The following is a 72,089-nucleotide window of genomic DNA, read 5'->3' on the forward strand; positions in this document are numbered from 1 at the left end:
TTTTCTAATATTGAATTGTGGACGTGTTCATACTTTTTAGATTAATTATTCTCTAATCTTGATTAGCTAAGTTATTGGTGTATCCTACAACTTTAACTTCATTAAATAAACAAACCAAACAAACAAAACAATCAATCTTTTAATATTTGATAGCTTTTAGTGATTAAGATTTATCTCACAACCCAACCCAGTTCCAAACTAATCTATTTCACCAACTGGCACTGGCTATTCCTGTAGTTGCAGGAAAACCTACACTACACCCCTCACAAGATTTCATTAACATTCAACTCATTTTAGATTAACAATCTTAGTTTTATTGATGAATCTTTGAACAATCTTACAAGAAAAGATAAAGGAATCAAGAATAACCACTGCTCTAGATTTTTTCTCTCCTATTTACTTGCTTCTCACTCAGAAAAATATCTCCCCTTTCCTTTACAATGGAACGGCTATTTATAGGGAATTACATAGTGGATGACAGCTAATTTTTCCTTTATTTTCGGATATGGCTTGCGACATTCTCGCAACCTTACAAATGTTAATCTTGCAAACTCTCTAATTTTCGCAGGACCATCACATTTTTCTCATGATTTTAGCTGACGTCGTTTATCATTGTCATTTCAAAAATTGTTCTGCGACACTGTTGTGTTGTGTTGTTGATAATTTCACTGAGGCATTATTGTTGCAAGATTCTGATCCTACATCTTGACTCTTCTCATATCTTCTCTGCGAAGTAGAGAATGATGTGAGAAATGCCGCAACTGTCCATCTCTTCATATTCTGCATTTGTCACACGTATCCTTTCTTCCATTTATTTCTTGACACGTCTTCTGTAACCGCTGCTTTTCAACCGCTCACGTCTTTTCGCATTAATGGTTTTTATTTCTTCGAGTAAAAAAAATCTTCTTTATATATTCTTCTTACTCTTCTTTTCATTTTCTTTTTACTTTCTCTTCTCTTTTTACTTTCTCATCTCTGCAACTCTTTTGTTCTTCCGTAAGTTCTGCTACTGTAATTCTTTAATTTTCTTACTTTTTATTCATTCCCATACTCTATATTCAGATATGCCTCCAAGTGTCCACAAACAAGAGAAAAACTTAAAAGACGTCCAAAAAGATCTTGCTGAGAAAGGTTTCACACTTTCTACCATTCCTGGTGAAAGTGCCAAGTCAATTCTTTCTATAAAACTTTTCTCTGAACAATATTGTGATGATCAATCAATCATAATTTTGTTAGGTCAAATTCTCGCAGGTCTCCCCATTCCTCTTTATGACCCAAATATTCCTCTGTTATATGAAATTCTCGCTCACTCGGGATTTTCGCGAGCTATCTTCCAATTGAGTGGGGATTGCATCCGTCTGATGCTAGAGTTCGCTAACCGTGGTGCTGGTAAAGGATCTCTTTACTCCAAAGAACTTAGGGATCCTAAATTCGCAGACTTGGAGATAATTGCTGAAAAATACACAGTAGCGAGTTTCTTTGAAAATTATGAATTGATCTCCATGAAGAAAGAGAATACTCGCTGGGGTATTCGCTTGAAAAGGAAAGATAATATTGATGAAGCTAAAATACTCATGCAAGACATTGATTGGCATTCTGGTAAGAACACAACTCCTCGCCAATCCAAAGATGATAAATGGTGTGTTTTTCCCTTGATGCTGAAAGAACCTTACATTGTTGGGTCAAATGTTCTTCCTGAGAATCTCGCTACTTATCAACCTTGGTATTCTATTGGTCCGAGAAGGAGAAAGAGGTATGTTTCTTCCAGTTTCGCTCACTTTACATTTCTTTATTTATCTTTATTCTTTTGTTCGCTGATTCTTGCGAAATTCTACAGATCCGGAAACTGAAAGATAGCTATCACAGGACTGGGAAGGCTAGTACCTTGTTAGCTCTTCACTCATACACAAATGAGGTAAGAAATATACTTTTATGATTTTAAATAGTATATTGTTTCCTCTATTTCTTACTTCTATCTGTGTGTGAAGATTATTGCTGAAATAGAAGAGCCTGCCAATGTTGCGAAGACTGGTGATAAAGGCAAATGTGCTCTTCGCAGGGAAAAACCAACTGCTCCTCCTTGAAAGAAGAGAAAAATTAGTTCTCCCTCTCCTTCAAATATTCCTTCTCATGAAAACTCCGAGAGTGACAAGGATGATGAGGATAATGATGACCTTGCTGCAAATGAAGATTCTCCATCTGAATCTTCTATGGCTAAGATCTCTGGCCTTTTTTCTGATTCTTTGCAAGGAATGGGAGATAGTCAATTCGCTAATACCTGCAAATCTCTCGCTACAATTTGCGATGTTCCTTTATTGGATGGTGATAGTTCTCTTCGTGGAGTTTCTAGATCAGTGACTCCCGATTTTTTGCATTCTCTTAATAGTCTGGTATGCTTTCGTCCTGTTTACTTCTTCATTATTGTAACTCAAAATCTCTTTCTATTTTAATACTTTTTATATTTTCTCGCAGGATGGAAAAGCTTCTTTCGTTATTGCCTCAGATCTGGAGAGGAGACGCGAAATTCTTGAAAAGAAGAATCTTCAATTTCGTACAAAGAATGAGGAACTGGAAGCTGAAGTCAAATGTCTTAGCGAGAAGAACAAACAACTAGAAATTGATTCTTCTTCGTATAAGAACAAAATCTCTAGTCTTCAGCAAGCTAATAATCAACTCTATGGCATGTTATTTTTCTCCTTTCCCTTCATTCATTCATCCTGTTGTTTTATCTTATTTAATTGATCCTTTTTGCAGACATTTATGGTCTTTCTGATGAAGCTACCATTCTTCGTTCATTTCCTAATGCCTTGGATAATGATACCCTTCTTGAGCGTCTTAATAAATCTTTAAATAGTTTCTAAAATGATAAAATTTCATCTCTTTCTCTGAATGAACTAAGATCCAAATTTCTCCTCTTAGAAATTGACCATAGATCTAGTTTAGGCTTAGCCAACCGATTTAAGCGTCTCCTTCTTAATTCTAAAGAGAAAATCAATGAGTTAGCGGTCTTATAGATGATAAGGATCGCATCTCTGATCAAGGTGCTAAGGCTTTGGCGAAATTCCAAGAGACCCTTCTTGAAGTTCAACTTGAACGAGATGAAGCTAATCGCAAGAACATCGAGCTCTGCGAAAGAGAAAACCAAATTCGTTCTCGTCTTCTTATAAATAATGAAGATGAATTCGCTTGGGCTACGAAAATATTAGACGATGCCAGAAAAGATTTAGGTGTAAATGTTAGTCTCCAAGTTGAGCATACAGCCTTGATTAGAGATATGATTTCTGACAGAGAAGGTTATTAACTGTTCTTCTTCACTAATCTTTTGTTTCTTATGAATTTTCATCAAGTTATTAATTGATTGCCTTTTGCTCGCAGATTCTGAAAGTAGATATCGTGAAACAATTGAGGAACTTGAAGCTGAAAAAGAGGAACTCGCAAAGAATATTTCTTCTCGCAACGATAAGTATTCTAGATTAAAGAATCAAATCAAGATCACTGTTGCGAACTTTAAGAACGATGCTATGCATTTTCGCAATCAAACTATTCAAATGGTTTGCGATGACCATAGTATTCCTCACTCTGATTATCCTTGTCTCTTGGAGGAGATCCCAAAGAACATTCCTAGTCTAACTATCTCTGATAGCGAAGATGATGATGAAGAATCTGATGGTGATGAAGGTTCTGATGGTGATGAAAGTTCTGATGCAGACGAAGAAGGGAACAATTCTGATGAAGATGATGAAGGATCAACTAAGAAGTAGTCTTTGTTTCTTTCTTTAATCTTCTGTAATACTTGTACATTTATTCCTCCTTTTTGTATATTTGCGAATTCTTTTGGTTCTCCATATTACTTAATATATGAGTTTCTTTCATTTTGACCCGCATTCATTAAAACAATTCTTCCTTGCAATATGGTTAATCGATATAATCATCAATTTTTTTAATTTTTGCGTAAATCTATCATGTGGAGACAAATAACATTTTCTAATTTCATTCATTCCCATACTTGCCTCTGTTATTTGTATCCGAATGAGAGATTTTGCAGATTTTTCTTATTTTGTGCCTCAACTTCGCAGTTGTTTATGTATAATTTCGCAATCATATGCGAAGTGAATTTTGATTCTTTTCAAAATCTCATCCTTGTGTGGTCTTATTTTGACTTCCTAGTTAAAGGTCTTATTATGCCACCTCTTGTCATTGCGACAAAATCGCATGACGTCCTTGCACTTTCATGCAAAAACCCATTGATCTTTCCTTAACTTTTTTCTTTTGTATTATGGCCTCTTCAGGAATGTTGCGACAATATAACAGGCCTAAATATTCTTGCGAAAATAAAGCCCCATTACATTGCCGTCTTGCGACAAAATCGCTTCCCCACCTTTGTTTTATCATTTCGATATGCTTTTCCTGTTGTAGCAAGAGCTCCTTGACGTCTTCAAGTTTTCTCCCTTCTTTCTTTTGGGTACAGGGAATGTATAAAATGTAGATGACCTGCTTGCTATGCCAATTCAAGTTAAAAATGAAATTCACAACGAAAATTTATAAATTTAAGGTACGACGAGAAAAAAAAATTGTGGAAATTCGCAATGCATAACTTCAGAGCTATGGAAATACAATTTTTTTTATATACAGTACTAATATAAATTGGCTTCTCTCTCCCTCAATACAACCTACTGGATTCAACTCACAGGATACCAATCATTTTCGGTTGTAAAGAGCCAAAATATACCAATACAAATTTATTTACAGCTTTCATAAATTTCCTTATAAATAAATAAATCCAAAGTAGAATTACAAAGAAAATTTAAATAAAAATTCATTTTCCATTTTCGGGTTTAGCAACGGCCTCCTGCGGTTGCAAAATGGACTTGCAGGCGTTTATTTTGCAATAGCTCTTAAACCATTGCGAATTTTTTTCGCAACGGTTTCGGTTCTCCCAACGGTATCAGCTCTTACGAACAGGTTTAGCAACACTTATGACGGCTCCTAGCCGTCCAGATTTTGTTATTCTGGTTCAATATTTAGTAACTTTTTTTAGACGTTGCTTATCTTTTTGCAACAGAGTAAAAGAAGTCAAATTTTTGTTGACCTAGTCAAGAGTTCCCTGCAACATTTTCAGGCCACAATAGTGAAAGCATATAATCAAAACCTCAAATACACAAGAAAGAAATGAAAACCCAAGATGAAAGCTAGATTAACTTCATATTTGAAGGCAATTGCAAAAAGTGAAAAAAACTATATTAACTTCAGATCTCATACTTCAACAACTGTAAGTTGTGTGAAAGCTACACTTAATTAATGACAAGAAGTCTAGCTAAAGGGAACTCAACATTAAAAGCTCCAAAACCATGTCAACAATTTCAAGGATGGAGGACAAGATCATCTATATCAAGGGTGTGGATCCAGAGTCACTCAAGAACTCCAAGTTGTGCATCCAGAGTTTCTGCACCATTAGAGTTATTCCTTAGAACCTTTAGAAATTGAAACAAACAAGGTTGTAAGTTAACAGTACACAGAGGGGTGAAAAACATGATATTAAGAAAATGTGTTAAACGAGGATGTACTACCTTCTTGCAAGATGGAAGCACATATAGTAATTCATATTTATTACAAGTCAAAAAATAGAGGAAGTATCTGAGGCAGCATATGATCAATGAAGTGCCCAATCCAGAATAAAAACATTAAAGCTAAGTACTCATTATCGGTGTCAATTATCAAATAAAATAACCCAGAATGAACGAACCAGTAAGTGGTTTTAGATCTTAAGTCAAAGATATAAGCGACAGGTTCTGGTGTTAGTTCATATCTGGGTAACTCTATCAACCATCCAATAATCATCATAAGTTCCTTAGCGAGTACATGGCAGTCTCTCAAATCGAGGATCATTTGCAATACTATCAAACGATAAATGACATGTCACACAGTTTAGCTTAAGAACAATCCCCAGAGTAAACAATAAAACATGCTAGCTAATTTTAAAACAACGAAACTTCTCAAATAAACATCTAACCTCAAAACTACTCGGTTCTCTTTTGTTCTGAAATAACTTCTCCATCTCTGCCATGACGCAAGGAGGTCCTTGTCAGCAAAAGAAATGGAAAAAAAACACAATGAGAAGATATAAATCAAGCATATCAAACGAATCAGACACAATAAAGATCACACACTAAAGATCAAAAACACATAACAACACCCACATTTTGTATGCAAGCAGTTCATCATTGCTTTCTCCAAATCCAATTACACAAGTAAATTTAAAGGACGGGAGATATCCAAATATTTCTTCCTGTTTCAACAGACTTTTCATATCCTTCTTTCATGATTTTCTAAGTTACAATCTACTATTACTTCACTTCATCCCCTAACAAACATACCGTAATGTATATGATTATAAAACGATAACATTTAACATGTTAATTTCAAAGATCCATAAACAACTGAAGAAGATTTTATCATTCCTTACCGATTCTGAATCCCTCAAGAGATACTCATATTAATCTTACTCCGAAAACATCCACGGATTCAACTCCCTAAAGTAAATTTGATGTAACAGCTATAATTTTACAGGAATTTCCAAATCATTCTTGCCGAATCAACCGAAGTACCAACATCTTCCAGCAACCTCTTACAGTTTTTCCTATATTACGACTTACCGAAATCTCAAACGACAGTTGATAAACTACTCCCTCCACTAAGAAACCTAACCCAAACCTATATAAATTCTTTTACCTACAAAAAAAAACCAACAACAAACATTCACATAATGAAAACCATCATAAAAAACATTACTCCGCAGATCAAGAAAATTACTTTGATATTCTCATCTGAAACACCATGATCCAAATTAGATACAAAAAGCTAGTTACTCCAAGTATCCACTAGCAGCAGCAGCATACATATCACATACATCCCTCCAGCCTGCATTTCCAACAAAAATCATCAATTCCAACTACGTAAGTAGGACCCAATATACTATTATGTTTACAGAGCAAAGTTGATGATACCTGAGGCCTGCATAATAATTTTAAGAAAATTAAATAAACCCATCATACTCGAGACTAGTGATTCAGGAATTGCCTTGAACATTTTGCATGCACAAGCTGGTGGTGTTGCTGTGCAACCTACCTGGTGGTACTCTTCTATAGCTTTCCATTTCCCTGCAAATTAAACATAAGCATACGCATTTATTATCACCACTGGCAGCAAACTCTCGGCTCAAACAACCCCCAATAGTAACAGTTGCACAAAGCTACATCTTCAGAACTCGTTCAGTCTCTCAAACCAACAGCACCAAATCCAGCTTCAGTATCAGCACCAGAATCCTATCTCCCATGTACTAACCAGCGGGCCCATATCATCATATCCACACCAACATTACAGCTGCATCCACTCCACTATACGTAGCCATTGCACGACCACCTGTAGCTCACACCAAATAGAAACTGAACATGTACCCAATCTTCTTGCCAACACACTCTAGTTCAATTAATAACCTCATAATAACCCACTCATCATCTCAACCACCACATTGCCTCAGCTCCATAGCAGCACTACAATCATTTCCATTACCAACATCGCATATGCAACTCAATCGAGCTCAACCTTTCTCGAATTCAAAAACAATAACCAATACCTTCTCCATCCCTGCATCATTGACAACATGAACTACATCAGCTTACCATTAAACCCATCTCCACTACTCCTTTCCCCGACTTTCCGTTACTCTGGCATTAACCATCTCTTCTTATCTATTTCATCTCGAGAATCACCCAAATCAGCTTCATGTCAAACACAACACCCATTCAATCTTAGTGAAACTAAAAAGAAATCCTTAGAAACCCACAAACCCTAGAAACCAGTGAAACAAAAAAAAAAATCTATCAAATCCCTAGATCTGTAATCATAAATAAATTTGAAATCATGAATCAAATTAAGCAACCTCATATGAACTATGCAAAAACAAGTTTCACCTATTCATAATTATTGACCATCAATCACGAATACAAAATTTTTTTAGATAAATCTGATGAGAAAAAAATCAATACCAAAATAAATCTGCTATTTACCTCTGTTGGTAGATTTAGAAAGATATAAAGGAGGGTTTTAAGTCGAACAGTTGACCAACGAAGATGATAAAGAAGAAGAGAGTAAGAAATCGCAAGAGTATGAGTACGGGGAGGAGGAGGAGGGAGTTGTTTCTAGAATGGAAAGAGAGAATGGGATAGAAAGTTAGAAACAAGGGTTATAAGGTGTTACATTGCACACGGTTGGTTCGCACACCTGCAATTCAGGTATTACCTTGCACACGATTGGGCAACACATGTGTTTTTGTCATCCGTTGCGAATTGCAACAGGGCCAAAACTTTAGCAACGAATAAAGTGTGTTGCATAATTCGCAACAGCGACTACCGTTGCTAATTTCTGAGCAGTTCCTATTTTTGTTGCGAATTTCTGTTGCTAATATGCAAAAATGGTGTAGTGCATTGATCTGTATCACCTTCAGTATCTCCATCCCTGCAATCATTAAATTCACACATAACATTCAAAAAAGAACCCATTTTTTCTAATACATCAAATATTCATTCGAATCAGCGGCCCCAACATCTTGATTTCTTATTCAATTTTTGTTCAAATCAAATAAAAAAACAGAGATAAAGGAAAATTGGGTGCCCTAAAAAATCAATCAATCAAGTATTTACCTCAACTTTGGCTCCATTAAGGAATTTTTTTTTTGAGATGGTTCAGAATAGTTTCTTCTCCATTTCTTTTTCTGTGAATTGGGATTCTGTTGATTAGTACGTTCTCAATCTCAAAGATTCAATTGAACTCAAGAATATTGGCAATGTTCCTAGATTCAATCGAACTTAAGAATGAGCTCACAATCCCCTCTATTCATCCGTGAAAATTAATGGCGGCAGTTCAGTTTCATGGTTAACTCCTCTCTTCTTACGCATCCATTACCAATATTAGTTCTGGTGAACACCCATCTCGGGGATAATTTAGTCTGTTAGTTTAAAAACAGTTGCACATCTTGGGTAAAATACCCGATTCTGGATATTAGAACAGTATATTAAGAGTTTTGGACATTAAAACATTGTCAATATTTTGCTTATCTTTTAGCCCCAGGAATTTAAATCCAAGGGCTAATTAACCCAGAAACCAAACTAAATCACATATGAAAACAGAGTTCATTTTGTAAAATGAGCACAACACAAAACTTCATTATTATGACAAAAATCCGAGTTCATTTTTTCAAATGAACTCCTAATAAAACCTATATGAAAACCGAGTTTATTCTTTCAAATGAACTCATAATAAAACCTATATGAAAATCGAGTTCATTCTTTCAAATGAACTCCTAATAAAACCTATATGAAAACCGAGTTCATTCTTTCAAATGAACTCCTAATAATTTAAGATTTAAAACAGAGTTCATTCTTTACATGAACACACAAAAAAACCATGAAAAATCAGAGTTCATTCTGTTTGATGAACTTTCGTTGTCTTCAACAGAGTTCATTCTAATCAATGAACTTCATCAAAAATCATCGTATTCATCATCTTCAATAGCAGCAGCATCAAACGATGATGGAGAAGAAGAAGAAAACGACGAAGAAATCAAAGAATTTCAAGCTACGAACAACAACATCATCGTCTTCATCATCATATTCAAGAGCAGCAGCAACAACAACAAACATAGAAGAAATAGCCCTAAAATCATCGTCGTCTTCATCATCTTCATCTTCTTCAAACAGCAGCAGCAACAACAGTGATAAAAAAACGAAAAAGAAACGCAAAAACTTCATTATCATCATCTTCTTCATCGTCATCGTCATCATCATCATCATCATCATCAACATCATCAACAACAACATTAGTAGTAGAGAAAACAAAAAACAAAAACAACAACAACAGTACTAGTAGAGAAAATAATAATATGATTTTCAATATTATTGTGTGATATTGTATTTTTTTTCTTCTCGTTTGTTTTGACTTCAATTTAGGTTATCTTTTATTTTAGGTAACTAACATGATTTTGGGAGGCTAATCCGGGAGTATAAGATTTTAAGTTAAATTAGTTGAAAACTTCTAAAAACGGAAGAACAAGTGTTGGTATTTTATAGGTCCCCCATGACCCCCACCCACACAACACAATCCCCACCTTTGTTTTATCATTTCGATATGCTTTTCCTGTTATAGCAAGAGCTCCTTGACGTCTTCAAGTTTTCTCCCTTCTTTCTTTTGGGTGCAGGAAATGTATAAAAAGTAAATGACCTGCTTGCTATGCCAATTCAAATTAAAAATGAAGTTCACAACGAAAATTTATAAATTTAAGGTACCGCGAGAAAAAAAAATTGTTTGAAATTGGCTTCTCTCTCACTCGATACAACCTACGGGATTCAACTCGCAGGATACCAATTATTTTCGGTTGGAAAGAGCCAAAATATACCAATACAAATTTATTTACAGCTTTCATAAATTTCCTTATAAATAAATAAATTCAAAGTAGAATTACAAAGAAAACTTAAATAATTAAAGAAAATCAGGGAATATGCCTTTTGACTTAAATAGGATATTGTTGAGTTTACCGGGGAGAAGTCCCAGTGTTCATGAGTGAGAGAGAGGTTGGGGCCCATTTTACCTACACCAATTCCAATGCTAGGAAGGGTTGGAGATTGTCCTTGAATCTTATCTTGTGATTTCTCTTGGGTTTTCAATCGATAACTCTAGCAACCAGCATTTTTAAATTCCTTCGCTTCAACTTTGTAGGTACTTATATCCCAAATCATTTTATTTTTATGTTGAATTCTATCCGTTATGATGCCTCCCAATTATATCAAAACACATAAAATCATGTTCTTTCTTTGATTTTTTTAATTTACTCTACCACCTCAAATATGAGTTTAACCGGAAAATTCAGAAAGAAAAATAAGAGATGAAAACAAAAATTCTCAGTAAACAATTACAATGTCTCTTGTTTCCGAGAAATTTTTTGATGGAGGCGAAATCCGAAGGGGCATGGGGGACAAATGATGTGTTGATTCCCATGAATTCTGTTTCCAATAATATAAAAGAAATATATTTTTGGACAGAAAACTTGTTTTTTTAATTGTTGTTGGTATTATTGGAAACAGAATTCATGGGAATCAAAGACATGTGTCAACATATCATTTGTCCCTCATACCCCCTTCGGATTTCGCCCCCATCAAAAAATTTCTCCTTGTTTCCCTCCACCAAATAGTATTTCTGATCTTTTTACCACCAAAATGTTGTTTATAGGTGAAGGGTGTCATTAAAATGTTAACTTGGAAAATTAAATACTCGTGTAGTCTCTAGAGTAACCAATACTCGTATAGTCTCTAGAGTAACCAACACTGGTGATAAACTCAATGTCTCTTGTTTCCCTCACCAAATAGTATTTCTGATCTTTTTACCATCAAAATGTTGTTTGTGTGACGAGATAAATTTAAAAATAAAAATTAATGATATATAAGAAAAAAGAAGTATTTCTGTGGAGATTGGGCTTTCAAACACGCCCAACAATAGAAAGTGAATTTGTGCACCCATTAGCATAGGCTCACAAAATGTTTTCTGCACAGTGGTTAGTTAATGATATCTAAATTCTTCTTGTAATTCTAGGAATCGAACTCCCACTTCCTCCATGCCTACCTCCTCCATGGGAAGGAGCATGAGAATCATCACGCCACTTGATGGTTCTTCACAAGTAAACGAAGTTTTCAGTGGTCCAAATATTGCGAAAGTTACAAATATTTGCATTGCTTAAAATTCAAACTTATGAAATGTGATATTTTTTTTTTTGATACAGCTGAAATGTGAATTTTAGTTGCATAGTAAGTATGAGTAAATAACACCGACTCTATCCAGTACTGAGACTACAAAACTTTCCTTCTTATCTCTTTTTTTTTTCTTTTCCTTGAAAAATTTAAGAAATATATTGAAAAATGCATACGAGAAACACATATCCAAAACCAAAAGGTAAAAACTATAGAATTTCAAAAACTTTGCACTAAACCTATATAATCCTTTTAGTTGTTGACGTGGGTGACATGCCAACTTTGTTAAATAAATGTGTGCTCAAAGTATTTAAACAAAATCCTAAATCGAAGCCTTGTATACTTTTACAGTAACACGCAACTTATCAGATTTAAATTTCACGACGATTTTAACTTATCAGACTTAAAGCGAAGCCTTGTACGTAATTTTCTTCGGAAATTGAACCTGAGACAATAGATTTCAGCATATTTAAGTGTGCATATTTGTGGTTTGGTATGCAATAATGTACACTACAATGAGAACACCGTATTTTTTTACTAATTTATCTTTTTTAATAGTATAGAAAAGTGGTCCCTAGACTACTTCCTAAATCTTTCATTTAGGAATTTTTTTTGACAACCACTGGGTTCGAACCCTTACCTTTCGCAGGAGTATAAGAACCATTATACCACTTGATATATGTTTTTTTTTTCCTAAAGGGAAATCTGTGTTTTATGAAATTTATAATTTAGGTTATCATGTCCTTCAACTTAATGTGACGAATTTTCATTACGTTTGAACACTTTTGATTATACCATTTAAAAGATTCTTACTTTTATTAAAAAAAAAAACAAACTAAAAAGAAGATCATTATGCCCCGGTGCATGGCATGGTTTCAACAGAATATAAGTATAGCATTTTCTTGGCTTGTAATTAGAACAAGAAACGTTACTAACATTAAATATCTCAATAAGAAAAAATTACCCTATTATCAGACTAATAAATATTATAATAGTTCTAAAAATGATGTATGTCAGTAGTTTTTTATTTTTTATTTCGGAAAACAGGGTAAACTCAATAGGTATATTGATAAATGCGATTTAGGAAATCGTAAATCTTACGAAAAATTGTCAAGGTCATAAAGAAATCATACAAGTTACAGTATTTCCACCAATTCTTTCCTATCAATTCTATTTCTTCAGATATAAGAACAGTTTCAGAAACCTTCTTCTCCCTCGCAAAGGAGACGGCCAAGCTGATTTTGAGAACAAAAATAGTATGTCTCAATGCACAAGGCAATGACTGGATCATATCCAACCCATTGTTCACCAGAACATGTAAATAACATGAACTGGAGTTTTCTAATTTTAGAATACCTAATGCAATCAAGGTAACAATTACCCAACTAGTAGTAACGGTCTCCAAGTAGTATCGAAAGTAACTGTGGTAATCTAAATCAGTCTTTAAGTGTCCGGATCGGAACAAAATGGGATAACTCGGTTTTGGAGATTTAGTAATAGTTGTAGTGGTTGAATATGAACTTGGAGATGATCTTGATCTTGTTTGATTCCAATCTTCTTTAGCTGGTAACTAAATAGCTCGCCGGAAATTACTTCTGAACTTTTCAGAAAGCTAGAAAAGGTAACAAACATCATTATCCATGAGGAAAACATTAATCAGACTAAAGATAAAAACCCAGCAGATCAGATCAATAAGATCTAGAAACGAAAAAGGCAAATCCAACACTAACACCCTAAATCTAGAACCGGAAATAAACATACGTAAACCTAAAACAAGTAAAGATAAAGCTACATCAAAATCAAAAACAGAAAGTGGATCAGATCTGCTCCTAGCTGTCGAAGATACAACTGATGTTAGACTCGGTGTTGCTTCGACTTTCTCAGATATCAATAATGGAGAAAAAGATATGCTCTGATCTCTTATTTGCAAAAGATTACAAATTATACCTGCGGAAATAGCTAAAATCCAAATCAAACTAGAAAAATGCAAAGAACCAAAATAAAATAAAGCCAAATGGGTAACTAAAAATCAAACTACTAAATAAATGGGAAAGGTTGCTTGCTTCTCTGGTTGTCTTGGTATGCTCATATCTGCTCCACTGAAGGTGCCAATCTGAACAGAAGAAGTTTCAGGCAAAAGGGTTTTTCGTTTTTGGTTTATGGAGAAAGAAGAAAGTTGGTTGTATCCTTTTAGTCCACTTAGTTCTTGATATCTATGTTGTGCATCATAATCATAACTAGTGTAGAAATTTTGTAATGTCGGAAGGTACCATCTTTATAACTAGTGTAGAAATTTTGTATTGCTTCATTTATACCTTCAACGCAATATCATATGAATATATTAGATTAGTAATATTGTTATGCACATGTATTAATATCATTTTGCACGGTATTTTTCAATTTACTCCTCCACCTCAAATATGGTGTTTAGCTGGAAACTCAAAATAGACAAAGAGAGACGAAACCATGTATTATCATTCTCAAATCTCAACAAATGGTTATAATGTCTCTTGTTTTCTTTTATAAGTAGTATTTTCGTGGAATATTAAGGTGAGCCAAAATTTTCCAACCAATGTTATATGGAGCCGGGAGTATCCTTGCAAAATCAACTTTTTAATGTGGCTTCTTTTTGTTAGATTATGATCTTCGTTACCGATTCTCCAATAATACGACTCGTATATTATCCACTGATCCGTTATAACTCTTTATAACATGTATTACGTTTCGCAATACCAACAACAAAACAAGAAAAGAAGGATAGAAAAAGATGATCAATCACAAAACTTAAACAAACTTACTTGGGTGTATTGAGGCGAGTAATCTCTTTGCTTAAGACATTTGATGCCCTGTATATAATGTTGTTACAGGTTTAGCGGCATATGTCTCCAACATTCAACAATACCTTGATGTTTTTCGCAGCACTTCGATAACACCAAACAGCGAACGCGAATAAATGTAGAACAAACTCTTCTTTAACTATTGAAGACACATGCAAACTCTTAAATTTCTAGTACTAGTTTTATGACTCTAAAAACCCACCTGCAATGAATAATGAATGGGGTCTATATAGGTTTAGAGGTGACTCTTGGAGAAATCATTTCATGAAGAGTCGCAACCTTTAGTGGAGAGTCACATCCAATGGGATAAGACACTACATATTGAACAATTTTAAGTGAGTGGACACATGCATTCACACTAACTAACTAACTCATATTTCTATTCAAAATTCCAACATTTTTTCATGATAGCATAATGACGACGGATAAGCTTTTAAGAAGGGGTACGAATGTTTCTAATTTCTGTTGTTTTTTGTGACGAAAATGATGAAACTAGTTCGCATTTATTCTATGAATATTGGAGAACCCGGAGAATTTAGAATTACTTTTTTGAAGAATGTCATTTACAAACTAAATGTCACTGTAAATGTGAAGTCTTAGAAGTTTAATTGGGGTAACAAAAGACTAAGTCGAATATGGAATAACATTCCGGTTGCAATATGGTGGCGCATATGGAGAGAGCGAAATGTAAGTCTTTGAAAAAAAATGGAAACAAGCGTCTTTGAGAGAAAAACAAGAGTGGAATGCAATATGGTGACGCATATTGAGAGAGAGAAGTGTAAGAGTCTTTGAAAATTTGGCCTCATTAGAAACGTTAAACTACAAGCGTTCTTTTGGAAGGAATCAAACACAAAGATGTTAGGTCTTAACGGCGAATATGGTGATAGTTTTATGAGACACTTTATTTCATCTTTTCTGAGCTTGTTTTTTTGTTGTTTTGGATTTACCAAATTGCACTTTTCTTTTTTGTTCCCGCTTGTGTCATTGGATTGAGCACGTCCCTCTTAACTACCTCTCTTTTCAATGAATTTTCTCATTGACAAATCAAGAAAATTAATATTTTAGTTGATCTTCTCATCATCAAAATGTTGTTTCTAGGAAAAGGGTGTCATTAGAAATTTTGTTCACTGCACATATTCATGTTACATGGAAGTCATCTTCTGCTGATTGTAGCTTTCTCATTACGCCTCCTACAAATTTGGATCCTGCATTCAATGAAATATACGTTACACCATATTTAATGGAAACAAGTAGAGCGAAAAAGAGAAAATATCTTTAGAATAGTTATAATGCAGTTGTCACATGCAAGAATATCTCGCAGTCAACTGATTCTGTAACTAATAGTGCGCCTATATTAACACCTAATCAATATGTTAATTATGGAAAGTATCCGGTTAAGCTACAGTCAAAGAAGAAAAAGAGGAATAGAAAGAGGAAGAAAACTAAATCTAGGCCGCAAGTTACATAGGTTTGGCAACAAGTTACCATTCCGAATATGTTAACTTGTTAAAAATAAAAGGAGGAATAGAAAGAGGAAGAAAACTAAATCTAGGCCGCAAGTTACACAGATTTGGCAAAAAGTTACCATTCCGAATATGTTAACTTGTTTCTCTGAAATTGCTATCACCCCTAAAAAAGTCCCGGAATATTTGGCAACAGATTTGGTCATTAATATAGAAAGAGACGTGGCTTCTGACATGGAAATTGAGGTGATGACTCAATCGGCTGCATTCAGACTATCCATTCCAGAAACTTGTGAAGAACAGGTAAACCCAACATAGCCTCTAAACCATTCATTCCAATCGTCTCCTGTAACATCTATACAATCACTGTCTACAAGTCTGGAAACTGCATCTCTCAAATCCATCATTGATAACCTTTGCCTACATCCCAATCCAACACCCTTTCATCTTTTACCTTCCCCTGAAACCCTTGCAGTTTTTAGTTTCCCTGACATTCTTTCACCTCCAGTGTTGATTCCTAAGTCGCAGTACCCTATTCTGCAAGCAGAAAATACCCAAAATTTTACTCAATTCCTTGTCCCGTCCTGGATATGGACTGAAGTTAACCGGATGTTTGATTTTGGTATCCAACTTGGCATTAGCTTTCCCATAATGCCGAATCATACAAGGAAATTCTTATTTTCAAAGATTTCCAATTCCGGATCAATTATCAAACCAATTCCCATCCTGCCAATAAAGAAACAAATTCATAAGGAATTTGCTGTTTAGAACGTTATTTGTATCGATGGTGTAGATAATATATCTGTACATGAAGAGCGTCGGTATGCATTTCCTTTACCAGGTCTGGAAGACTCTTTTTTTGCGAACGTTGATGATGCAGAACCTTTTGAATCTCTAGATACAAGCACGCCTGAATTCCCACCTGGTTTTGAACCCCTTGCAGACATCTCAGTTGAGGATTGTTCAAGTATGTGTTTGGATAATATGTCACAGCTTGTTATACCTCTAAAGCTACAGAATGAATTGAAGAGGCTTGGTATCACAGTTGAAGCAATTAATTCTCCTCATTCCAAAGCAAGAAGGTCAGCTACTTCTAAGGGAAAATATTGTTCCAAATGAGTCTTAAGATCCTAACGTGGAATGTTAGAGGTCTAAACTCTAGATGTAGAAGGTCAATGGTGCACAAAATGATGATTAGATCTCCCATTATTATTCTACAAGAAACTAAAATGACGCATTGTTCATCTTGGGACATTAAGCAAATATGTGGATACAAGAATGTTGGCTGGACTTTACAACAATCTGTAGGGAGCTCGGGTGGTATGTTAATACTGTGGGATAAAGACTTTGTGGAAGTTTCTGACTCACTCGTTGGTGATTATACTCTATCAGTACTTTGTACTAACAAGGTTGACAACTTTCAGTGGGTTCTCACAAATGTTTATGATCCGAACAAACCTATTGAGCGAACTGATTTTTGGATTGAGCTTGATAATGTCTGTAGATATTGGATTAATCATCCTTGGTGTATTGGTGGCGACTTCAACACAATAACCAAGTGTGCTGAGAAAAACAATTGCAAGAAGATTACTAGAAGTATGCAAAAGTTCAATAATTTCATTGTTGAACATGACTTGATTGACTTGCCCCTAAAGGGAGAAAGATACACTTGGTCAAATGGTCAAGCAAACCCGGTAATATTCAGATTAGACTGGTTTCTTATCTCTTCATCCTTTGAACAACACTTCCCTTTTGTTACCCAACTAGCCAAAGCCAGACCTACCTCTAATCACATCCCACTATTTTTAGATATTTCTGACCCTTCATGGGGACCTAGTCCTTTTAGGTTTGAAGTTATGTGGTTCTTCGAGAATAGATTCTTACAATTATTAAAAGATTGGTGGTTTACTTTTGTTTTGCAGGTACTCCTAGCACTGTGCTATGGTTGAAGTTACAAGCACCCAAAGAGAAGTTAAAAATCCGGAACAAAGAGGTATTTGGCCACACCAACAAAAAGTTGAATAGTTATTCTCTCTGATATTCAAACACTTGATGGACTTGCGGAAGATAATATTCTTACTGAAGAGGAGCGGACTTTGCAACTACAAAACAAAGTGGAGTTTGAAAGGATTTCAAAGATGGAGCAAACTGCATGGAAAATAAAATCTAATACTAAATGGTTTCAAGAAGGAGATAGAAACACATCATTCTTCATCAGCAATGCATATGCTAGACGAAGATATAACAGAATCAGACAACTTTACATTGGTGATGAATTAGTGCCTGACAGAGGTAGGCTTCAAGAACATATAGTGGAGTGAAAATTCGGGGGTCTAACAACCACACCCAACAATTCGTTTGGCAATCTGACAGGACTTACTCCAATACACTTTCTAGAGAATCAACTAGACAGTCAAACTCAATCTAGAATAAAGTATATCAAAGAGTTTAATATCTCTAACTTTTAATTCAATCCGCAGTCAGAAAATAGAAATCTGCGAGCCCGGTTGAATATAAGAGGAATTACTTGAACGGTACCAAAGACCAATGTTCAAGTGGAAATCAATGTAAATCAACAACCCAATGTTGGATATTCTAATTCATTGATCTTAATGCACAATCTGTGATATTTCAATTATATAAAAAAATATAATGCGGAAAATAAATAACACAGACACCATAATTTTGTTAACGAGGAAACCGCAAATGCATAAAAACCCCGGGAGCTAGTCCAGATTGAACACTACACTGTATTAAGCCGCTACAGACACTAGCCTACTACCAATTAACTTCGGACTGGACTGTAGTTGAACCCTAATCAATCTCACACTGATTCAATGTACAGTTGCGCTCCTTACGTCTCTGATCCCAGCAGGATACTACGCAATTGATTCCCTTAGCTGATCTCACCCACAACTAAGAGTTGCTACAACCCAAAGTCGAAGAATTGATAAACAAATCTGTCTCACACAAAAAAGTCTATGGGATTGAATAAATCTATCTCCCACAAAAATACCCAAGAGTTTTTGTTCCGTATTTTGATAAATCAAGGTGAACAAGAACCAATTGATAAACTGAACTTATATTCCCAAAGAACAGCCTAGTATTATCAATCACCTTACAATAAACTTGATCGACTAGCGAAACAAGTTATTGTGGAATCACAAACGATGAGACGAAGGTGTTTGTGATTACTTTTCTATCTTTCCTATCGGAGATATAAATCTCAAGCCAATTTTACAATTGCACTCAATCACGATAGAAACAGCAAGATCAGATCACGCAACTATAAAGAGAATAGTTGGGTCTGGCTTCACAATCCCAATGAAGTCTTCAAGTCGTTAACCTACAGGGTCTCGAGAAGAAACCTAAGGTTAAAGGAGAATCGACTCTGGTTATGCAACTAGTAGCACACATGAGGTGTGGGTATTAGGTTTCCCAGTTTCTAGAGTTCTCCTTTATATTGTTTTCAAATCAGGGTTTGCAATCCAAGTTACGTTGGTAACAAAGCATTCAATATTCACCGTTAGATGAAAAACCTGATTCAATTAAGCTAATATCTTTCAACCATTAGATCACTTAGCTTTTTACACACAAATGAAATGTACCCCCATTTAGGTTTATGTAACCGTACCCAAACGTGTACACCATCTTGGTTCACAAATAGTTAACCGAGGTTAGCCATATAATTACTCTCATATCAACCTTATTCATCTTAACCATAACTAGTTCAAATGACTCAAATGAAACTAGTTAAAGAGTTGTTCAATTTCTATATTCTCATGGATTTATACAAGAACACAATTGAAGAAAAATCGGTTTTATTCACTCGAATCGATACATGAACATTATAGCCACTGTTTGCAAAGATTGCATTCCTTATTGATAAATGTTTTAGGTTCATGTACAAACGATTTTAGAAAGTAACCTGCTTAAGTATGCGTACGGGTATGCGTACTTGAGTAACCGGATTTGAGTTTGTTTTAGTTTTTCAAACTCAGCGGAAATTCACGGACGTGAACTTTCTGCCAGTATGCGTACGGGTACGCGTACTTTAGGTAACCGGATGAGTTTGGTTTTGGTTTTCAAACTCAGCAGAAATTCACGGACGTGAACTTCCGCCAGTATGCCTACGGGTACGCATACTTACCCAGTCTCCTACAACCTTTTTGTATACACACAAGTATGCATACTTTAGGCTCCCGGTTTTGGACTTATACACTAATGTGCGAACACACTATGCTTATATCCAAAGATGGTTATGGATACTAAACTCTTTATTTCACTCATTGAAACATTCTTCTATAATGACAATAGCCATTTTCACACACTATTGGCATCAAAGCAATTTTCAAGATATTGAAATAATCATTATCGAAACATTCCAAGTCTTACACCAAATGATTGTATCACAGAAACCATGTAAGATGAACTTGGTCGAAGCGAAAGCTTACTAACACATATTTCGAGAAATATGTAAGATAGATATACTCAGCTCGAAATCTCAAATGTGTATAGAGAAAACTATATCGTAACACGACTTATGTCTCAATATAGTATATAGAGTAGAAATAGACTTTCCAAGTGATAGATGAGTTTAAGTCTCCACATACCTTTTGTCGATGAAGTTCCACAAGCTCTCCTTAGTAGTTCTTCGTCTTCAAGTGATAAACGCCGTGAAGTCTAAGCTCAACTTCACAAACTATGTCCTAGTCCGAGACATCTATAAATAGGCTAGAAATCAAGACTTATAGTTTTGATCACTAACATTGACAAACATGCTTGAGATAGAAACGCATGCGAGTTCGACCGAGCAGTGCTCTAACAATCTCCCCCTTTGTCAATTTTAGTGAAAAAACTATCTATACATATGGATTACAAAATAAATAAAAATTGTAGCTTCTCATCCAAATGCTTGATCTCCCTGGCATCTTCAACGTGACTCGAAATCTTCGTCACTTCCAAGTACTCCATGATCCTAAAGGTTGTAAGTTCAGCATCATAGTTGTTGAAGATCCGTAGCGATAACAATGAGAAAACAAATGCTCTCAATCATTGTTATACAATGTCATAGTATTATTACACAGCATCACAGTTCAATTGTATCACAACTTTGACAACAATACTATGGTGATATGTATCACTCCCCCTTAGTCAATACTTCATCTCGACATGAAAACCACTCCCCCTTATATAATGATCCGTAAACCATATGTATTTGTAGTATCACACTACACATTAATTTTCCCCCTTTTTGTCAATATAAATTGGCAAAGGTACGAAAACTAGTGGGATCCTCATGAAATTTTCATAGAGATACGTCATGACCAAAAGAAAATACCATATCAACTTATTTAGATGCCATCATAAAGCCGAAGCTAAATGCATTCATCAAGGAGTTTATAAAGATATAAGATAACCCTTATAATATTCCACAGCCGCACTCCCCACAAATATTTGACAATTAAGCACAAGTTCAAAAAGAACTCTCCCCCATAAAATGTCATTCCCGAAAGAACAACAAAGGCGACCTTACTTTCATAAGAAAAGAAGGATTTCTTTGGACATAACCAAATCACATGAAACATGAATTTGAATCCAAAGTATTCAATTGAATTATCCACAAAAGAATTCATGATTAATCCAATCGAAGTGCGCAATTAAATTAACCAAAATAAAACTCAATTGGAATTACACAAATAAATTAACCACAAGAAAGTGATCAATTCAATTGGTTATGCTCGTCATAAGAAAACTTACGGAGCAACAACTAAACTGACCACAAGAGAATGATCAATTCAATTGGTCATGCTCAAACATAAGAAAACTTATGGAGCAACACAGTAAATGCACAAAAATGTGGATCGGAGATCGGCCAATACTGCGGAATAGACAAGGATTCATTCTATTTTCCATCACTATTTGCACAATGACATACAATAGACTTAATCCTTGTAAACAAAAGTTTTATCCTTTCTTCTATCAAAACAATGACATAAAAGGATTTAACTTTTGTAATGTCAAAAGTTCATTCTATCTTCTATCAATACTTTCATACCGACATAATAGAGATAACTTTTGAACAAGTATGGGACAGTCATAGGTTCACGGACGTAAACAACATATACCATAACAATTTGCAATATAAAATCATAAAGATTAAAATTGCAAAAACCATCTTCCAAATAACTTGGAATTTAAATAAATAAATCTAAAAACATTGAAGACGAAAATCGTTGGGCATAGCTATGTGTACTCACAATAATGGATATTCCAAACCCTAGTTATTCTTCTAAAAACATAAAAAGAAGATTTACTAGACATTTAGACCTCTGAAGAATTCTTTATCGTCCTCGAACTCCTTGTCGTCAACAACCATGGGAACATAAGGTTCATGGATAAAGGAGTCAATTCCAACAAACCTTCTAGGTTGATGATGTCGAACCAGGGCCTTCTGAATTTCGAGAGTTCTCATAACAAAAGCCTTTATTTGTTGAATCTCCTTCCTTGCTTCCTTCAACTCTTCAAGAACATCAGAAAACTTCTGAGAATTTGAAGGAACAACTCTTGGCTTCCTCACATTCCTTCATTTTCTCTTCAAAGTTGGAGGTAACGCAGATTTTCTTTTCCTTCATGATTGATGGCTTAACAATCATATTAACATCTTTTCCATCAGAACACATGATGTTTAAAGTCTCCATACGTGTATGGGTTTGTGAGAGGAAATCACAATTTAAACTCAACACGCAGTCTTATGATGAAAATATTTTTAGAGAAGGAAAAAGATGTAGGGTCACGGAACCTTAAACAACATAGGTTCACGCACACACAATTCACAACCCTAGAGAGAGTAGAATTGTCGAGAATAACCCTCTTTTATTGAATATACAGGGAAGTCTCTTCCAATATCAATTGAAAGGACGAATTCCAAATTTGCAAACCAAAGCAAAAACAAACTTAAAAAGAAAAACTACTTTTCTTTTCTTAAAGCCTGAGGTGTGCACAATCTTGTTTCTTTTTGATCAGTCACATGAGACAAGATGCACGAAAACAACATAATCAAGTTGTGCTGCGGTGAGAAACAATTTGTCTGCCATCCCCTTTTTGAAAGGAATTCATAGAACTCTGTCGAACAAATTGTTTATACCATACTCTTTTCTCTAGTGGTCTTGACCTATCTTTGGAAACCAACTTCTTTGAAGAGGATAAAATCTTACATACCTCAACAGTTTTTTGAACAAGTTTGAGCTTGTTTGCTAGGTGATTTGCTCTTCTTTGAAGTCTCTTGACATGTCTCATCTTGTGTTTGTACTTGAAACACTTTGAAAGTTCATGACCCTTGAGTGAACAATAAGAACATGTCACTGGATAAGATGATTCAGACGCCCGAGATGTGCAAGCTGCTAGGCACAGAGTGGAACCTGAAAAATCAAACATAGAGTTTCCAACAAAAAGGTTAATTTCTTCTTCCAGATTGGTTGAGTCTTCTTCTGGAAGGATATCAAGATTGATGTATGTATTGCTACAATTATCAAAATCAATATCTTCACAAAGAAGTGCAACACTTGATTTTTCTTCTTTGTTGGAATCATAGTGATCAGACATTTCATCAAGGGTTGCAGCAAGACCTTTGTTTCCAGTGTATTTTCTACGGTTCGGACACTCATTCGCAAAATGACCAAATCCTTTACACTTAAAGCACTGTGGCATATCCTCGTCATCAGTCTCGTCAGCATCCCTGTTTTTAGGAGGAATGCGATTGTGAGGTTTAATTGATGACCTAGGTTTGTCTCTGGATAACCGTTTACTTATCTTCAATAAGAGATCTCTAAACTATCTTGTGATCAAAGAGACTGACTTGTAAAGATCTTCATCTGATGAATCAGTCTCCGAAAGATCATCCTCAGAGACATAAACACTTTTACTTTTGTCAAGTAATTTAGTGTTCCTTTGTGCTTTGAAGGCAACATCCTTTCCAATTTTGGATGTATGCTCATGATCAAAGATCTTTAGATTCCTAACCAACGTATTTCTGGAGAGAGCATCAAGGTTATTTCCTTCAATGATGGCATGCTTCTTAGAATCGTATCTAGATGGCAGCGATCTGAGAATTTTCATCACAATGTCATTTTCAGGAATAGTCTTACCCAATGCAAAAGATGCATTAACAATTTCAGACACTTTGTGATTAAACTCATCAAATAAATCTTCATCTGCCATACTAAGGTTTTCCCAATCAGAATTAAGGTTTTGAAGCCTAGCTTCCTTTTCACTGGTATTTTCTTCGAATACGGTTTCTAAGATATCCCAAGCATCTTTAGACCGAGTACACCTAGTCACATGGTGCTGAAGCTCTGGGGTAATGGCATGTATGATAACATTCAAACCGTCGGAGTTTTGCTTTGCAGTAAGTATCTCTGCAGCATCGTATGCACCAATGTTCTTTGGAGCGGTCGCATTCCCTACTGCCATAACGGAAGCATCATAGCCATTAACTACATAAACCCATGATTGAAAATCACGCGCTTGAAGAAACGCACGCATATCAATTTTCCACCACAAGTAATTTGAGCCATCGAAGACTAGTGGTACGTTTATAGAGATAGCACCTTTTTCCATATCATATCGTTACAATCATAGACTTGTAAGGTCTTTAATGTGTTTGCCTTCTCTGATACCAATTGAAAATACGGGGGTCTAACAACCACACCCAACAATTCGTTTGGCAATCTGAGAGAACTTACTCCAATAAACTTTCTAGAGAATCAACTAGACATTCAGACTCAATCTAGAATAAAGTATATCAAAGAGTTTAATATGTCTAACTCTTAATTCAATCCGTAATCAGCAAATAGAAATCTGCGAGACCGATTTAATATAAGAGGAATTACTTGAACGGTACCAAAGACCAATGTTCGAGTGTCAATCAATGTAAATCAAAAACCCAAGGTTGGATATTCTAATTGATTGATCTTAACGCACAACCTGTGATATTTCAATTATATAACAAAATATAATGCGGAAAAGAAATAACACAGACACCATAATTTTGTTAACGAGGAAATTGTAAATGCAGAGAAACCTTGGGACCTAGTCCAGATTGAACACCACACTGTATAAAGCCGCTACAGACACTAGCCTACTACCAATTAAATTAGAACTGGACTGTAGTTGAACCCTAATCAATCTCACACTGATTCAAGGTACAGTTGCGCTCCTTACGTCTTTGATCCCAGCAGGATACTACGCACTTGATTCCCTTAGTTGATCTCACCCACAACTAAGAGTTGCTACGACCCAAAGTCGAAGACTTGATAAAAAAATCTGTCTCACACACAAAAGTCTATAGGATTGAATAAATCTGTCTCCCACAGAAATATCCAAGAGTTTTTGTTCCGTTTTTTGATAAATCAAAGTGAACATGAACCAATTGATAAACCGGACTTATATTCCCGAAGAACAGCCTAGTATTATCAATCACCTCAGAATAAACTTAATCGACTAGCGAAACAAGTTATTGTGGAATCAAAAACGATGAGACGAAGGTGTTTGTGATTACTTTTCTATCTTGCCTATCGGAGATATAAATCTCAATCCAATTATACAATTGCACTCAATCACGGTAGAAGCAGCAAGATCAGATCACGTAACTACAAAGAGAATAGTTAGGTCTGGCTTCATAATTCCAATGAAGTCTTCAAGTCGTTAACCTACAGGGTCTCGAGAAGAAAGCTAAGGTTAAATGAGAATCGAATCTAGTTATGCAACTAGTAGCTCACAGGAGGTGTGGGGATTAGGTTTCCCAGTTGCTAGAGTTTTCCTTTATATAGTTTTCAAATCAGGGTTTGCAATCCAAGTTACCTTGGTAACAAAGCATTTAATATTCACAGTTAGATGAAAAACCTGATTCAACCAAGCTAATATCTTTCAGTCGTTAGATCGAACTTAGCTTGTTACACACAAATGAAATGTACCCTCATTTAGGTTTATGTAACCGTACCCATACGTGTACACCATGTTGGTTCACAAATAGTTAACCGAGGTTAGCCATATAATTACTCTCATATCAACTTTACTCATCTTAACCATAACTAGTTCAAATGACTCAAATGAAACTAGTTAAAGAGTTGTTCAATTGCTATATTCCCATGGATTTATACAAGAACACAGTTGAAGCAAAATTGGTTTGATTCACTCGAATCGATACATCAACATTATAGCCACGGTTTTCAAAGATTGCATTCCTTATTGATCAATGTTTTAGGTTTATGTAAAACCGATTTTACAAATTAACCTGCTTAAGTATGCGTACAGGTATGCGTACTTAAGTAACCGGATTTGAGTTTGTTTTAGTTTTCAAACTCAACAAAAATTCACGGATGTGAACTTTCTGCCAGTATGCGTACGGGTACGCGTACTTTAGGTAACCGGATGAGTTTGGTTTTCAAACTCAGCAGAAATTCACAGACGTGAACTTCCGCCAGTATGTGTACGGGTACGCATACTTACCCAATCTCCTACAACATTTTTATATACACACAAGTATGCATACTTTAGGCTCCCAGTTTTGGACTTATACACTAATGTGCGAACACACTATGCTTATATACAAAGATGGTTACAGGATTCTAAACTCTTTATTTCAATCATTGAAACATTCTTCTATAATGACAGTAGCCGTTTTCACACACTATTAGCATCAAATTAATTTTCAAGATATTGAAATAATCATTATCGAAACATTCCAAGTCTTACACCAAATGATTGTATCACACAAACCATGTAAGATGTTACTTGGAAATTTTCTCATGATATAAGATGAACTTGGTCGAAGTGAAAGCTTACCAACACATATTTCGAGAAATGTGTAAGCGAGATATACTCAGCTCGAAATCTCAAATGTGTATAGAGAAAACTATATCGTAACACGACTTATGTCTCAATATAGGAGATAGAGTAGAAATAGACTTTCCAAGTGATTGATGAGTTTAAGTCTCCACATACCTTTTGTCGATGAAGTTCCACAAGCTCTCCTTAGTAGTTCTTCGTCTTCAAGTGATAAACGCCGTGAAGTCTAAGCTCAACTACACAAACTATGTCCTAGTCCGAGACATCTATAAATAGGCTAGAAATCAAGACTTATAGTTTTGATCACTAACATTGAAAAACACGCTTGAGATAGAAACGCATGCGAGTTCGACCGAGCGGTGATCTAACATGGAGTACTACAAAACTCTATTTACCGAAGAAGAACTTATAAGACCTGATTTAGAGGGGATTAAATTTGATTCTATCACCTCTACGTAAGCTTCTATTTTAGAAGCTGATTTCACTGAAGAAGAGGTTTTGCATGCTATCAGTGATTTAGCTAATGATAAATCTCCAGGTCCTGATGGTTTTCCTATACTTTTCTTTCAGAAGTGTTGGCGTTTCATCAAGGAAGATATTATGAGTACAGTAAAATAATTTTGCACTACAGGTACTATCAATTCTAAACATCACTCTACTTTCATTACTCTTGTACCTAAAAAAAAGTTTGTAGACCTATTTTTCTTCTCACAAATGTCTAAAAGATCATAGAAAAAGTTCTAGCTACAAGGTTAAAACTTGTTATGGATAAGCTCATCTCCCCGGTACAATGCGCATATATTGAAGGTAGGCAAATAATTGATGGAACCCTAATTGCTAATGAGTTGGTGGACTCTAGGCTTATATTTGGAAATCCTGGAATTATGTGCAAAATTGATCTTGAGAAGGATTTTGAAAGAATCAATTGGAGATACCTGGAATTTGTATTACAACAAATGGGTTTTAGCAAGAAATGGCGTGATTGGTTGAGGTTTTGTTACTCTACTTCTTCCTTCTCAGTTCTTATTAATGGGTCTTCTTTCGGCTACTTCACAAGTACAAGAGGTGTTAGACAAGACTGCCCGGTTTCTCCTCTTCTGTTTAATATTGCTATGGAAGGTTTCTCTAGATTCATGGATAGAGCAGCTAATCTAAGTTTATTCAGCGGCTTCTCTGTTTCCTCTACAAGCATCATACTCAATCACCTTCATTATGCAGATGACACTATTTTCTTTGTGGATATTAACAAGGAAGAGATGCATAACTTATTTTCGGCATTACATTGCTTTGAGTTCATTGCTGGTTTAAAGGTAAATCCATCTAAAACAAAACTTATTGTTGTTAGAGATGTACCTAACTTACCTATCTGGGCAGAAGAATTTGGTTGTTCAACTGATTACTTACCTTTTATGTATCTGGGGATGCCGCTTGGTGCAAAGTCTGGCTCGAAAGTAATTTGGGATCCAATCTTAGAGAATTTTGATGCTAGCTTATCCGTTTGGAGAAGGATTTCTTTATCTAGAGGAGGTAAACTTGCTCTTTTAAAATGTATCTTGTATTCTCTTCCCACTTATTACTTTTCGTTATTTAAGGCCCCTTCTTCTGTCATCAAAATCCTAGAAAAAAAGATGTGCAACTTTTTGTGAGAGTACAAGGAGGGTGTAAAGACGTCTCATTTAGTTAATTGGGACATAGTCTGTGCAACTAAAGAGAGAGGTGGACTTGGTGTTTGCAATCTTAAGTTAATGAATCAAGCATTGTTGGCTAAATGGTGTTGGAGTTATGGTGTCGAAAATAATAAACTATGGTACAAAAATATAGAAGACAAATATGGTTTTGATTTCTCCTTTTGGAATCCCGGTAAAATAACTCAATCCTATGGAGTTTATTGTTGGCGGGGCACTGCTGAAACGGCAAGTTTAATATACGAGAACTGCACACTGTTTTTACATTCAGGTAGAGAAATTGCTTTTTGGAATGACATATGGTGTGGACAATTCCCTCTAGCAACTGTTTATCCAAATATGTATAAGTCATCGATAGATAGAAACGTCAAGTTAGCAGATATGATATCTTCGGATAGTAATTGGAAGTTTGATTTCAAGAGAGTACTTCATGCTTCAGAGGTTGAAGATTATGCCGCTCTTCTCACTGTTATTGGTGACAACCCACCAGCTCGGGATGGACTGCCAGACACGAGAAGATGGAGACTAAACATCACAGGGGTCTTTACAGTCAAGTATCTATATACTAAATTGGTTAGTGAATTCGGTGTCGACAACTTTCCGTATCATTTTATTTGGAAGTCTGCAGTACCGCCTAAAATAAATATCTTAATATGGAGTTTAATTCATGGTAAGTTGAATACCATAGATGTACTTCTACACAAAGGTATGAACATGTACAATTCATGTGCTTTATGTGAAATTGGTGTTGAATCGCGTGACCACTTATTTATCCATTGTAATATTGCATATAAGATATGGTGTAGTCTTATCCCTAATATAGGTTGGATGTGGGTTCTGCCCAGTTCTATTAAGATCTTAGTAGAGATGTGGCATCACCGTTTATTTGCAAGCTCTGGTAATTACATATGGGATTTGATTCCAGCAACAATTATTTGTACCATTTGGCGAGAACGAAATTGCAGACTTTTTGAATCTCAATATCTTTATAAAATAGATGATGACTTGGTTCACGAAGCTAAATCTTCAGTCCTAGCTTGGGCAGCTGCAGCAGGACACCATATTCACTTGAATTTCTCAAGTTCTGTGCTAAATACCTGGGACTCTATTTTCATGTAATTTGTTACTTTCTTTTCTTCTACCTATGGTAGAAACTCTGTACATTCTTTTACTTCTTAATACAACTTCTCTTTTGATCAAAAAAAAAAAAAAAGTAACCAACCGGTAAAACCCAACCAAGTGTGATCATAAAAGAACAAAAGATACATGAGAATCAGAAAAGGATGTCCAACTTCAAATCTTACAAGAGGGAGAACTATAATGCCCACTTGCGATCGCCTAGCATCATAGATTCATAAATACAAAAATTCTTAATATATTTCGCAAGTAAAAAGACTTATAAAACAGTATATGTGTAAATAACGAACCTCAATTCTTACGTTAAAAAAAAACTCAACTCCTTTCAAGTTTGGTACATGATAGGAGTCTAGATGTATCGTTCTAACACTACAACGACAATCGGGCAATATTCATTTTCAGTTGCCGATGAACAATTTTATGGTCATGATTAATTTTCGAAATGAAACGAATGTGGTTTACGTTATGACTTTAAGCCAAGCATAACATTGAGCATTGAGCAAACAAAAAGAAAACAAATGAATGATATATGATTTTTTATTTATTTTTTCAATGAGAGGAAATCCAAAATATCATCATAAAATTATGTGCCCAATCTAAAGAAAGGCTGAAAGTATATGATTTAGAGAAACATTTATGGGTGAACAGGTGAGGAATCAGAAAGTGTTCAAATGAATAGTTAGCTATAAGTTCCCAGTGGGCAAGAAACTGAAGATTTCAACTCGTTTGTTTTATCTTTGCTGGAACAAAGGTACATGATGAGTGCCAAATATTGTATATATTTGCACCTTTTTATTGGCATTTAACTCATCATTTGTGTTCTAACGCTCCATTTTATCCCATATTCTGTGTTTTCGTTGTTTTCAAGAATAAATACTTTTCTCAATTAATTTTGCATTTTTAGGTACTAAATAAAGCCTGGTTAGCTCACGGAGCGAAAAGAGCAAAGAAACGGCAAAGACTCCCGCAGAAAGGCAGCGAAGAATGATGTTTGCAAGAGCCGGATCAATTAGAAGTGGGCTTGAAGAGGAAGAATTGTTCTTAAAGAAGATATGGGCTTGGCATACCCAAGGCCCAAAACCCTTACCCAAATCCATTTCCATTATCCATACTCATTTCCATGAAAGCCGTCAGATTAGATCCATCTCATCATCCAACGACCGCCTCATCATTGTGCATCAAAATCCGAAGCTCCTGTCAAACATCATAGTACCTAACTCCAATTTAAGCCGTCAGTTTTGATGTATCACACATCCAACGGTCGCTCCACGCCTGCTTCCATCTTGCCGTTAGATTCATTTCAGAAGTGATCATCCAACGCTCTTTACTCGTTGTTCATCAAAGTTCGCTATCGGCGCTTCACACCCTAGCAACCGAACACCTACACCCCAAACAAACAGACCCTAATCTCATTATCCATCGAGCTCTCTTCTCCCCAAATTTCATCTTCTTTTCCCACTGCAACTTCTTCCCCGACCATGGCATAACTGCTCTCTTCCTCCACCCCGAGCTTCACCACTTCCACCTTCACCTGACATCCCAGAAACCAAGACCCATCACTCTAAACTCTATCTCTCTCACCTCTATCTCATTCATCCTATGATATAAATCTAAGAGAGCTAGGGTTTGAGTATCATTCGACAGGAGCATCAGAGAGTATGGGAAAAGAAGGAGAGGACGAGAAGGAAGCATGGGTCGAGCACAGGGGAGACAAATTCAGAGAATCAGTGAGTTTAATTTCCAATTTAAAAATTAGGGTTTCCAATTTAGGGTTTCTGAAAATTTGGGTATTTTGTAATACTATAAAAGGGAAGTGTTAGGGATGTAGAAGGTATGCCTGGGTTAGCCAGAGCAAGCCAATAGAGGCCTGGACTAGCCAGTGCCCTCAAGGTTCTATGTAGTTTAATTTCTGTTTGAACTTCAATTTCAATGCAATTTTAATTTTCTGTTTGATTTTCAATTTCTGTTTTAATGTTCTAATTCCTCTTGCTAGGGTTGAGATGAAACCCTAGCTTAACATTTGTTATTCATGCTCTTGTCAGTAGCCATGATGTGTTTAAATGGTCATAGTGAAACTCCATCTTAGGACTTCAACACTAGCCTTTCACATTGGATGTCAGGCATCCATTGTAGTTAGAATCATCTAGTGTTGCTGAACTGCAACTCATGCTTAATTTTATATATTGTTCTTTTGATTAATTGTGCTTTAACTAGACAGTTAATGCTTAGGAGGAGTACCTTAGTTGTGATAGGAGATTTCATATCAAAATGACCCTTGCTATATAGAGGATTGACATCCCTCTTGCTAGTGGTTATAGAAAAACAAAGTTACTGTCAGTGATGAATAATCAGTGTGAGTTAGAGGTGGATTCAAAGACCTTGGTATTTTGTTTACATTTGTTTCCAAATTCTTGCTTCACTGTTTGCTTCTAAATTCTATACTTCACTGCCTTTGGCTCATTGCCATTGTAACTGTCATTTGCCACTGTCACTCTTTGCTTCATTAGTTCACTGCTCAGAGAATTATCTTAGGAAACTTCAACTCACACCCTAGTCCCTGTGGATTCGACCCGTATTTGCACAAGCTACAACCGACACCGTGCACTTGCGGTTTAACATGTAGGCTTTATCTTGCTTTTATTTTCTGTCATCTTTCCTAGCCTACCAGTCCACAAGATAAAGAGCTCTGCGAATCGGCGATAAAAACGGAGTTGACTCAGCCCTTTCTTCTAAACCTATGATCTAAATTTCTTCAATTCTCTTTGCGATTTTACCTTCAATTCAATTTTTTTCCATCACTTCTTTATCTGATCTACTTTCTCATGTCTTAATTAGTTAAGAATTTTTCTTAAACTAATTTTACTCGATTCTTTTATGGTCTGTCTGTTTTAAAAAAAAATAGGGTTTGATTGTAGAAGCCTTCTCAGTTTCAATCTCTTTTCAATTCATCTTCAACCACGTTTTAGTGTTAAAAATTCTTCAATCTGTTTTTCTCAATTGTTGTTTAATAGTTTTGCTTCAGTTCTCTCATTTGGATTTAGTTTATTTTTGAAAAAAGTAATTCAATTTGGACTGTTTATTCCTCAAATTAAAATTATCATGGCCAATCTAATCAATAAAATTATCATCATCTGTTGGTTCTTTTCTCTGTTTTGCAGGGAAAGATTAGTAGGAGCTAATGCTCAGTGAAGGCCTTGTCAGGTCAGTTTCTCAAATCTGAGATAAGAGAGACAGCTACATTTCTCTTGGACAACTTTTTCTCATGGCGATTTTTTTTCTCCATTTGCAAGTAAGCAACTTAATTTTTTATTAAAAGAAAATCAGTTGAAGACAAATTGTAAACTTGATGCAAAGAAATCAATCATTATAGTCAGTACTTCTTTCAAAGGAAAGATTGCATATGGAAGCATGGAGGATTATGTCATCTTTTGTATCAATGTCGGAACTTGTGTTTCTTGCAACATTGTTAATATCGTTTCTTCTCTACAAGTGGCAACATATTTCAGAAGCACTATTTCACTATTTGCATGCAACAAGAGATTTCTTAAAGAGCCATCTGAAACTCATTTTATTCACAACACTTTCAAAAGAAAAAAAACATAAGTTTTCTACCAAAAAATATCTCTCTGCATTTCAACAAAAAAAATTTGTCTGGTCTTCTCAAAACACTCACAAAATGTCTGATGCTCCAACTGATAACTACATAGCTCACCTCACAAGCTTTATAAAAGATCAAGAAAATCCACTTTCTGATTCATCTAGAAGTTACCTTGAATTTCTTAGGTTTGAAATATCCAAATTGAGCAGAAGAAATTTCCTAGAGTGGTTGTTAAGCTGTTCAAAGAAATAAAGAAGAAGGATGATCCTAGAGGCTTAAGGGTGGGTGAAATGGCTTATGCTCTAAACATGTCTTGGTCACCAACTGGCAAGCTTATTATTAAGAAAACAGCAGATCTTAGAGTCTTTATAATTAGATTCTCTAATGCTGGAGACTTTGCAGCTGCAATATATTCTATCCCAAATAGAGTTCAAGGAAAATTACTTACAATGCGCCATTGGAGTGGTGATACAAAACTAGAAGATATAGATTTTAATGCACAAGACTACTGGATCAAATTTGATCTTAGAAGTGACTTGGTAGAAAGGGGTTATGTAGCAGAAATGGTAGCTGAAAAGGTTGGAAGAGTTCTAAATCTGCTTGGTCAAATGGTGAGTACAAAGCTCATGTCCTGGTAGATATAACAAAAGCTCTAGTTCATCAGATAAAGATAATCATCATTGAAGGAAATGACAGAGAAACAATAAAGATGAAAATATTTTTTCTAGAGATCCCCCATGGTACATGCAAATACTGTTGGTTTGTAGATGCAGATCATTCAGAAGAAAAGCGCAGTGGAAGGTATAATGAATATAAAAGAAATTTCCCCAAAATCTTTGTTTATGGAGAAGAAGAAAACATGACAGTTGAGATTGGAAACACTTCACAAGATGCAGCTCAAGGTAATGAAAATTGAAAAGACGAGGGTACCTAAATACACCACAATCATTTATTTGATCACAACCTATTGAATCTCTACCGTGTATAAACCTCTTGGAGCAACAATCACTCAAGGAATATTTCAACACTGTGTCCACTTGAAATAGGGTTAGTCCGGACTGGCCTAATAATGTGAGAATATCAAAGTCAAGCGGAGAAATCCAATACACTTTGTGTGATCGTCTATGGATATGAAATCGAGACAATACTACAACAAAGTGTTCACTTGATAATAGTAAAACCTTATAAGATAAATATCAAGTGCCTAGTTAACGTACAAGTGTACTTATTTTAATTATAAAATAAAAATAATTATAATGCGGAAATAAAGTAAAGCACACACCAAAATTTTGTTAACGAGAAAAACTACAATCTTGAAGAAAAACCCCGGGACCTAGTCCAGTTTTGAATACTCAATGAATTAAGACGCTACAAAAAGTAAACCTGCAACTTCGTGTAGAAAATACTAAGTAAACTAAAATCCTAGTTACTCAGCTTCAGCAGTATTCTTGTTTTGATATTATCTAGCAGAACCAAAGTTCTCAATAGATATTTGATACTAGACATCCTAGAAGAACAGGCGTTCTCTTTAGGACTAAATATAGAATATCTTCTTAATGGTTCACAACAACTTCTTCTTCAAATTTTCAAAGTCTTCAATCTTCGATTTAATCTTCAAGGTAACAATCTGCAAAAACAAACTTGATTCCTTATTGATTTGTCGCACAGAATGGAGTCTGTTAACAATGGCAAATCAATGAATCTATCTTACGCATCTAGAAAAACTTAGATTTGTAGAAACATTAAATCTTTGATCTAGTTTGAGTGAGCCTTATATCAGAAGAGAAGGTTCTCAAGAATAAACAAACTAGGTGCAATCAAAGATTCAACAACCGTTAGTCAATTAAATCAATAATCGAAAACTAAAATAACAATGGAATCATCTAGTTTCCAACCAACGGTACTAATAGAGCTTCTAAATCCCAAACAAGTCTTTAAACCGAGCGTCCATAAGAGATTTCGCCTAATTAGGTTACTTTCCTCTCCGAATAGGCGGCTCCACCAGTAACAACACAACTAGGTAGTCTTGCTGGCTCTGAGGATTAGTTTGCTTGAAATGCAAACTTCAATATTTATAGACCAAGGAAGTTTGGACACCAAGGAATTTCCAGAACCGAAAATATTCTCAAGATTTGCAATATATATCCAAATTCGGTTTCCATAATTCCTGGAAATGTTTTGTCCAAATATTAACCGCAAATCTCTCCTTTATCTATTAAGGAATATCTTTGAACAATAAAAGATAAGCGTTACTGCACATGTTCAAAGTATGTCGACATCTTTACTTTGTAAGTCCTTTTCATACTTACAATCTTGGAACCGATTTGCCACACTTTCAAACAAGTTTAGAATTGGTTTCATATGACTTCCAAGAACTAAGTGATTGATTATCCTATCAAATCACCAAACATGGGATTCACGGTTCTACCAAAACAAGTTTCGGTTCTACCTCCATGTGGGTACTAGAATTAGTCACGCTAGTTACCAAAACTTGGTTGCCTAGGTACTAGGATCGGTTCCCACATATATATGGTATTTAACTTGTATTTGGTGCACATGTTCATAGGATTCGTCCCCAATAACTTGTTGCACATGTTCATAGGATTCATCCCCAATAACTTGTTGCACCTCTTACAAGGATCGATTTCCCTTTTGTGTTCGGTTGCACCTCTTACTAGGATCGGTTTCCCAATGACTAGAGTTGGTCATACCAATTACACTAAATCGATCATACCATCTTAGGTGATTACTTAAGATCGGTTTCACTAATAAAAGTCATACCAATACAAAAGTCAGTCACTGTGAATAGTTTTACCACCGTACATAAACAAGTTATGAGCGTTTATACTAAACACACATATTGGTAATCCAAAGATATGCAATGAATAACAATACCAATAAGCCTAGCGATTTCCCTTTCGATTCACAAAACAAGTTTATGTGTACTTTCTTTAAAAGAATGTAAAACATTGTTTCCTAGGACGAAATCTTCACCCATACCCATACATATTCACAATAGCATTCATACGATTATGTCGACGTCTTATGTACGAAGTTCAAAAGATAGACGTTATACTTCGTATTGTAATTCCTTAATATTATGTCTAACTAGAGTATAATCATTCACATCTTCGAATGTTATGTTTTCAATCTAAAATATTTGAAAGACACAAGATATAAATGGAACAAGTCAAGTCGTAGTTACTAACCTCAAGCTGAAGGAAAATGTCTTTGTTGTCTTCAATCCATCTTCATATCTTTGTGAGTAACTGGAGATCAATACTTCTATCGTTTCTAGTCTAACCTATCGAAGTTGACTCTAGTTTACTTATTAAGTGACTCGAGTTTTGGAACTAAATATGACAACCAAACTTGACATACCAACACTTGGTGGGTTCAACCGAGCAGTGCTCTAATAAAAATGTTGTTAGGACAACAGATGCTGCTGCTGGTCTTAGAATCTATGATAGTGAAATAGATAGAATAGACTATCTGAAAAGAGGAAGCAAAAGGAGAAGAATCAATATAGAAGAAAACAGTGGAGAGAGTTGTGGTGGAAATGATAATACCTACTCACACAGTGAAAATCAGGAGAAAAGAAAAGCAGTATGAGTTACTGGGGATATGAGGGAAATAACAGCTGATGAACTGAACAAAACTCTAAAATAAAAGGAATTAATAGATTCCGGAGAATCAATAAGTACCAAAAAAAGCAACTTTAGAGAAGAAAATCAGAAAAAGAAGCAATCAGAGTGGTTCAGACTGCTAAGCCAATACTCTATCATGGGAAGAAGAAGCAGCCTCATAATAAATGATGTTGAGGATAAAGAAAAAGCTAATGAGAATTGGGTTGAAGTGAAAAAAGAGGAAAGCAATATTCCAAATATCATAGCAGAAGAAGTCCTTCAAGAGCAGTCTCCAGAGCAGAATGGAAAAAGATTGGGTGAAGCTTTAATTAACTTAACTGAAGCCACTGAACTTAACAGAGAAGAGATAGATGAATTTGCATGTGCCGATAAGGAGAACATTATTAATTGGGATGTCTTCCTTCATGAGAGCATAGGAAAAGAAACTGACAGTGACATGGCAAAAGCTGAGGAAATCTCCAACTGTCTTTCTCTTACTGCACAAAATGAGGTATTTGTTCAACAAACATATCTTTATATAAAAAATAATTTCACGCATTACTCCTACCATGCTAAACTTCTAATCTTAAACTTTAGCTATTTGGGTACAAAAAATTTCTGCATTAAAATCTTTGCTCCTCTCTTTAAAATTTTCTTATTTCTTGTTCTTCATAAGGATATGATTAAAAGGAATTATGAGCATGAACTTAAGTTTTCATCTTGGTACTCGCAGAGTAAATTTTTTAGAAAATATGATCAACAAATGAAAATTTACATTCATCCCATTTTGATTGATTGGTTATACATCTGCTTTAGATTCATTATCATTTTCTTTAATAATTTGTATACTTCCATGTTCCCACTCCAATGTCGTCTTTTAGTTAGATATGCCAATATTGATGAAAATGCTAGGGATATGAGTTTAAGGTTTTATCCTGGAACTTACAAGGTATTAAGTCACAGTTAAAACAAGACCATATGAATTATTTAAATAAATCTAATAACTTGGATGTTATCTTTTTATCTGAGACCAAAGTAGGATTACATATAGTCGAGAAGATCTTTAAAAAAAGGAAATTAAAAGATTGGTTCATCATGCCCTCTATAGGTAGATCAGGAGGGTTTGATGTTGCTTGGATCAGGATGTTTCAGCTAAACTCATCTCTTTTAAGAATAATGTTTCTCATTTCCAGATCATTAAATCTAATTTTAGCATGAATATTTCTTTTATATATGGTGCTTTGGATAACAATCTAAGGAATGAGCAATGAAAATTTATTACTAACATTAGTGAATTAGATATCCCATGGGCTATTTTAGGTGACATTAATTTTATTATGCACACAGATGAGAAATAGGGAGGAAATAACCCCTCTACCAGTAGTTTTGCATATGTTTTTCACTGTATACAATCTCTAGGACTAGTTGATTTAAATTTCACTGGACTCCCTTTTACCTGGACTAATAAAAGAGTAGGAGATCAAAATATACAAGAAATAATTGATAGATTCTTTGTCAACCATAAATGGCTTGAGTTGTTTCCGAAATCTATAGATAAACATCTTACTAGAGTAGCTTCAGACCATGCTCCCATCCTTTTAAAAACAATACATATTACTAATAAATGCTCTAAACCCTATAGGTATATATGAGGTGCTGTATTGAGCACAAAGATTATAATGATGTCATTAGTAAATCTATCATGCTTAGAAAAGATAAAAATAACAGCTTATTAAAAACTCTCAAAAATATTAAGTATAATCTCAGGGTCTGGAATAAGTCTGACTTTGAAAATATATTCAAAAATATCTCTACAATCTTATCTAATATTGAAGAAGAATCAAGAAAACCATATAATTTAGAAGTTAAACAAAAAATAGAACATCTTCAAAATGAACTCAGTTCATGGTATGAAATCGAAAAAAATTATTGGGGTCAGCATGTTAAAGAAAAATGGGTTAAATAAAATGATAACAATACGAAATTCTTTCATCAACAAGCTTTTGATAGGAAGAGATTTAATATAGTACTTATGCCCTTAGAGACAACTCAGGATTATGGATAGAAGGACAAGAACAACTTAGTTCCCTATTAACTAATCACTTTAAAAATATGGCACAAACTAGTAATAAAGATATTGATCCTTTTTTAAGGAGATTATACAGCCTGTCATTAGTGAAGATGATAATATGAGACGTAACGAAATACCAATTAGAGATTAAAGAAGCTCTTTTTATGATGAATGCTTGGGGTGCTCCAGGTCCCGATGGTTTCCCCCCAGAATTATATCAGCAACATTGGGACCTCTTAAAAGATGACATTGTGGTGTGGGTACAAAATGTTTTCAAACATAAAAACTTTAATCAGAATATAAATCATACGTTTATCTCCTTGATCCCTAAACCAAAGAACCCAAAAAACCCAAGTGAATTTAGACCAATCAGTTTAAGTAATGCTCTTTACAAAATAATATCTAAGATTATATCTAATAGGTTAAACCTTTACATGACAATCTAATCTCGCAGAACCAATCAGCCTTTATACCAAAAAGACAGATTACGGATAATATAGTTATTGCCCATGAAATTTTACACACTATGAAAACTAGTAAAAGTAAAAATGGTCATATGGCCTTAAAATTAGATCTTTCGAAAGCCTTTGATAGGCTTGAATTGGATTTCGTAATGTTTGTTTTCAAACAATTTGGTTTTTCAGCTGAGTTTTGTGATCTTATCTTTAATTGCATATCTTCGGTGTCTTATTCTTTCCTTGTGAAGGTTCTTCAGGAGAAACTTTCTTCCCATCTAGGGGAATAAGACAAGGTGGCCCTATGTCACCATACATTTTTATTATTTACATGGAGGCTTTGTCTAAACTTTTGTTTCATGCTGAATCTATTGGTAAAATCACTGAGATTAAGGCTACTAGAGACTGCCCTTCAATTTCTCACATATTTTTTGATGATGACCCATTTCTGTTTACTTCAGCTAGCATAGTCCAATCTAGGAATCTTCTTGAAGTTTTAAAAAAATTTAGTGACTCTTCTAGGCAAGTTATAAACTACCAAAAATCAGGTGTTTACTTTAGTAAAAAAGTAGAAAATAAACACTTTAAGCTTTTAGCCAGAATCCTTAAAGTTGGTAGGATTAAAAAAAAAGATACTTATCTAGGTACACCTTTGTTCTTCAATAGGTCTAAAAGTTTTAATTACCAAAACCTTTTAGATAGAGTTTATAGTAGGGTTCAGGGTTGGAAAGCTAAGTTCTTGTCCCAAGCGGGCAGAACTACTTTAATAAGATCTGTTACTAGTGTTATCCCAATGCACCAAATGATTTGTTTCTTAATTCCTAAAAAAAAAACTTTGGATAAGCTTAATGCTCTTCAAAGAGATTTTTGGTGGCAGAAAAATTAGTGTAATAGAGGTATATATATTAAGGCTTGGGATTCTATGTGCACTAGTAAGGTTAGTGGCGGCCTAGGTATCAAAAATCCTTATAAATTTAACCTAGCTTTATTTACTAGATTAGCTTGGAGAATGCTAGAAAACCCTGATAGACTATCGTGCATTGTTCTTAAATGTAAATACTTTCCTAATACTGACCCTCTATACTATAAGAAGAAAAAAAGTTAAATCATGGGTATGGACTAGTATTTGTAGAGGTTTAGACATAATAAGAGAAAACAATTGATGGAAATTAGGAAATGGCAGGAACATCAAATATGGACTGATAAATGGCTCCCCAATGGTAAAAGTCCAAAACCTAAAGATAATAATAGTTTGAATATATTCAGTAAAGTTTCTGATATAATTGATAGTAGAGGTAACTGGAAATATAATCTAATCGAGAATATTATTTAAGACAATGATATAGAAGAAATTAAACTTCTGGAACCAAGCAATAATAGTGAAAGGTTAGATATTAGGAAATGGATCAGCACAAGAGATGGCTTTGTTTCAGTCAAATCTGCATACAATTATTTGTGCAACAAAAATCATATTAATTTGAAAGTTGATTGGGTTGATATTTGGAAATTGAATGTCATGCCTAGGATGAAAACTTTTCTCTGGAAAGCTCTGAGTGGTTGTCTTCCAGTTTGGGAAAGTCTGGGAAGATATACTCCTATAGATATTTACTGTCCTATTTGTAATAGTAATGCTAGCGAAGATATTGATCATCTGTTTATTAGATATGTTTTTTCTTAAGACATTTGGAGGGGTATTTCTTACTCTGGAACCTATTATGTTGGTGCTAATTTAAATTTCAAAGATTGGTGTTTATACTGGCTAAAAGACAACAACAATAGAGATTTTATTGCTTATATTCTTTGGTACATCTGGAAGTTTAAATGCAGTGTTGTTTTTGATGGAGTTAAGGATAACCCAAAAGATCTTATTGAATCCATAAAGAAGGATCTTCCTAGCTTCATTAATAATAAGAATTATGTTACTGTCAGGAACAATTGTGACAGTAATTGTGAAAGACCTCATCCCAACTGTAATAATAGAGATGGAAATGACTTACAAGATGCCTATTATGTTTACTTTGATGGTGCTTTTCAAAATAAAACTAGGAAAATTGCCTATGGTGTGGTACAGACTAACAATCTATGACATATTATTGATTTTGCAGGAGGAACAGGTTGGTGCTCCAATGCAGAGGAAGTTGAGTCCAGAGCATGCAGAGAAGCAGTCAAATGGATGCAAGGATGCGGAAATGAAAGAATAATTTTCTTAAATGATAATAGAAATGTGATGAATAATATGCAAAAGAAGAACAATTTTGCTGTCCGTTGGAGATCAAAAGCTATTTTGCATCAATCTTTGAACTATGGAAATATTTTTGCTAGTTCTTCTTTCTGTCACATCAAAAGAATTTGTAGTTATGCGGATAAGTTAGCTAGAAGTTTGAATAGGTATTCGGGTTTATATATCGATTCTAGATATTGGGACAAATCTAGAAAAGATATGTGGATTTATAAGCTTTGTAACAGAAACTATGTATCTTCCTTTCCTTAGCTTTTAATGAATTTCCCTTTATAAAAAAAAAAGTGTACAAACTGATTTTTTTTTTATAATAATAGTGTACGAATTGATACATCTTCGAATATTTAGACTGCTAAATATTGTATCATGTTCGAGATTCATTTTGATTCTACAGGAAATGGGCTATATATCCAAAAACACAAGTTTTCTGGGCCATATGGACTGGTAGAAGTTTCGTCTGGGTCAAATGGACAGTTCAACTTTTTAATTGAAACTGACCCAATTACCCTTTTGTAACTGCACGTTCTCCGTCTCCTCAACAAAACCACGTTCTCCTTCTCTCTTCAGATGAAAACGCCAACATCCTTCTTCTTCATCTTCTCACAAACTAGAAGAGGAACAAATTCGTCCACTGTTTCCCTATACCAAAAACCATCTGAAATCGATTTCCTCCACCGTCTCCTAACCATCAACAGTAGCAGATTCATCAGAAACCATCCGAAAATCAGTTTCCTCCATCGTCTGCTAGTTTCATCAACCTTCAACACCTTCGTGAAATTGGGTTTCATTCACCGTCAACACTTTCGTGAAATTGGTTTTCATTAACCGTTTTCAAACACCATCAACACTACTCTACAACATCAGAGGTTTCTAGGGTTTCAATCAATCTATCAGTTCAGTGAAGAATCAGGGTTTTAAATCAATTTGAAGAATCAGGGTTTCAAAATATATAGGATGTAACTGGGTTTCATTTGATTCCTGCAGAAACTGGTTTTCATCTAGCTTTGAAGATAGGATATAATTGAGTTTCATCCATATTTAAAAATATGATTTAACTGGTTTTGTGCCAAATTGTTGCAGGAAGCAGTAGCATAACTACTTATGCAGATAACCTAAACAATGCATAACAGGTCATTCAGTTAATTTTGGATATGCATAAGATGTTATGCAGTTAAACAATAAGTGACGCATTGAAGGCGTAAAAAACCTTTTATATGCATAACTACTTATGCAGATAACCTAAACAATGCATAACAGGTCATTCAGTTAATTTTGGATCTGCATAAGATGTTATGCAGTTAAACAATAAGTGACGCAGGGAAGGCGTAAAAAAAAATTTATATGCATAACTACTTATGCAGATAACCTAAACAATGCATAACTTGTCATGCTGTCAATGTTGGATCTGCATAAGATGTTATGCATTAAAACAATAAGTGACGCAGGGAAGGCGTAAAAACCCTTTTATATGCATAACTACTTATGCAGATAACCTAAACAATGCATAACTTGTCATGATGTCAATGTTGGATCTGCATAAGATGTTATGCATTAAAACAATAAGTGACGCAGGGAATGCTTAACAAAAACAATAACACTTCTTATATGCATAACAAGTTATGCAGATACTCTAAACAATGCATAACAGGTCATGCAGTTATTTTTGGATCTGCATAAGATGTTATGCAGTTAAACAATGTTCGTATTTTATGCAGTTAAACAAGTTATGCATAATAAGTTATGCAGTTCTGCATGTTTGCTTTCATATGCTTGAAATATACATTCATTCTTAAGGTTCATAAACAAGTACCTCTAAGCTTGAAATATGTTTCTTGAGCATTGCTTTCTTCATTGCTGCAAAGTCCCACCTTGCAGCTCTTGGTGTAGCATTGGGATTGACCTTGACAATGTTTGATGATGATATCTCAGCTATGTTAGAGTGCTCAGCCAACCAAAGCTGAAAAAAAAAAGATATTATGTACATTTATTTTATTTGTAATGCATATTTTGTACTGCATAACTTGTTTTTGTACTGCATAACATGTTATGCACATTTTATTTGTACTGCATAGCTAGTTATGCAGTATAAAAATTATACTGCATAACTAGTTATGCAGATTTTTATGGTACTGCATATCTAGTTATGCAGACTTTTTATGCAGATTTTTTTTAAGAAAGTTTAAAAAAGAAAAAAAGAACTCACAAGAGAATATACAGTGCAACCACCGCAATTCCTAATAAGAAGATTGTCTCTTTTGACAGTCTTGATGCCATCCATCAGGTGTTGGTGAATTAGATCAGCAAAAGATACAGAATCCATGGTTTCCAAATCCTTCACCAAACCAACATACGAGACGTCCAGTGAGTCTCTCATTGATCGACAAAAAAACAGAACCACTAGCATGTAAAGGCATGCAAGGGAAACAACTTCCTCTTCATGACCTTTCTGATCAAGTTTTTCCATCAACAACCTTTCAATATCATCTATCCACAACTTTGTTACTTGTGATTTGGGAGTTTTATTCACAGCACCTGCTCTTGTTTTGCATGGGAATTGCTTGACGAGGGCAAGTGACTGAGTCATCCCTATCTCTTCTTTTGAGGTCAGAATATCTCTTCCTCTGTTTCCTTTAACTCTTGGCATCTGAAAAATAACAGCAAGCTCACTAGCCATTGACTCTATAGACTTGTTTTCTGACACCTTGAATGAATGCTGACTCAAATCATCATGGTCATATGATAGAAGGACCTCATCCATCAGCTGGTTTCTCTTACCATCCAAGTATGAAATGTTCGCAGCATTTAACCAGTTATAGACTTTCCCAAATTGAGAAACATTGACCATATTAGCCTGCAACGGACTAAAACCACCTCTTTCCCTTATCCTATTGAACAATGCAAGTATCCTTGGAAAACCTTCTCTATAAGTACCTCCTTGAGTTGCAGGCTTGGTCTTAGCTTTAACTGCACAAACAAAATAACAAAATAAAAAAGTATTTTACTAAGTTAGAATTGCTACTTTCACTGCATAACCTCATATGCCTTTTATCCAGGCTTATGCATAAACTGTTATGCAGATTTGTTAAACAGACAGTTGTGTGCATAACCTATTATGCATAGTATATAACCTGTTATGCATTTATTTTTTGAACATAAGAAATTATATGGGGATAACATGTTATTAATGATTTCCAGGTTAACGCACCTTCTTTATAATAATTGATGCATAAGGGGGCAGGTTCTTCTTCTTCTTCTTCATTTTCACCTTGGTTCTTCTTCTTTTTAAGTTTTTCTGTTTGTTGGGTTCACGTCTTTTTCTTTTCTTCCTATTATCAACAACTTGCTTGACTGAAACAGACAAATTCAACACAAAAGATACAATATAATAAGTACTTAAAATTAAGAAAGGGGTTAAATCATCATGCCTTATGCATCATGCAAGTTATGTACCTGCATAACCAGTTATGCACATAGTCGTTTTTACTGCATAACCAGTTATGCATACTAAGCTACGCAGTTCAGCATGTTTGCTTTTACTGCATAACAAGTTATGCAGTTCAGCATAGTTGTTTTTACTGCATAACAAGTTATGCATAATAAGTTACGCAGTTATGCATAGTTGCTTTTTCTGCATAACAAGTTATGCAAATAAGTTATGCAGTTCAGCATGTTTGATTTTACTGCATAAGCAGTTATGCATAATAAGCTACGCAGTTCAGCATGTTTGATTTTACTGCATAAGCAGTTATGCATAATAAGCTACACAGTTCAGCATGTTTGATTTTACTGCATAACAAGTTATGCATAATAAGCTGACCTTGACAATGTCTGATGATGATATCTCAGCTATGTTATAGTGCTCAGCCAACCAAAGCTGAAAAAAAAAAGATATTATGTACATTTATTTTATTTGTAATGCATATTTTGTTATGCACATTTTGTACTGCATAACTTGTTTTTGTACTGCATAACATGTTATGCACATTTTATTTGTACTGCATAGCTAGTTATGCAGTATAAAAATTATACTGCATAACTAGTTATGCATATTTTTATGGTACTGCATATCTAGTTATGCAGACTTTTTATGCAGATATTTTTTAAGAAAGTTTAAAAAAGAAAAAAAAAAGAACTCACAAGAGAATATACAGTGCAAAAACAAGTTATGCATAATAAGCTACGCAGTTATGCATAGTTACTTTTACTGCATAACCAGTTATGCATAATAAGCTACGCAGTTATGCATAGTTATTTTTACTGCATAACAAGTTATGCACATTATGTTTCCTGCGTAACATATGTTATTTAAAATAAAAAGAAAACTGAATTTTGAAAATTTTGGGTTTCGGCAGAATTTATACGCCGATTTTGGGTGCGCGTGTGAACTTTTACACCCGTGGGTTTGACAGTGGTGGAAGGTGAGAAAATGGGTGTGGTTGACAAAAAATAGTTTTTTCTGTCCATATGTGATGGATGAAATCCAGTTTCATCCTTGCCAAAAATCTCATTTTTTCCAGAATAGACAGAGAAACTTCAATTGGACAAAAACCAAATCAAAATTATTTCAATTGAAATTTACCGTTCGACGCTATTAGATGAAACTTCGATTCAACAGTTGAAACTCCAATTGAAACTTCGATTCAACAAACTATTCAACAGTCATTAATCACCATGATTGATCAACCAGATCTGAAAAAGACACGAGCTCTGAAACTTTGATCGAATTCTGCAGGTGAGGAATAAACGAGCTCTGCCGGGATGGGGAGGTTTTGAAAAGAGAAATAAATTCTCTTTGAAAAGAAGAGTTTAGAAGGTTAGGGGTATTTTAGGTAAGACATATTTTTTCATTTTAATTTTCCTGAGCCAAATATCCAAATTGGCTATATAAACAGTATATTTCTGATGTTTGGCTATATAAACAGTATCAAAAGCTAAGAATTCATTTCACCCAGAAATTTTGTGTTTTGGTCTTTTTGACCAATTTTGTATTGATTCTATCATAAAAACCTTGCCAATGAGGAGACAATGAACACTAAAATCTGAGTGACTTCCATTGTAGTATTTTAGACAAGAAAAAACTCCAACTTGATAGGGAAATTGAATCATACTCCTGATATTTTACTAACAAATGATCAAAGTAGATAATGGTGATATCTTTGATTTGTGCCGTTGTGCGAATGCAAATGCTTTAGCTGCTAATTTTAGTATGGAGTTGGCACTGGGCTGACATAAATGCCGCGTATGAAGGTGATAAGATTCCTTGAAAAGGTGGTTTGTCAACCAGACATAAGCCGTAAGCTTTTACATTATTCTGCAAGCATAATTTCAAGAGTACTTAACAAGTTTAAACTGTAAATGTCAAAACAAATTTGTTTGACCCCATGGCACAAATTTTGTCAACTCCGTTAAGTGTTAAGCATAGGAGTCATACGACCTTTCATGTACTTCTAACTTGGCTTGGTTACTACCGATCCTGGCTTCACCGATAGGCCGAAGTAATCTTTATATAATTTTAATATGTCAGATGTTTAGTACGTAATTTGAATTCGTAGTGAAATAGTTCTTTAACATATCGCAAAAATCCCATAAATGATCGGTTGACTAACCATCTTCATCACACATTCACACTCGATCATGTGATTAATAATCATTTTCGTCTCAATCATGTATAAAAGTCTAACAATATAAAATTGGTTGACATTGTTCACTTGGAATTTGCATTTTAGACCAGAGCTTGATCACATTCGACAGCAAATTAATATGGAAATAAAAAATTTACAAAACGTGCATATGGGGACCGTATGGTAAACATTTTATTACATTTTCCTTCAACATGATAGTTTAGGACGTGATCAACATACGGAAGGGTCTCCATCAATTAGTATAATTTTTCTCAGTTTGCATCTGGAGAGAAAAAAATATCGGGGTTGTCGGTTGACATTTGATCTTGAGATTACGATGCAGACACGACTGTTTTCTCAGTTTTATATCAATCAACATAGTTTGTCAAACTCACAGGTTGTCTGTTTTTTCTTCCTGACTCGTCTGAATCCGAATCCGAATCCGAATCACCCAAACCTGAATCATTATTTGATCCGACTCATTACATCTGGCTAGATATGCGCCCAACAACCTAGGTACAAAACGGTATCTGACTCAAATATCTCCGAGAGTCGCATATATGGGTCGAGTCAAATCTCAAGTCAAATATTGACTGGATTGAGTTAGATACTGAGTCGGATCGAATCCCCAGTCAGACCCAAACAAAACGAGGTGTTATTCATTTTCTAATTTTAATTTTGATATTCTTGATATTGGAATATATAGCAGCTGACAGCTATGTAAGCAACTACTGCGAGGTGGGATTCCTATTCAGTGAATCCACCGGCCATCTCCATGTTGAAGTTTTTTTCTTTTTTCCATTTAGATATTGAATTGAGATTGAGATGACGTGTAGAGTTGCAGTTAAGGCATTACAGTGCATAAATGGGAATACGAAGCTTTTAATTATTGCATCGAGTTAGACATAGTTGACAAAAGATAATTGTACGAGTATAATATTTCTGAAGGATCTCTATATAATGGGAAGAGAGCTCACTGCATTCTCAAACCACAAACCTTTTTCCTTTCCTCCATTATTTCAGCAACAACAACCATCTCTCTTGCTCTCTCTTCCTCTCTTCAAACCGAAAGAGAAGGGAAAAAATATTAAGGCGAGTTCGAGAATAGCAGAAAGTCATGGTGAAGGAACAACTAGAAGTGCTAAAAGCACTTGATGTAGCAAAAACACAATTGTACCATTTTACGGCCATTCTGATTGCTGGTATGGGATTCTTTACAGATGCATATGATCTTTTTTGCATCTCTCTTGTCACCAAATTGCTCGGCAGAATTTACTACACTGTCGAAGGAGCATCAAAACCCGGGAGTTTGCCACCAAATGTTGCTGCGGCTGTTAATGGTGTGGCTCTAGTCGGCACACTTGCTGGTCAGCTCTTCTTTGGTTGGCTAGGTGATCGAATGGGTAGAAAACGTGTCTATGGTCTTACCCTACTTATTATGGTTCTCTGTTCAGTAGCTTCTGGTCTGTCCTTAGGCAACCAGCCAAAAGCAGTCATGGCTACACTATGTTTCTTCCGTTTCTGGCTTGGATTCGGAATCGGTGGTGACTACCCACTTTCTGCAACTATCATGTCTGAGTACGCCAACAAGAAAACCCGCGGTGCTTTTATTGCTGCTGTCTTTGCCATGCAAGGAACGGGTATTCTAGCCGGTGGAATTTTTTCCCTCGTAGTTGCTGCAATATTTGAGAAAATATTCCCTGCTCCGGCTTATGCAGTTGATGCGAAGGCATCCCTTCCACCAGAGGCCGACTACATCTGGCGTATAATTGTTATTTTCGGTGCGGTTCCGGCAGTTTTGACTTACTATTGGCGTATGAAAATGCCTGAAACTGCTCGTTACACTGCTCTTGTAGAGAAAAACGCAGCAAGGGCAGCTGCCGATATGTCAAAGGTTTTAAATCAGGAGCTTAAAGCTGAAACGGACATGGTAGAGAGATTAACGATGGAGCCTAGCAATTCATTTGGTTTATTTTCAAAGGAATTTCTTAAACGACACGGACTTCACTTACTTGGAACCACAAGTACTTGGTTCTTGCTAGACATAGCTTTTTACAGTCAGAACTTGTTCCAAAAAGATATTTTTACGGCAATTGGTTGGATTCCACCAGCACAAACGATGAGTGCTAGTGGAGAAGTTTTCAAGATCGCCAGGGCACAAACATTAATTGCTCTGTGCAGTACCGTTCCTGGGTACTGGTTTACAGTAGCATTCATCGACATTATCGGGAGGTGGGCAATTCAAATGATGGGTTTCTTCTTCATGACGGTCTTCATGTTTGCTATCGCATTTCCTTACAATTACTGGAGCCAAAAAGAGAACAGAATCGGTTTTGTTATTATGTACGCATTAACTTTCTTCTTTGCAAACTTTGGACCCAACAGTACAACCTTCATTGTCCCGGCTGAGATATTCCCAGCTAGGTTGCGCTCGACATGTCATGGTATATCAGCAGCTTCAGGGAAAGCTGGAGCCATCATTGGTGCATTTGGGTTTTTATATGCTGCACAGAATCAAGACAGAACTAAGACTGACCATGGGTATCCTCCTGGTATCGGAGTTAAGAACTCCTTGATCATGCTTGGAGTTATCAACTTTGTAGGTATGTTGTTTACATTCTTGGTACCGGAACCAAAAGGAAGATCTTTGGAGGAGATATCAGGTGAGAACGACGGAGACGTGGATGAGATTCCAAAGCCCCAACAAGGAAATAACAGGACAGTGCCTGTTTGATTTTCTTGGTTTGTTTAATATATTTGATTTTCAAAATACGAGTTTTATTGGTGACGTAAACCAAGAGAATAGTGAGTTAGGCAATGAAGTCTATGTTGTGAGATTACTTATGCCATTTGTTTTGTTTTTTTGAGGATTGATCTGAATTTGGTGTGCAGAAAAAACTAATTGTGTTTCGTAACTTCGTGTTATGAATCTTTTTATGTAATAAAACTTGTTGAAACGTTATTCAAATGAACAATGATGAGCTTAACGATTTCACTCTCTTCGTATTCTGATTTTCTTGGTTTATCTAATGAACCGCAAGCAACCCCGTTGAGTAAAGAATGAGAACGAAAGAAAATGACTAAGAGCAAGTCTTGTGGTGGAATCCAACCTATTCCAAGTGTGGAATCCAACCTATTCCAAGCGTGGAAAAATCATGGAATGTCAAGTCTAGTGTCTTCCAAGTTGGGGCTTTCCACAAAAAATCCAAGGAGGGTTCCATGGTTTGGTGGAAAGGTTCGTGGAATCCATCTAAACGCCAATAAGAATAGCGCTAAACGCAAATAAGATTGGCGCTAAAAAAATGCCATTAAGAATTGCGTTTTCTTTTATCCGTAGATTTAAAATGAGTTGTTGAAATCTAACGGCTGGAAAAAAAAGCTCTATTCTTAATATCGTTTTTTTAGCTCCATTCTTAATTGTGTTTTTTTAGCTCCATTAAGAATAGCGTTTCTACTATTCCACCATTAAACTTGCGCTTCCATCCACAGTTCCAAGTGCTGAGGTGACGTGGAAAATGGAAGATGGATGGATTCCACCATAAGACTTGCTCTAACACGATAACTGGATTTTGATACTTTTATCGGATGTCCTCGGAGGGACAACTAGATTCTGATACGGATACCTAAAATCAAGTGATTTATATTTACTCTTCCAAAACATGGAGATTCTGGCCGGAGACCAAAGAGTACTCAATGTTTCACAGAAACTAATTAGGAAGTCGAGGATGAACTAATTTTAGTTAGTGGTCAGCTCTAGAAGCATCAAAATTCACCTCCATCCTATGTTTCATCCTCTGCAATCTATCCTAGCTCCTTCAATTTTTCCATCGGACGACAACGTGTAAATACAAATATTTTCATGCATAATAATAAGGCCAAATAGTATTATATGAGACTCTAGGACTCAATTCCTTCTTATCCTTAGTGGGGAAAAGTAATAAAGCAGTTATAGATAATTTCGCATTTACATTACAAGTAAAACATGGGATGCTTAAAAAAAAGAAGTAAAACATGGAACTCCTCTCCGATTAACATGAAATTCCCAAACAAAATCACCAAAGGCTAGCCTTTCCCTTGAGAAGAGATCAAATGCTATATAACAATTTTTAGTTATCCATAAGATTTTTTTTATTCATAAGATTTTCTTAAAATATGGGATACGTTGAAGAGAAAAAAAATAAGCATGAAAGATACAGTACCCATGTCTACCAATTATTTGCTTATAAAAAAAATGTCTACCTATTATTTCACATCATTAACTATGAATTATATCAAATCGAAATTGAGTTTACATTCTTTCATCTTTTATTGGACATTTGTTTCGTGGTTGAGATATGTAGAATATTTGCACCTCCATTTATATTAAAACAATCAACCCACTTCGTAGTTATTGTTTTCCTTAATTTTTCAATTTACTCCACCACCTCAAATTTGATGTTTCGTATACATGCTCAAGACGGGAAATGGGAGCTAAAACAATCATGCTTACTCTTTTTTTCAATAACCAAAACAATCATTCTTATTCAAACAACTGCAAAGTGTAATGTCTCTTGTTTTACTGCAATAAATAGTATTTCAGTCTTCTCAATGTTCTCATCATAAAAACATCATTTCTAGGAGAAGGGTGACATCATGTGATTAACTTATAAAAATGAAATACTTCTCTAGATCAAGTAATCAGCAATGGTAAACTCATTGAAGTGTGATCAATGAAGAAATATAAGATATATGAGGATTAAAAAAGTGTGACTATAAACTTATGCGTATGTATAATGAGCGAGAAACCGATAGGCAATTAAGCAATCAAGGCAGTAATGATTAATTGATACACATGTGATAATAGAGATGAATGAAGCCTGAAACCCTTGAGTTTCCAAAGTTTTATAAATGATCTCTCTAACCAAAGTGGTCATATGGCTACATAAATATCAAATTTAAACACAATTTTAGAGTTAGGAAAATGGTACAGACGATTCGAATGAATGGAACTAATTGAGACAATATTTATAGTATCATTTTTTATTTTATTTCTGCTCTTACATATTTGTTACAGTTGTGCTCGTTTCTGTTATGTTATCTATGACTAACAGAGTACACGTTGTTAGAGCAATCTCAAGCTTGTTGTCAATGTTAAATGAACAAATTATATCTTGATTTCTAGTCTACTTAAGTCAAGTATCGGACTAGGATTAAAGTTTGGTAGTTGACTATCAGACATCACTGAATAACCCTCTAAGATTGAAGATTGAAGATCAAACAAAGACATTTGGAGAATTTCATCAACAAAGAGGTATGTGAAGACTGAACAATTTTTTTTACTCACAAGTATTAATATTCTATGTATACGAGACTATGTCGTATGATTTCTCGTAGACTTAATATTTCAAAAAAGAAGTTTTGAGTCAGCATGTCTTGTAAACATATCGAAATATAATTCAAGCAATGGACGTTCATTGATCCTTGGAAATCTTAGTTCGAAACAATTTATTGTTCAAGAACTATATTTGTGGATCACTCGAAAATTTCCCAATCAATGATGTTTATATCTAAATATAATTCCCTTACAATTACTGGAGTCAAAAGGAGGACAAAATCAGTTTTGTTATTACATATATTGCAAACTTTAGAACCAACAATACAACCTTCATAGTCCCAGCTAAGATATTCCCATCTAGGCTGTGCTAGACATGTCATGGTATATCAGCTGCTTCGAGGAAAGCTGGGGCGATCATTGGTGCATTTGGGTTCTTATATGCTGCATATAATCAAGACAGAACTAGACTTTCCCTCGCGAAGAGATTCATCCTTGACAATTTTTAGATATCCATGAGAATTTTTCTGAAATAAGGGATACATTAAAAGTATACAAAAGTATCGATACCACAAAGCTCTAAGAATAGAAAGATTTTAGAGAAAGGCCTGGGGATTAAAGCATGAAATATATAGGACCCATGTCTATCGATTATTTTACAACAATAAGTAGCAATTGTAACAAGGCGAAATTCATTTTATGTTTTTCTTCATTTTTTTTTACCTTTGATGCAGTATCATGAATGTCTGTCTCATGGTTGAGATAAGTAGAGGCACTAGATATCCATTTATATTAAAACAATTAGCCTACTAGTTTTTTTTTTTTTTTGAAAAAAAGCTGAATTAGATTAAGAGATTAAACTTTTTTCCTCCCAACAGGAGGTACACTGTGGGTGCTCTCATGACTTGTAGTAGGATTGTCATGGCTTTCCCCTTGAATGAAATTGAAGTTACTATCATTACAAATTTCATCAAAAATATCTTGTGAGAGATTCGAAGGAGAGAAACTCCTTTTCCCAACTACTCTTCGAGGACCGTCAGCAGGATCGTTCCCTCTCTTTTGGATGTGAACTCCTTTAAAGGAGAAAAAACTCTTTGATATGTGTAAGAGTTCTTTTAAAATAAGAACGTATTGCCAATCTATACCTAAATTAGTTCCTTTGATGTACTCCATAACTTTGCTATTCTCCCCAAATAGATATAGATATTGATGTAGTCTATATCTATATCTTTGATTAGAGGCCACCAAATGGGCAAGACAACAAGGTCTCGAAGACATCATCCTTGAAGCCCACTAGTAAATGTTTTCCTTAATTTTTCAATTTACTCCACCACCTCAAATTTGATGTTTTGGCTATATGGTCAAAATGGTAAATTAAAGCTAAACAATCGTTCTTACTTTTAAAAAAAAATAATCATTCTTACTCAAACAACTGCAATGTCTCTTGGTTTAGTGATAAAATAGTATTTCAATCTTCTCAACTATGTTCTCATCATAAAAATATTGTTTTGAGGAGAAGGGTGACATTATGTGATTAACTTATAAAGTGAACTACTTGTCTAGATCGAGTAATCAACAATGGTACACGCAATGAGGATTAAAAAAGTGTGACTTCATGCATATGTATAATGAGAGAGAAACCGTTAGGCAATCAAACAATCGATGTAGTAATGATTGGAGGATAAATATAAGACAATGGAGATTAATGAAGCCTGAAATCCTTGAGTTTGGACATATGGTTATACATATATCAAATTTAAACACAATTTTAGAGTTGCAAAATGGTACAAACGATTTGAATGGATGGAACTAATTGAGATAATGCTTTGATGAGTGCTAAAAAGTGCATATTTCTATATATTTTTCTTGGCATTTAACTCATCTTTTGTGCATTAATTCTACATTTTATCCCATATTCTGTGTTTTCGTTGTTTTCAAGAAAAAATACTTTTCTTAATTAATTTTGCATTTTTAGGTACTAAATAAAGCCTGGTTATCTCACGGAGCGAAAAGAGCAAAGGAACGGCAAAGACTCCCGCTAGGAGGAAGCGAAGAATGATGTTTGCAAGAGCCGGATCAACTAGAAGTGGGCTTGAAGAGGAAGAATTGTTCTTAAAGAAGATATGGGCTTGGCATACCCAAGGCCCAAAACCCTTACCCGAATCCATTTCCATTATCCATACCCATTTCCTTGAGAACCGTCAGATTGGATCCATCTTGTCATCCAACGGTCGCCTCATCATTGTGCATCAAAATCCGAAGCTCCTGTCAAACACTATAGTACCTAACTCCATCTGAAGCCGTCAGTTTTGTTGTATCTCATCATCCAACGGTCGTTCCTATCGCGCCGTTGGATCATTCCATCACCTTTTCATCCCACGCTTTCGCTTTGCTGAGCATCAACCTTTGATACACCCGCCTCACACCCTAGCATCAGAAACCTACACCCTCAACCAAACGAACCCTAATCCCATTTCCATCGATCTCTTCCCCTCTCTTCTTCCCAAATTCTCTGCAAAACTCTCTTCTCGTCTGCAACACCACCTCCTCCACTGTCTCCTCTGACGCAACCATTTCTATCACTGCCACCACCTCCATCAGCTCATTCCTTCCCCCAAAACCCATCCCTCTACTAGCCTAGACATTTTACAAAACTTGCACCTATTTCTCTGAACCCTAGGGTGTGGGATTTGTAAAACATCTCGAGCTAGTATTTCAGAGACGACAAGAGCAGCAACATTAGCAGAGGAGGAGAAGTACGAGCATGGGTCGAAGCAGAAATCACAGTGGGTGAGTTGAATTGAAAATTCCCAAAATCAAAATTAGCGTTTCAAAATTTAGGGTTTCTAAATTTTGGGGGAAAACATTGTACTATAAATTGAGAACATTGGGTGTATGTAAAACTTATGCCTGGGCTAGCCAGAGCTTCACCCAAGAGGACTGGACTAGCCAGTTACTCAACTGTGTTATCTTCAGTTCATGTTTTGTTTGAATGCAATGTTGTTTCAAGTGTAATTTCCATGTTCTAAGCTCATAACTAGGGTGATGAGGAAACCCTTTGATCCATTGCTAAGTTTCATTCAGTTATAAACATAATTCTTGTTGTGCTTGAAATGTTTAGGATAGTCTTAATCAAAGCACTTTACATTTTTCTCTCACAGTGCGTATCATGTATGCATTGTAGTTAGAACACCTACATGTGATTGTGCTACAACTCATGCTTAATTTTCTGTTATGAATCCTCTGACTAGTTGTACTCTAAATCAGACAATTAGTACTTAGGATGAATACTTTAGTTGTGATTAGAACATCCTTTAGGTTGTTAAAACACCTAAGTGGCTTCTCTGTGGGTAGTTGCAGTGTGAGAGCCCCAACTACTACTAGGATTAGAATTATCTTAGTGCCTTTAGCTTCTTTTCTAACCCAACCCTTTGATGAGAAGCAGGCATAGAACCTCCACTGCCATCTAGTTAGTCAGTTGAGCCAAGAAGCTCACTGATAACTATACAAGGGACAAGATTTATGTGAAACTAGGATAACTTAGTCTAGGTGAAATGGTGGAATCTAATCCCTAGTCTTCACCCAAAATCCCTCTTTCCTTTATTGTTTCTTGTTTTTATTTGATTCACTTTACTTCTTTGCTGTCACTTCACTGCCTTAGGCTCATTGCCTTTGTTTCATTAGCTCACTGCCACTGCTACACTTAGAGATCTAGCTTAGCTAGGAAACCTTCAATCACACACACCTAGTCTCTGTGGTTCGACCCTAACTTGCACACATCTACTACAACAGACCCTGTGCACTTGCAGGTATAACCAGTAGGCTTCTTTCTTGCTCTTATTTTACACTCTTAAAAGCCTGCCAAGTTTTTGGCGCCGCTGCCGGGGACTGGTGATGTGTTGAAGTTGTTTTCTTGCTTACATTCCTGCATCATAACTTGCATATTCATCTTTGCATTGCATTCCTGCATGAGCATTTAGTGTAGCATCTAGTGTAATTTTCCTGTTCTTTGTAGCTTGCTCTTAACTGATAACTCTGTTGAGTAACAGGTGCCTTCTCCAACTGACATGTTGCTTGCCAAGGACCTGTTGCTGCTTTACCTGCTGCTGCATGTGGTGCTGCTGCCAACAGCTGTTGTTGCTGAAGCTGTTGCCCCTGCTGTTGCTGAAGCTGTTGCCCCTGCTGTTGTTGATGTGACCTTGCTGTGAGGGCCACAAACTGACCTGGTGCTGCTACTGTTTCCTGCCAGGCCAAGCCTGTTGTTGTTTCTGAGTTGATCTGGTGTTGTTGTCTGCTGCTGCTGTAGCTAGACCAAAACACAACTGGGCTACACAAGCTAAGGAAAAGAACAAGGCCGAACTGGGATGTGCAACTAAAAACAGAGCAGCTGGGCTGTGCTTAAGCAAGTAAGCCTAAACCCATTAAGAGAACCCAACCTGTGGGCTTCCATTTTTAGTTTGTGGGCTTGTAATAATTTTTTCCATTTTTTTTGTTGGGCTTGTAATTTAAGTTAACTTTTGGGTTTGTATTTGAGCTTAACTGTGGGATTGTCCCTATCAAAATTTTGGGTTTCAAAAACCCAACAAACAACCTAAACAAGTTTAACTGAACCTACCAACTCAGCTGGGCTTCGTTAGTTTCTGGGCTTGCTGAAGTCGTTAATGGGCCGTGTACCCAAACTCTAGGCCGAGAGTTGGGCTGTGTTTCACAACAATTTTTCCAAAACCCAACAGTGGGCTTGGCCTTTTATCCCATAAAACCAAAGTTTTCAAAACCCAATAAACCAAAGTGTTTTCTTTTCCCATTAAGTCCAAATTTTCTAAAACCCATTAAAAACCAAATTTCTTTTTCAAACCCGACAAAACCAAATGTTACCCATAAAAACCAAATTTTTCCCAAAAATCCAAACCCATTAAAAACCAAATTTTGGGCTTTGTAACATAGTTACTTAGCTTTTGAGCCCAATCATGTCTAGATCTTGGTCTACAGTTGGGGAATCCAACAAATCCCTTAGATAACTTGCGTATGGACATACTCCACGTTATGAACCTCCCATAGACCATGATGTCAATAGTCATAGGAATTATAATGGACATTTTCAGAGTCCCGAGCCTCAATACATGAACCCTAATGACTATTCACACATGCATCATTCGCCACAACGTGAAAATGAACATTTTGCTAATGCCTCACTCACACAATCATCTCTTGTGGATCAATTAGAAGCTCGAATCGCAGCTTTAGAAATGCAATCACATGAGGAATCTGTCACATCTAATTTTCTTAGGCAACCTGAAATCTATGCATGTCCCGCATGTGGTAGTTTAGATCACCCTGTTGAGAATTGTCATATTTTGCATAATTTTAGGCAATCTAGAGAAAATCCAAGGTATGAAATGCTCATAAATTGTTAGGCTGGTAGTCATTGGGACCATAATCAAACCTTTGAGGGTTGCGATCTATCTTTTATAAACCCTAATGACCATGCACACATGTACCAATCACCACAATTTGAACATGAAGAATTTTGTACTCCCATGAATTTAGACTCCACCATAGAAGCTCTCAGTGAGCTAAACTTTGATAGATCTACATCACGAATTCAGGCGAAGTTAGATCAGATTTTGCTTCACCTACAAAAGGAGGAAATTCATGAGGAAATGTATGTTGTCTCTAATGAAGTGTCTAGTCCCATTCATGTAAATGATGTTGAATATGAACCTAATTTAGAGGAACATGAATCGACTAATGACACCACCACTGTTAATGAGGACCAATATGCATGCTACCATGATGATGATTATGATGATTATGATGTTGTTAGAAGAACATGTCTAATAAATGTTATGGAACCTTTGGTTCAAATACATTGGCTTTCGCCCCGACCTTCATGAATGTGTTTCTTCTAGTATTCATAATGTGATGTTGATATTGAGCATGTCATATCTCTAAAAATGACTTAGATAATATAATCGTCTGTGACACTAATATGCATGAAAATATATTTGATGTGTCTGATTCTCCTAGGTCACATTGTGATATTTCTCCTGATTTGCCGATGCATGAGAATAAATCTTTGATGATGTTGATTCTGATTGTGGACTTGATATTTTTGATGATGTGAGCATGTTGTGACACTTGTAGAAGACTTAGGAGATATTGATTTGATTAATAATGATGTGCCTATCGTCCTGCCTGAGTCACAATCTAATGGCCTTCCACCCAACCTAGATTTGGTTTGTACCGATATTGTCAAACCAACTTTTCTGAAAATTCCCAACCTAGGTTTGGAACTGTGTGCTTCCCAAGTCCTTTGGACTATTTTGCATCTAAGTATAATACTTTGAGGAGCCACAGTTGGAATTAGCATGTGCCCGTCCCTAGCAAAGTTCATTTCGAGTAGACCTTGTGCATGATGAACCCCCAAAACTGCGAGATTTTGTATCCAAAATTTTATCTGTTGAAAAATCCAGGTTTGGGGGTAGCTCATTTTGTTTCACAGCTTCACTTGCGCTTCATATTATATTTGTGTGAAGCTGTTGAAACTACACTTGTCTTTTGGGTTGATCCTCAACTCTTTAGATTGTTAGTGTATGGTGAATTTTTTGTATATAATCCAGTAGATAAAAATTTTAAAAATCCTTTTGTTCCTTTTGTAATATTTTGCTAATCCAATATGATCTCGGCTGAAATATGTTGGATTTTTGCCTTGAATAACGGAGTTCTAATCTTGCTTTCGCCGACATCCGGGTATTCTCTTTCCTTTTTCTCTCTCAGCATGGTCCTATTCGTATGTTGTATTATAATTTTATTCATCTTTTGAAACATTGAGGACAATGTTTAGTTTAGGTTTGGGGGTATAGAGTAGATATCCCGATAACATGCTATATCGAAAAATTGAACTCTTCCTTTTTGAAAAAAAAAAATCAAAATAAAAAAAATAGAAAATGATAAAAACATAAAAATGGAGCTCATTTACCTTGAAATGTTGACTCTTGTGCAAATGTATGTAAACATAGGATTCTTAGTCTAGATATTTAGGCACCCTGATTCTAGCACAATTCACATAGTGATAAGAAACTTGCACGCGCACGATCTACCAATACATGTATAGCCTCATCCTTGAGGTGTTCTATCGGAAGTTTTAGTTGCCAATCACTTTAGAATACTGAACGAAACTTGACTAGCTTGTTCTTTGGTTGGTTGGGATAGAAGGTGGAGGTTACATTAAGAAAGACAACCATCGAATTTAACTGGGTGCATCAAAAAGGGCTACCTCTTGCAAAGTGTCATGTAATTTTTTGTTTCTTTTTGTTATGTATCAAAAGAGCTACCATATGTAAAAATCAATTCCAAAAAAAAAAAAAAAACGATGTATATATTCAGAAAAAAAAAAATTAATATCAGAAAAAAATTCAAAAAAATCAAGTATTTAGCAATTCCATTCTCTCTTGTCTAAAAATAAAAGAGAGTAGTCAATGTAAATAAGAGTCATGTATAGAGTCATCTTTTATTTTTTTATTGTAATAAGCAAGGAAGGGTGTATGCCATTGATGTACAACGCGAGTAATTGTGAAAAACCTCCAACTCACTCACAATTCTCGTAAAGTCCGGACAGCTAGCTAGATTTCGACCTTGGTTCTTAGCCTGAGAAACTATCTCTTGGTGATTAGTAGTCATAACATCCGATATTTCTTTACACATGTGTAGATACACTTTACACTCTTATCACCTGTCTTTATTTGTTATCAGTGCTAGGATTGTGCCTTAGATAGCTAGATTGACATCTCCATTTTGCTGTGAGCTTAAACTGTTTTGCACATGTCACATTTCATGGAAACTGAGCTTATATTTTGTCCTAGAACTTTGTAGGTACGTTCTAAGCAAACCTTCACGAGACTTCACTCGTCCACTAGGGACATTTAGTGGTTTAAAAGGCTTATTGCATACGCTAAATGCATTCGAGAGACCAGCGACAGTGGTATAGGTAGGATTTCCTTAATTTTGTTTTACTTGAGGACAAGTAAAATTCAGGTTTGGGGTATTTGATGAGTGCTAAAAAGTGCATATTTCTATATATTTTTCTTGGCATTTAACTCATCTTTTGTGCATTAATTCTACATTTTATCTCATATTCTGTGTTTTCGTTGTTTTCAAGAATAAATACTTTTCTTAATTAATTTTGCATTTTTAGGTACTAAATAAAGCCTGGTTATCTCATGGAGCGAAAAGAGCAAAGGAAAGGCAAAGACTCCCGCTAGGAGGAAGCGAAGAATGATGTTTGCAAGAGCCGGATCAACTAGAAGTGGGCTTGAAGAGGAAGAATTGTTCTTAAAGAAGATATGGGCTTGGCATACCCAAGCCCAAAACCATTACCCAAATCCATTTCCATTATCCATACCCATTTCCATGAGAGCCGTCAGATTGGATCCATCTTGTCATCCAACGGTCGCCTCATCATTGTGCATCAAAATCCGAAGCTCCTGTCAAACACTATAGTACCTAACTCCATCTGAAGCCGTCAGTTTTGTTGTATCTCATCATCCAACGGTCGTTCCTATCGCGCCGTTGGATCATTCAATCACCTTTTTATCCTACGCTTTCGCTTTGCTGAGCATCAACCTTTCATACACCCGCCTCACACCCTAGCATCAGAAACCTACACCCTCAACCAAACGAACCCTAATCCCATTTCCATCGATCTCTTCTCCTCTCTTCTTCCCAAATTCTCTGCAAAACTCTCTTCTCGTCTGCAACACCACCTCCTCCACTGTCTCCTCTGCCGCAACCATTTCTATCACTGCCAACACCTCCATCAGCTCAGTCCTTCCCCCAAAACCCATCCCTCTACTAGCCTAAACATTTTACAAAACTCGCACCTCTTTCTCTGAACCCTAGGGTGTGGGATTTGTAAAACATCTCGAGCTAGTATTTCAGAGACGACAAGAGAAGCAGCATTAGCAGAGGAGGAGAAGTACGAGCATGGGTCGAAGCAGAAATCACAGTGGGTGAGTTGAATTGAAAATTCCCAAAATCAAAATTAGCGTTTCAAAATTTAGGGTTTCTAAATTTTGGGGGAAAACATTGTACTATAAATTGAGAACATTGGGTGTATGTAAAACTTATGCCTGGGCTAGCCAGAGCTTCACCCAAGAGGACTGGACTAGCCATTTCCTCAACTGTGTTATCTTCAGTTCATGTTTTGTTTGATTGCAATGTTGTTTCAAGTGTAATTTCCATGTTCTAAGATCATAACTAGGGTGATGAGGAAACCCTTTGAGCCATTGGTAAGTTTCATTCAGTTATTGTTGTAGTATTTCGATTGCGGTAAATACGGATTCGATGCTCGGACTTGAATAGATTTAAAAACAAAAGTATATACAAAATTGTCACAGGATCAAGAGACACTAGGACTCAGGATTCCACCATAATCATTCATATAATTAATATATTTATTTCCAAAACAATTATAACTCACATAAAAATAGGGACTCTAATTCTTGCCAAGGTAGATTTTTAGAAGATTAACTGTAAATCGAAAGCATGGCATATCAAAAGTACTAAGACCAAGCATAAACCATCAAAAGAAATGACAATCAATTAAGAAAAAATCATAAAACATTTAATAAAAATGCAAGAAGTCATAAAAGAATTAAATATAATTTTTATATGTGTAAAATATGGCTTCCTCAATCATCCCAGTATTGGGGTTTAGCTATTCATATCAATCACACACTCAAAATATTAATTCAAAGTTCAAAGTGTGATTAAAAGAGTCAAAAGTTATAAAATTGTGGTTCTGAGACTCACAAAACACGTCCAACAGGAACGATAGAATATAACTGCAGCTAACTGCGACACGTCGCTGATGCTGTTGACGCTGCTGAAAATAAGTCTGCCCTGGAGAGTCTATTCTTCGTGTTCTTGAAGCTTTTTAATGGCAGCAGCAGCAGCAGGTGAACATTGCTGTTTTTCCTTCTTCTTCGCTCCTCCTGGATCTGGCTCGACCCCAAACTCTTCATCCCCCTTTATGAGACTTGTATCCTCCTTTATATACTACCCAGATCCATAAATCTCGAGAAATCTTTTTCTTTTTTTCTCCCTGCCAAGTTACGGTTTTTCTTTTCTACACGGCTGCTGACCCTTTCCAAACTCTCGTACGCGTCTTCTGTTGTTACAAAACTTTCCCAAGATATAAGGGAATCGAATAAGAGAATATATCTTCCCTAATCCTCCACGTAATCTCCAAAATTATCTCCACAGCAGACCCGTGAAAACATCACCTCTGTTTTGCTTGATATCGACGATTCAGCCCAATATGCTCGACCCAAACGCACACATAAACCCTGTTTGGTCCACTAAAGTCCATCCCAATCGAGTTTGGCAATTGAATCTCCATAAAACACGTCCAACAATTCGAACCCTAAACTGCCAGAGTTGAAAACCAATTTCCCGCCAAAATTCTGTTTTAAACGTGAAGAAGAAGGGTGCCCCCTATCCAGCTCCGGTGTCCCTTTAGCAGCTGTCTGGAAATGGGTCACCCCTTAGTAATTAGGTTACCCCTTATCCAAAATTGAGGGTCCGTATAGTGAGTTTTCTGGGACATTTTCCGCACTTTTTCGGGGTTCCTCCGAGGTATTTCTGAGGTGCTTCCGGTACTCTATCAACGGAGGTCCAAACGCCGCATTTTCAGCCAATTTCGCCGCAAAACCTTATTCTTCTAAAAACACCTACAAATAAATAAAATAACCAAATAAGTATAGAATCGAGCACTAACACTATATACAATTGAGATATATTAGACACATAAATGCGTCTATCAAATACCCCCAAACTCATTATTTGCTAGTCCCGAGCAAATCAAAACTACAAAATAAAATCCTAACTCACTGTCGCAGGCATCGTCGATTGCATTTAGCGTATGCAATAAGCCTTTAAACCCCTAGGTGGCCCTAGTGGCCGAGTTATAGTCTCGGGAGGGCTTACCAGAGATATACCCACAAAACCTGTAATCCAGACCTTAGCTATCTACGCAGAACCTTGGAAGGCACTAAAGAATCTCCTTGGTTGGCATACTTATTGACTACAGGAAGAAGTACCCTGATGCGAAATTCCAATTGATGTACACGAGTTTGCACTCAAGCATACTAAAATTCATATAAAGTGACAGAGCTCTACTCAGATAGTTGCACTATGGACATCATATTCGGAGTCAAACTAATCACATGGAAAGATTAAGAGATGGATATAGAAAAACATAGATGGTTTTGATGTTTACTAAGTGAACGGCGTTTCCCATATCTGTCTGAAGGCCTCTGCCAAAATGAACCTATCCTAATGGATTGAGATGCTAGTCTGACTAATATCAACACACTGGCATATACAAGGGTACCAGTGGTCGATAACCTAACTCTAGGTCAACACAACTGGCATATACAAGGGTACCAGTGGTCGACTTTATTGAATTTATTCCTTTTGGTCAAATGGTCTGGTCTCAATTTTTTTTTTTTTTTTTTTTTTACTTTTTGGTAACTACCATTTTTTTTTTCATCTTTTTTTTTTTCATCTCTTTTTCTTTTTCAACTTTTTTTTTTTTCATGGTATCTCAATCACTCTAATTCACCCTAGCATTGGTAACAACTTGAATCGTGGGCCCCACCTATCACTTAGAGAAACATAGTTTAAAAACAAAATAAAATAAAAATAGAAGTGAAAAGGACTCAACGAGATATGGTGAAACTATCATGTTATTTCTAACACCTGAGCTCTGTGCTTTTATGAATAGACTCTTTAGATGTTTCCATCTAATCAGATTGGTTCCTCAAACTCCTACAATCAAAATGCTTCCATCCACTTAGATTAGTTAGTGCAATCCTCAATAGGCATAAATTTCTAAGCTCTGGAGTTTATTTATTCATACTAAAAAGTTTCTCCCATACCCCCAAACTTAAACCTAACATTGTCCTCAATGTTCTAAAGATGAAATTAAAAGCATGAACAAGGAGAAACTGTTACCATTTGAAATGAAAGAGTTACGGAAGGATATTACCTGTTGCATGAGATTGGGTTACCTCCCAAGAAGTGCTAAGTTTAAAGTCTTCAGCCAGACTAAGAAAAGTATTAGTCAACTCGAACCGTATAACAGTAGCCGGAATAACTGTGGGTCTTTAACACCAAAAAGAGCTGACAAAAGGAAACTGCAGTGAACCAAGAAAATGTACAAGACTAGCATGCCCTTACCTAGTTTCCTGATTAAGATATCTATATCTAATTGTGGTTCAGGTTCAGGTTCTATAAAAGGGTCTAAATATATTTCTTTAGGCTGCAACTCCTCAAAATTGAGATCCGAATTATTAGGTCCTAGAGTCTGTAAGTACTTAAATAAGAACTTAGAAGCACAAAATAATAACCTAAATAATTGAGGATCCTCTAAGTCAATCAGGTTTGACTTACATAATTGACCACAGTGAGAGTAGTGGTCATTCTTAAGAAAATGTGTCGATTCTAATATCCTAAAGTAATTAGGTTTAGTCTCAGAACTTAATAATTGACACATTTGAAATTTATACGTTCCCACAATTGTTTGAAAAATATTTGGTGGGAAAACAAAGTCGATCGTAGTATCATAGCCTGGTCTAACCTCATCACCAGAGGATGGGTTTCTAACAACTGAACTTCCTTATGGACATCACTAGGTTCAGGAAAACGAGTATGAAAGTAATCTTGTAAAATGGTTGAGGCATTGATGTCAAGTCCTAAGTGTGGGGACTTTCTGAGAGTTAAAGGTAAGGCACTAGGGAAGTGATAATCACCCCCAAACTTAGAGTTTTCAGTTTCTCTAGATAGACCTCTAATTTTTTCTTGAATTTCCGTATCTTCAGAGTCCTTAAAATATTCAAGAGATTCTTCTAAGTTATTATCAGGTAGTGCATCTTTACTCATCTCTACGGGTCTATCTTCTTCTTCCAAGACTATTGTTTCTAAGTCGCTAGACTCTAAAACATATTTTCGAAATGAACCGTTCCTCTAAACCACTATCGGCTTCGTAATCAAAAGGAAAAACTACATCGTCTAAAACGGTGTATCCCTAATCAAATCCTCGTCCTTTTGAATAGGTGAATAATCATAAAAATTATTTGGATTTGAAGTAGAAATAATATAGTCACTATAAAGCTCAATTGGATTACTAGATTCCTGATTACTATGCCTACATGTTTCAGATTCTTCATCACTACTATCCTCATCATCATAATAGTACGAAGATGATTGAACCTTATCTAAATAAGTAGTGTTACCAATTATAACCTCGTTATCTTGATTATGTAAAAAGTATCTTCATTCTCAAGGGTATTATTGGATACACTATATTGGCAATTCAAGTTATTTCGAGCAATACTTTCATTCGTCTCTAACTCAAGTCTACGTGTCGACTCAGCTATCCTCTCAAGGGTCTCTTCCAAAGAAAGTTCCCTTAGTGTAGGATCTAAGTTTTGAGTTAATCTATTGAGGATATCTTCTACAGATTCAGTTGTTGTTGCAGTTCTTTCGTCCATAACTACATTATTCACCTCATCTAATTTATACGTCGATTCAGCTAACTGACGTGATGACTTAGCTAAATTCCTGAGAGTCTCTTCTAGAGAAGGAATAGGAACTGAAGGATCATAAAAAGGACTACTTTTCAATAGTTTGATTGTATCCTCTAGAGACGAAGAACTAGTACTATAATCTTCTTGCTCGTAAGACTGATGCACGTGCGGATAGTAATTGGGCTCACCATGGTATGAACCATAACCTTGAAAAGGTTGGCGTCCCCAGCCACTATTCTCACTATGGTCATAATACTGATGATGTCCATATTCAAATTCAGGTCGATATTCATTGTATTGGCTTCTATCATACCAGTTCGACATTCTTAATTGCAGGGGAATTCTACGCAATCACAAACAAGTCCGACTCGACCAAATCAAACCTATAGAATCTAGCAAACAAAAAGCATGATGGCTCCACTTAGATTGTTTTCTAGACCAGCTTCTATTCCTTCGAAAAGGAATTCGTTACAATTTGAGCACACCCCTCTGGAATCAATCCGAGCTAATGTAAGTTGAATCAAGGCGAGGGAAGCTCAGTGGAGCTTTGATACCCAAGGCCTCACCGCTATCACAAGGCGGCGCAGTCACGCATTCAACTCACAGAAACCATCATGAACTTTGAAATGTGCTTAAAGAGCAACCAATATTTTTCGAACGAGTTTCCTATCAAGCTCGTTACCCTATTGGTCTCGTTCTATTCAAAATTTTAGGCTTAGGTTCGCGTTTGGTTTCGTTTTCCTAAGGCGGGCAAGAAGGAAACAGTGATGAAATCCGATTCCTTATCTTGATTTGGCCAGGCCTTGCCCTTTACTAGGAAATTAAAAACAGTCCAAATTCGTCCTCAATCAATGAATCACCTTAAGGAATACAGTAACTCGCTTACAGGAGATTCGCGAGTGTTTCGATGGACTTACCTCCCGTACCAGACGGGCGATGAACCGTTGTCGTCGACTCGGGCCACGACTCCTATGACGTGTGCGAACCCGAGGGGCCGAGACGATATAGTAATCGTCGTCCTTCCCTGCAAACAGTTTGTATTTAATTTTTTTTTTAATTTATAACCCTTCCGTAGGGTTTTAAAAATAATGTCCAAAGTCCAGAATAAAGTCCAAATAAAAAGTCCAAAATTACAAAAATTATGAAAAATAAAGCCTATTTACAAATTCTAAAAATAAATAAATAAAAGCTATATACAAAAAAAAAATAATAATAAAAATTAAATCCTAAAAAAAAAAATTATGTCTTTTTCTTCTTCTCTTTTAGCTTTTAACTTTTAGCTTTAAGCTTTTTGTTCCCAAGTCCTTAGTATTCCACTTCGAACCTGTAAATCAAAGACACAAAAAGAAACGTAAAAAGGAACAAATAATAGTAAAAAAATAAAATAAAATAATAAACCTAAAAACAAATCTATATACAAGTCCCCGGCAGCGGCGCCATTTTGTTGTAGTATTTCGATTGCGGTAAATACGGATTCGATGCTCGGACTTGAATATATTTAAAAACAAAAGTATATACAAAATTGTCACAGGATCAAGAGACACTAGGACTCAGGATTCCACCATAATCATTCATATAATTAATATATTTATTTCCAAAACAATTATAACTCACATAAAAATAGGGACTCTAATTCTTGCCAAGGTAGATTTTTAGAAGATTAACTGTAAATCGAAAGCATGGCATATCAAAAGTACTAAGACCAAGCATAAACCATCAAAAGAAATGACAATCAATTGAGAAAAAATCATAAAACATTTAATAAAAATGCAAGAAGTCATAAAAGAATTAAATATAATTTTTATATGTGTAAAATATGGCTTCCTCCATCATCCCAGTATTGGGGTTTAGCTATTCATATCAATCACACACTCAAAATATTAATTCAAAGTTCAAAGTGTGATTAAAAGAGTCAAAAGTTATAAAATTGTGGTTCTGAGACTCACAAAACACGTCCAACAGGAACGATAGAATATAACTGCAGCTAACTGCGACATGTCGCTGATGCTGTTGACGCTGCTGAAAATAAGTCTGCCCTGGAGAGTCTATTCTTCGTGTTCTTGAAGCTTTTTAATGGCAGCAGCAGCAGCAGGTGAACATTGTTGTTTTTCCTTCTTCTTCGCTCCTCCTGGATCTGGCTCGACCCCAAACTCTTCATCCCCCTTTATGAGACTTGTATCCTCCTTTATATACTACCCAGATCCATAAATCTCGAGAAATCTTTTTCTTTTTTTCTCCCTGCCAAGTTACGGTTTTTCTTTTCTACACGACTGCTGACCCTTTCCAAACTCTCGTACGCGTCTTCTGTTGTTACAAAACTTTCCCAAGATATAAGGGAATCGAATAAGAGAATATATCTTCCCTAATCCTCCACGTAATCTCCAAAATTATCTCCACAGCAGACCCGTGAAAACATCACCTCTGTTTTGCTTGATATCGACGATTCAGCCCAATATGCTCGACCCAAACGCACACATAAACCCTGTTTGGTCCACTAAAGTCCATCCCAATCGAGTTTGGCAATTGAATCTCCATAAAACACGTCCAACAATTCGAACCCTAAACTGCCAGAGTTGAAAACCAATTTCCCGCCAAAATTCTGTTTTAAACGTGAAGAAGAAGGGTGCCCCCTATCCAGCTCCGGTGTCCCTTTAGCAGCTGTCTGGAAATGGGTCACCCCTTAGTAATTAGGTTACCCCGTATAGTGAGTTTTCTGGGACATTTTCCGCACTTTTTCGGGGTTCCTCCGAGGTATTTCTGAGGTGCTTCCGGTACTCTATCAACGGAGGTCCAAACGCCGCATTTTCAGCCAATTTCGCCGCAAAACCTTATTCTTCTAAAAACACCTACAAATAAATAAAATAACCAAATAAGTATAGAATCGAGCACTAACACTATATACAATTGAGATATATTAGACACATAAATGCGTCTATCAGTTATAAACATAATTCTTGTTGTGCTTGAAATGTTTAGGATAGTCTTAATCAAAGCACTTTACATTTTTTCTCTCACAGTGCATATCATGTATGCATTGTAGTTAGAACACCACCATGTGATTGTGCTACAGCTCATGCTTAATTGTCTGTTATGAATCCTCTGACTAGTTGTACTCTAAATCAGACAATTAGTACTTAGGATGAATACTTTAATTGTGATTAGAACATCCTTTAGGTTGTTAAAACACCTAAGTGGATTCTCTGTGGGTAGTTGCAGTGTGAGAGCCCCAACTACTACTAGGATTAGAATTATCTTAGTGCCTTTAGCTTCCTTTCTAACCCAACCCTTTGATGAGCAGCAGGCATAGAACCTCCACTGCCATCTAGTTAGTCAGTTGATCCAAGAAGCTCACTGATAACTATACAAGGGACAAGATTTATGTGGAACTAGGACAACTTAGTCTAGGTGAAATGGTGGAATCTAATCCCTAGTCTTCACCCAAAATCCCTCTTTCCTTTACTGTTTCTTGTTTTTATTTGATTCCCTTTACTTCTTTGCTGTCACTTCACTGCCTTAGGCTCATTGCCTTTGTTTCATTAGCTCACTTCCACTGCTACACTTAGAGATCTAGCTTAGCTAGGAAACCTTCAATCACACACACCTAGTCTCTATGGTTCGACCCTGACTTGCACACATCTACTACAACAGACCCTGTGCACTTGCAGGTATAACAAGTAGGCTTCTTTCTTGCTCTTATTTTACACTCTTAAAAGCCTACCAAGTTTTTGGCGCCGCTGCCGGGGACTGGTGCTGTGTTGAAGTTGTTTTCTTGCTTACATTCCTGCATCATAACTTGCATATTCATCTTTGCATTACATTCCTGCATGAGCATTTAGTGTAGCGTCTAGTGTAATTTTCCTATTCTTTGTAGCTTGCTCTTAACTGATAACTCTGTTGAGTAACAGGTGCCTTCTCCAACTGACCTGTTGCTTGCCAAGGACCTGTTGCTGCTTTACCTGCTGCTGCCTGTGGTGCTGCTGCCAACAGATGTTGTTGCTGAAGCTGTTGTCCCTGCTGTTGGTGAAGCTGTTGTCCCTGCTGTTGTTGTTGTGACCTTGCTGTGAGGGACACAAACTGACCTGGTGCTGCTGCTGTTTCCTTCCAGGCCAAGCCTGTTGCTGTTGCTGAGTTGATCTGGTGTTGTTGTTTGCTGCTGCTGTAGCTAGACCAAAACACAACTGGGCTACACAAGCAAAGGAAAAGAACAAGGCCCAACTGGGCTGTGCAACTAAAAACAGAGCAGCTGGGTTGTGCTTAAGCAAGTAAGCCTAAACCCATTAAGAGAACCCAACATGTGGGCTTCCATTTTTAATTTGTGGGCTTGTAATAATTTTTTCCATTTTTTTTGTTGGGCTTGTAATTTAAGTTAACTTTTGGGTATGTATTTGAGCTTAACTGTGGGATTGTCCCTATCAAAATTTTGGGTTTCAAAAACCCAACAAACAACCTAAACAAGTTTAACTGAACCTACCAACTCAGCTGGGCTTCGTTAGTTTCTGGGCTTGCTGAAGTCGTTAGTGGGTCGTGTACCCTAACTCTAGGCCGAGAGTTGGGCTCGGTTTCACAACAATTTTTCCAAAACCCAACAGTGGGCTTGGCCTTTTATCCCATAAAACCAAAGTTTTCAAAACCCAATAAACCAAAGTGTTTTCTTTTCCCATTAAGTCCAAATTTTCTAAAACCCATTAAAAACCAAATTTCTTTTTCAAACCCGACAAAACCAAATGTTACCCATAAAAACCAAATTTTTCCCAAAAATCCAAACCCATTAAAAACCAAATTTTGGGCTTTGTAACATAGTTACTTAGCTTTTGAGCCCAATCATGTCTAGATCTTGGTCTACAGTTGGGGAATCCAACAAATCCCTTAGAGAACTTGCGTATGGACATACTCCACGTTATGAACCTCCCATAGACCATGATGTCAATAGTCATAGGAATTATAATGGACATTTTCAGAGTCCCGAGCCTCAATAAATAAACCCTAATGACTATTAACACATGCATCATTCGCCACAACGTGAAAATGAACATTTTGCTAATGCCTCACTCACACAATCATCTCTTGTGGATCAATTAGAAGCTCGAATCGCAGCTTTAGAAATGCAATCACATGAGGAATCTGTCACATCTAATTTTCTTAGGCAACCTGAAATCTATGCATGTCCCGCATGTGGTAGTTTAGACCACCCTTTTGAGAATTGTCATATTTTGCATAATTTTAGGCAATCTAGAGAAAATCCAAGGTATGAAATGCTCATAAATTGTTAGGCTGGTAGTCATTGGGACCATAATCAAACCTTTGAGGGTTGCGATCAATCTTTTATAAACCCTAATGACCATGCACACATGTACCAATCACCACAATTTGAACATGAAGAATTTTGTACTCCCATGAATTTAGACTCCACCATAGAAGCTCTCAGTGAGCTAAACTTTGATAGATCTACATCACGAATTCAGGCGAAGTTAGATCAGATTTTGCTTCACCTACAAAAGGAGGAAATTCATGAGGAAATGTATGTTGTCTCTAATGAAGTGTCTAGTCCAATTCATGTAAATGATGTTGAATATGAACCTAATTTAGAGGAACATGAATCGACTAATGACACCACCACTGTTAATGAGGACCAATATGCATGCAACCATGATGATGATTATGATGATTATGATGTTATGTTAGAAGAACATGTCTATAATGAAAATGTTATGGAACCTTTGGGTTCAAATACATTAGGCTTTTTTGCCCCGACCTTCATGAATGATGTTTCTTCTAGTATTCCATATACATGTGATGTTGATACTGATTTTGAGC

General features: G+C 35.8%; 2 protein-coding genes and 1 long non-coding RNA gene across 4 annotated transcripts; 2 read left to right on the top strand and 1 right to left on the bottom strand.

Annotated features, from left to right (window-relative positions):
* Positions 1–6,295: 6,295 nt before the first annotated feature.
* Positions 6,296–8,201, bottom strand: LOC113273607. Of its 2 annotated transcripts, XR_003322511.1 has the most exons (4): positions 8,067–8,201; positions 7,126–7,848; positions 6,811–6,918; positions 6,296–6,729 (listed from the first exon to the last, which is right to left on the bottom strand). It is a non-coding gene; the product is annotated as an uncharacterized LOC113273607 (long non-coding RNA). The 2 variants fall into 2 exon arrangements; XR_003322510.1 differs by having other exon boundaries at positions 6,811–7,848.
* A 10,032-nt stretch (positions 8,202–18,233) lies between these two features.
* Positions 18,234–29,747, top strand: LOC113272162. The gene is made up of 4 exons (XM_026522053.1): positions 18,234–18,387; positions 27,416–27,552; positions 27,669–28,470; positions 28,900–29,747. The coding sequence occupies exons 1-4, from the start codon at positions 18,234–18,236 to the stop codon at positions 29,745–29,747; spliced, it is 1,941 nt and encodes a 646-aa protein (XP_026377838.1).
* An 18,608-nt stretch (positions 29,748–48,355) lies between these two features.
* On the top strand, positions 48,356–50,373 carry LOC113274924 (probable inorganic phosphate transporter 1-3). The gene has a single exon (XM_026524339.1). It carries the CDS (start codon positions 48,493–48,495, stop codon positions 50,107–50,109), a length of 1,617 nt encoding a protein of 538 aa, XP_026380124.1. The 5' UTR covers positions 48,356–48,492; the 3' UTR covers positions 50,110–50,373.
* Positions 50,374–72,089: the final 21,716 nt, after the last annotated feature.

Source organism: Papaver somniferum, chromosome 4, assembly GCF_003573695.1.
Source record: "Papaver somniferum cultivar HN1 chromosome 4, ASM357369v1, whole genome shotgun sequence".
NCBI lineage: Eukaryota > Viridiplantae > Streptophyta > Magnoliopsida > Ranunculales > Papaveraceae > Papaver > Papaver somniferum.

What these genes read in the sequence shown, in the direction of transcription:
- LOC113272162 (XM_026522053.1), top strand. Translation starts at nt 18,234, where the DNA reads ATGGAGCAAACTGCATGGAAAATAAAATCTAATACTAAATGGTTTCAA. An exon ending in AGGAAGATATTATGAGTACA is followed by an intron (nt 27,553 to 27,668) that starts GTAAAATAATTT and finishes AATGTCTAAAAG; the next exon opens with ATCATAGAAAAAGTTCTAGC. An exon ending in GATTTCTTTATCTAGAGGAG is followed by an intron (nt 28,471 to 28,899) that starts GTAAACTTGCTC and finishes TTTTACATTCAG; the next exon opens with GTAGAGAAATTGCTTTTTGG.
- LOC113274924 (XM_026524339.1), top strand. Translation starts at nt 48,493, where the DNA reads ATGGTGAAGGAACAACTAGAAGTGCTAAAAGCACTTGATGTAGCAAAA.